At 38.3% G+C, this 72,089-nt stretch overlaps 2 protein-coding genes across 3 annotated transcripts; one reads left to right on the top strand and one right to left on the bottom strand.

Moving 5' to 3' along the window:
* The first annotated feature begins 29,297 nt into the window (after positions 1-29,297).
* lbx2 (ladybird homeobox 2) lies at positions 29,298-31,909 on the top strand. Its single transcript, XM_085435428.1, has 2 exons — positions 29,298-29,975; positions 30,758-31,909. Exons 1-2 carry the CDS (start codon positions 29,651-29,653, stop codon positions 31,216-31,218), a joined length of 786 nt encoding a protein of 261 aa, XP_085291554.1. The 5' UTR covers positions 29,298-29,650; the 3' UTR covers positions 31,219-31,909.
* A 4,633-nt stretch (positions 31,910-36,542) lies between these two features.
* On the bottom strand, positions 36,543-48,785 carry pcgf1 (polycomb group ring finger 1). Of its 2 annotated transcripts, none has more exons than XM_085469613.1 (9): positions 48,648-48,785; positions 44,791-44,896; positions 44,494-44,646; positions 44,187-44,258; positions 41,219-41,321; positions 40,971-41,016; positions 38,235-38,318; positions 37,009-37,089; positions 36,543-36,727 (listed from the first exon to the last, which is right to left on the bottom strand). In XM_085469613.1, exons 1-9 carry the CDS (start codon positions 48,732-48,734, stop codon positions 36,677-36,679), a joined length of 783 nt encoding a protein of 260 aa, XP_085325739.1. In that variant the 5' UTR covers positions 48,735-48,785; the 3' UTR covers positions 36,543-36,676. The 2 variants fall into 2 exon arrangements, with proteins under 2 accessions (XP_085325739.1, XP_085325728.1); XM_085469602.1 differs by having other exon boundaries at positions 38,235-38,321; positions 48,648-48,784.
* Positions 48,786-72,089: the final 23,304 nt, after the last annotated feature.

Consider the following 72,089-nt stretch of genomic DNA (forward strand, 5'->3'; position numbering starts at 1 on the left):
CTCTCATTTTGGCGGTGACACAATCGCCTACACAGCATCCGGCTATTTTTTTGAAGCACTGTCCCACAGACTTAGTTAACTTGTGCATCTTGGGTTTCAAATGTGAACAAATTAAGAAACAAGTTTTGGAAATGTTGGAATGCAAATAACGGGATTTCAAAATGCATCCTGTATCTGTAATTGTGATTTGTTTTGTACTATCTCATTAATTTTCTACAAAAGGGTCAAAAAATTGTTCCACACCTAGCAGTACCTCTAATGTTATACCAACACTGATAAGCATCCGGATACTTTTGACATTTAGACAGCAGATGTGGAGAAAGAGCTGGAGATCTCTTCGATTTCTGAGTTAGGCATTAGCAGTTATATTTTCATGCAGCCTCTAGAGGTGGGTATAAATAATAGAGCGCTACATGTGAAGGTTAGAGCCCTGGTATGGTTCGTGGCAAGTACAAAGCCCACACCTGGCCCAGAAGTGAAATCAAATCTAGCTTGAACTCTGTCTCTCCTCTCATTTTGCTTCGGCAGTTTTCCGTGAGCAGGGTTCTGGGTCAGGAGTTGTGAGGAGTGATTTGAGCTCAGGTCAAACACACGGACAGTTTCACACAATAATGTGTTTCAAAGCTGTTACATCAGTGGGGTAAAAGGAAAAATAAAATATTAAAAAGGTTTTTATTTTTCAAAAACGTCCCCGTTCTGAACAGTTACTTTCAGTCCTGTTAATGAAGCATTTTGTCAGTCCATCTTGTGAATTATTTACAGTTACAAAGGTTTGACTTTCACTGATAATGGCCTGTAATCACTGGCCATTAAAGCCCTTAAATGGATCAGCACCCACTGAATCCTCTGCGGGTCAGTGATTTTTCTTTCTTTTTTAAACAGGGATCAATAAACCAATTCCTCTTGGTTATGTTTTCCTTGTCTACAGCAATTAGTTCAGTCCTGATTAAATCACAGCACATTATCTCCCTCCCAAGATTTACCTTGCCTAAATTGAGTTCCTTTCACCCTCCTGGCCACAGGAGAGTGGGTAACGCCTGCTGGGAAAGAGAAATAATCATTCATTAACCTCTGACCTGAAAGGAGTGTCAACTAAGTCACCCGCCTGTGTTTTTTTCCCCCCATAACCTCTGAGCACCCAGCCAAGGCAAACTGACAATTTACACGCAGCAGCCTAAACTTTATTAACTTGTGCTGTGATTTGACGCAGTCACTTGATCAGCTGAGGCGCAAAGATCATCTCAGTGCTGAATTACGTGTTCAAGGGAAGAAATGTTTGTGCCTGTTTTCTTATTTTGGCATTGTGGGTAATGTGGAAAGAGACGAAAGGCAAACAGCGGGTGACTGGAAGGACCGAGTATGAAAACATAACTTGAGCTTAATTTATGGAGTGTGACAATCTCAAACAGAGATGGATGGACATGGAGATAATCTCATCTCGTCTTTCTTTCTTTTTGAGCTTCACCTAGCCGCTGACCCTTTTGTGATGGTTTCGGCCTCACTAGGGTTTGATGTCTTCATATGGTCACAGTAGGTGATAAATTACAGAAGGCCCCCTATTTTCTGTTCACCACATGGATATCTTCATGCTTAGGTATGCATCTGATTTTTGAATATGTTTCCTGCTTCAGAAGTTGGCTACCACAAATCATTATATATCACTTTTATCACAGTAATTGCAAAATAAAGGTTGAACAGTACCAACTTTTCACCAGTAGACCAACACAAAGAAAAGAAGACCACCAAAAAACTGGAATGTTGAAATATATAGTGATCCTTTACAGCTCAGTCTTCCAGATAAAACATGTATTTTAATAATCATGCAGCAATCTTCATGCAAGAGAAAGAAAGGCAAAAATGTAATCTAGAAAAGGTATTTCCTCTGACTTTAAAAGCAATCCCTTGAATATTGATTGTGTTGTCAATGCGAGCCTTGCGATATGAATTATAATGCTATTTCTATCCCTGCACAGTAGCCGTAAACACAACCAAGCTGCCCCAAGATCTTTCCCTCTGACATTATTAGGAGCTACAACTGTGTGAGACTCAACATGGTGTAAAAACAAACCAAATGTCAGCACTGTTGCCCAAGCGCCTCTGCTATAGCCAACAGCAAATGTAATGAAAGCTTGGAAGGGTCTGTTAGTACGCCGCTGACCTTTTATACAGTTATTGTTCTCTTGACATTTCTCAAAGATGGAGGAGGTGAAAAACAGAATGAGGTGCTAAAGCAGAAATCAGGATTTTAAACTTCCAGCTTTCCCCGTTAGAGAATGACTTTCATCGATCCAAACTCTTGGACTTCGCAGAGGGTCGATGCTTTGTGATTGCCAACACTAACTAACTTGCCGCTGCTCTCTCTGTAGACATGATACAGTTTTTATTAGCTTTTGTGTCACTAGTGTTAGTGGAAAGTGAAAAGAGGAGAAAAAGGTCTTGCCCACTGGGCTGTTTTCCTTTTGGAACAAAATAGCAAACTTTTAACCGGCGGTGGTTTTCTTGAGTCCACACTGCCGGACTTTGACATCACTGCAGAGCAGGTTTAATAGAAAAACATGCTAACAAAACCATCTGAACATACCACATCAGTTCATTTCTTAACTTCTTATTGATGCTCATATTATGTAGCACATAGCTGGTGTTGGTTAGGATAATATATATATTTTCATAAATTGTATAAAAAAGTAGTTGCCTGTATTCTACAGTATGTTGACTAAAAAGCTAAAGTCTAAAGGTAAACTTTGGTTGGCTTGCAAGCTTATCTTTAAAGATCGCAGATGAATTGAGTAAAATGTATGTCACCTGTAATTTTACTGCTTTGATTGCTTCCACCAAAAGACCATCTAGCTGCTTCCAGTAGCTAAAACCATCCAGCTAGCTATTACCATCTAGCTAATAAAAAAATGCATAATTTGCCTTTCAACACTTTTGCAGGCTCATTTTTGCAGGAACACTTCTGCAGCTGCCTGAAAATACGCCATATTATTGTACATATTTCTACATTATACTGCCGTTATGATCAGCTCAAACGTATTCATCAAACTGTGAAGATACACATATTTATTTATTTCTCTTATGGTAATACACAAAATCCTTGTGTTTGTTTCTTTCCAAAAATTCCCCCTAGACCATCAGGAGCTACGCAACAAAGCTTGGCAGACTGGTACATTTGAGGCCCCTGAAGGCTTTTATCTATACTGGATATTATGATGTCATCATGTTTTCTAGCAACCACCTAGCAACAGGCTAAAATGACCTGTTGCAACACCTAATAAAAGCATCTTATCATTTCTGTTTCACAACAATAGCATCTCATTTATATCCACAAAAGTTGAATTATGCACAAGACATTATAGTACCATCACATTCCTTGGCATCTGGCTAACAGGCTAAAATTATGTGGTTGTAGCCTTAATGCACTTACAAAACTTATGAAAGAATCAAATCATTTTAATTTCACAACAATAAAACCACATTTATATCCACAAAACCTAGTTTAATTGTGCATAGCAAGCAACTAGAAGTGGACAAAATGATCCAATTTTAGAATATGTTAGCATTTTTACACTGTGACATTTTAGAACATTTTTAATACTAAGTACATCAGTTTGTCAAGAGCACGACCGAGGCCAAACAATACTGTAGCATGGGCATGCACTTTTTTTGTAAAATGTGATTCTTAATAGCAATTAAAACACTAATTTGTGACTCCATACAAATATGTTTCTAACAGAAAGCATAATAATAGCTCAATAAATAAATGAAAAATGGGTCAGTTGGATATAAAATCAAATTTAACTGCTCAGTCTTGGAAAGTGGTGGAAACAGGTTTAGTAATAGTTCAATCTGTGCTCATTTTAAAATAACTTTTTTTAAAATATTCATGTTATTTTTGTCAGCATTTATAATAATAATGGATTGGATTTATATAGCGCTTTTCAAGGCACCCAAAGCACTTTACAATACCACTATTCATTCACTCTCATATTCATACACTGGTGGAGGGAAGCTACAGTTGTAGCCACAGCTGCCCTGGGGCAGACTGACAGAAGCGAGGCTGCCATATCGCACCATCGGCCCCTCTGGCCAACACCAGTAGGCAAGTAGGGTAAAGTGTCTTGCCCAGGGACACAACAACCAGGACAGAGAGCCCAGGGATCGAATCGGCGACCTTCCGGTTACAGATGCGATTCCCAACCCCCTGAGCCACGGTCGCCCATTTATGTGTGAAATGTCTTACAGAACTCCTTGTGCCTGTCTAGTAGCACTGGACAGTCTGCTCATGAGAGAAAGTGATCTAGCAACAACAAGGGGGAAACAGCTGCTTAATAATTCAAGATGCTGAGATTAGAAAAGCGAGTTTCCTGGGCGCGTTATTAAAAGGCAGAGTAATTACCTCAGAGCTCCATGTCACCGCTTCAGTAAGTGGTGCCTAATTTGGTTACCTACACCTCAACTGTAATTGCTGAAGATGAGCAATGGCCACTACAAAAAGAGAGTTACAAATGCATGCAGTCCATAAGTGCAATGGACTCAATAAGAAGAAACCTAGGATCTGGTGCTTTCGCTGGAAATGTCATGCATACATAATCTAAGGGGCTGTGGCTCTATTCTAGAAAAAAGGCAGCTCCCTTATTTTTTTGAGTGTCAACCTCAGCAGCTACCTAAAATTGTGAAAAAAGCTATTTTAACTGCTAATAGCTAAATGGCTATTGCTAATGTGTGTGGAGGACAGGTTAACATTTATGATAACTGCTTAATACGAAACTGTAATTAAAACGGGATCTTTAATGTAATCTGAATTTCCCCTAAAGTGTTGTTCAGTGTTATAAACCAGCGGTCCCCAAACCCCGGGCCTTGGACTGGTACCGGTCCGTGAGTCGTTTGGTACCGGGCCGCGAGAGTTGAGGCTCAGGTGTGAAATGTATGGTTTTCGGGGGTTTTATCGGTTTTCTGCATTATTTTGTTATCGTTTTAATTGTTAAATCGGTTTTCCTGGGTCTTTTCATGTGTGTTATGAATAAATCTTCTTTTTTTCGGTACCGGTACTAGTTTTATTTTGTTGTATTTATCCGCGACACCTTAAAGGCTGGTCTGTGAAAATATTGTCGGGCATAAACCGGTCCGTGGCGCAAAAAAGGCTGTTATAAACAATAACTCCTTAAGCTGTTAGTAAAGGAAGGAGCTATGTGAAATTGTTTGTCAGCTGGAGGAGACAAAAATGGCTCGATATTTTCCTGCAAATGAGTATCGTAATTCAGCATAAATTTTAGCTGAACACATACCTTATATATCCTTTGACAGTTGAAATTTTTTAATGATTTCTATTCTGAACACTAGACTAAATTGTTACCTTTGATCTCAAGATGCCTGACCATTTTTGGGCTACGTCCACACTAGCCCGGATAGATTTGAAAATGGTGTTTTCGTCTGAAAACGCTCCGCCTCCACACTATCGTTTTCAGTCGTTTTCACAGAATTGTGCGTCCACATTGAAACGGCCGAAAACGCTTACGTTCCAGTGCTGCACATGCGTGAAACCCAAGAAGATTCAACCTGCCTCATTTCTGTCTGCAACTTATTTACTTTGCGGCTCTTTAAAACGTTGCGGCAAAATGTTGAGGAAAGGCGCCGAGTTTTTTAAATGGACTAACAATGAGGTGAAGTTGTTGTTGCGAGTAACACAAAAGTACAAAGTTGCAAAAGTGAGTAAGAGTTAAAGAATTTGAAGAAAAGCTATCTGGAGCATCTACAGACTAATCTTTAATAGGGCTGTCAAAACAAACAATTAAAATAACTGCTGTATAATGTTTAATTGGTCACATGACTGCATCATATGACTAACATGCATCATGGTTTTAGAAAGTCTGCATTTATGCTGTCCACACTGCGACGCGAAAGCACCGTTTTCAAATGTATGCATTTTCCAGAGCGCAAAAACGCAGTCTCAGTGTGGACGGGAGGCCAAAACGGAGAGAAAATGATGCGTTTTCAAATGAAAACGCATTAGTGTGGACGTAGCTTTGGTGCAGCCAGTTGAATTTTTGTTGATGTGATGTTGGCAGTTGCTTGACTCAGTGATTCCTGGATATCTAGAAAAGCGTTTGGAGTCAACTAAAATTAATTTTGTAGATTCAATTGTTTATTAGAATAAAAAACAATAACAAAATGATATATGAGTTTGATGAACATTTTTCTGCTCTGACCACCATGACAGTTAAGTGATATTATGAAGCCATGAGCTGAGTATTTTTGCCATCCTCATAGTTTGCAACCAGAGGTGATGAGCAAGGTAACAATGTGAATCAGAAACCAAGGGACTTTACATGCTCACTGCATATATACTTGTAAAGTATACAGTATAGAATACCCTGCTTTATCCTCCTTTTTGACTAATGGGGACCATAATTTACAAAATAAACCCCATGTTGCTCAAAGGAAAGGAAAAGGAGGGCCACTTTTTCCACAGACTTCCACGCAACCTGATTTTTTTTTTAAACCACAGGAGTCTCTAACTGCTGGCTATTAGAAAGAATCAGTGCATTTCTGTACTTGTGCAATTTTTCAGACGCAGAAAGTCAATTTGTATCTCTAGTTCGTGTTACCAGCCTTTATTACTAAATTGTTTGACATTTTTTAAAGAGATGACCAGGCAATGCTCTCTTGAGTGGAACCTTTAGGCTCAAGTGTCTTCAGAAAAGTACTCTCGTTAGCGTGTGCAAAAGACACAACTCACTCATCACGCAGTGTAAAGAGACAAGAGAGGAGACAAAAGCTTCCTATTGGGTGTGTGTGTGCATTACTGTGCTAGTCTGAGTCTGTTCTTAAAACATGACCATATTAAAGGTTGTCTCTTGCACTGATGTCTTTCTTGAGGAGCTATCATCTCATTGTATTGACATATGCACTTTATTTGCTCTTCCCCTTAATATGATGTATCCATTAACCTAAAATCCCACACTGTAAACAAAATATATTGGATTCTAATACAGAACAGTTCTGTTTTGGAGTATACTGAATGATGAATAACATTTGAGGTAACTGTTAACCTGTACTTAGTAATCATTATTACACAATACTTAAAACTCAAACTCTGTCTTTATGTTGATTTAAAATACACACTTGCAAAAATTAGTCACTGGTAGTTTTGTGGTGGGTCCTGCTTTGCTAGTTGTCTTCAAGATAATATTTCACAGACTGATAAGATGAAACAATATCAGCTTCATTATCACAACACAATGAGCAACAATGTAACAGCTGGATGTGATTTCCAGTGAACAATTGCCCAAATGTTGTACTTAGGATGAGCTAATCTCAAGTACGATGGATCTCTCAGGTAAGCTATTCTCCTTTAGCTTGACCTTGTCAAATCAACACTGTATGCCTTATGTATGCACCCATATTAGGACTGGACTCTTTCCTTCCTCAGGCACTCCATCACAAAAGAGAGGGAGTTGCTACCAGATGGTTAAACAAACACATCGCCCAACTGCCCATAACTCAAATCCACTTAGCACCCTCTTGTCAACATGTCTCTCACTCGTTCACCACCTCTCCCTTCGTCAGCATATACAGGAAGGATTGGAGGAATGGGGTAAAAAAAAAAAAAGAAGAAGAAATAATGAGAATCAGCAAAAAAATTCCTAGGGGGTGTGTTTAATTTTAATCAACAAGACTATCCATCCTCAGTAGCTCTCATCTCTCCCCCACTGTCCTTCCCTCACTCCCTTAGGTGTATTGAAATGAAGGGTAACAGCAAGCACCTGGAGTGACAACACGTGTAAGGGTCACAGAGACAAAGTCCAAACGTAATGTTTGACTCGGGCTTTTTTTGAGCACTCACAGGGAGGAGTCCAGGACTCAGGCCAGGGGTTAAGAGTTTGTAGGTCATTGGGTCATGCAATTTTCCCTTTTCCCTTGGCCTCATCCATGCGCTTAAAACCTCAGCGGTGTACTTGAGAGGGTAATTTATTGTTCCGAGCGCTGTCGAGCTTGGAAGAGAAGTTGAACTTCCCGCTTCTGAGGACATGTTGACTTTTATCTCTTTTTTACCAGCCCAGAGTTTTTTAAACATACTGAGCATGAATTATAGTTAGGTGACTAAAGATTCATTCTGGCTGTCTCCATTTAATTTAACCTGATGCTGCCCTTTTAGGTTATCGCACAAGGATTTGTCTTTCCTTGATTATTTGTCTTGACGTAAGGAGACTTCACTACGTTTTAAATAAATCTTTTTGTTAAAGAGCCTTTCTGCCAAAATGCATTGTTGTTCTTTCATTCAACAGTGTCTCAAGATTTGTTGAACTTCAGTTTGCTTTTTTTTTCATTGTAACATGAGGAAGCACGGTTCTGTTTTTCTTAAAGTATTATCTCATAAATGCCATTCCAACAAGTGGTGTGACTAAGTGCAAGAATGAGGTATCCTGTGTGGTATCTTCACCATGTTTATAGTAAAGCCTTGCAGTGTCTTAGCACAGGTGAAAAGGTGAAACGATAAGCATTATCTTGGACATATAATTGTCATGGATAAGGCATGGATAATTGACATGCATGCCACAATGTCCAAATGTAGGCGTACTGATGACAGCCAAGCTGCATTTAGCCCCTGGAATGTGCGGAGGCCATTCTAAGACATTTGAACATCAAACGGTGCTCAGCTCTGTCAATCTAATAGCTCTGAATATGGGATTTATTGGCTCTCGCGGCCCAGCAGAGAGATGAGGGCTGAAAGCAAAACCAGATTTTCTCTCCTGTATCAGTTTCTCCTGTGTCAGTCATGCTCAGAGAGCTCAGGAAAAGAGGTGAGCTATATTATTGCGTCTGATTAACTACATTTTAATGAGTTCTTCTGCATGCTATTGTAGACTGCTAGCAAAATAAAGACATGTTAAATAATGTCCATAATGAGAGTTGGGTTGGCTGAAATGTCAAAGATTACTATAGGTTGCACTGTTAAAAATGTAATAGGTAATATAACTATAAAAATTACTTTAATAATTTAACACATTGCATTCTATTATTTCTCTAAAAACATCTTATACGTCTGGAATTCATTTTAATGTTGACAGAAGTGACAGTTAGTGCAGGTGCGCTTTCAGGGCGATGCATCACAGCTGGTGTGGTTTGTATGTACATGGCAAGATGATTTCCTATTTACCTAAACAGCTGAGAATATTTTGTTTGCTTTCATACGTACACTTGCTCTTTGATTAATAGTCGCTTCACCAGAAAATCACCAGAAATCAGTCACATTTGCATTAACTTCATAGAGACTCATGGCACAATCATAAGCTGTGGGACAAGTGAAATTTCAGATTTACCATTAATGATAGTAAATGATAGCACGCCAAATATGGGGAAGATAGGGCAACAACTAAGCCAGACGTTGAGGATCTGATTTGGGCTCCTCATCCTCAAACCCTGAAAAATATCATCTTCTTACAGGAAAGGATGGAACCAAAGGAGTTCTATTTATCTCTGTTAACTCTCCAAAAAACTCCCTGTCCCTGCTTAGATAGCCTTGCCAATTCACAATGATGTCATCCCCCTGGCGTGCGGTGATTGATGCATCCTGGCTGCCAGCTCCGTACTAGTTGGAGGCAGGGGAGCGGTGATAGGCGGCTGAGGTGGAAAAGGGGTGAATTTTCCAGAGATAGAGACATCCAAATGTGAACAAAGCACAGCATGGGGTCAGTTCAGAGATCGGGCCAAGATGTCGCATACCTACTGTATTGTGAATGTGCTGTTTTTAATGCTGCGGCTCTCTACAGTCAGTTTTGATGTTTCAAAAACGTTCACAAGCAGAGATCGGTGGTAACGGTCTTTCTCTCTAGTGTGATAGAGACGCCACGGGGGGAACGGTCCGGCTCTGATTAGGTACGAGTACTCCATCTTCCCTCTGAGTTCTGTTACATATCAAGGGAAAGGAAGGAAGGAGGGAGATGGAAGGGGTTACTGTGAGTCGAAGAGTAAGTGTTTCATAGATACTCACAGAGACGTGCTGAGATGAACACAACGGGGAGCCCCCGTCCTCCTGTCAGCATGCCAAGTTAGCTCTGGTGCTTTAATGGCTCTATCATACACACTGCTCTGTTATTTGTGCCCAAAAGGAGACTGAAATTGTTTATTTATATGAACATATATACCCCACAAAAAGTAAAAATCCAAAAATAGAAAATCAAACATTTATTTACATATATATATATATATATATATATATATATATATATATATATATATATATATATATATATATATATATATCTGTGTGTGTGTGTGTGTGTGTGTGTGTGTGTGTGTGTGTGTGTGTGTGTGTGTGTGTGTGTACAGAAAAAGCAGCACAACTCCTCATCAATGTGACTTTTTAATGGCTTGTTTCCCAGAGGTGGACATTATTACCTCTGGATCAATATCATTTAAAAATAAACATCTATGTTGACACAAAGTCAATGTTCCTTCACTGAATCTGTAAATGAGTAAACACAACGTCGCACTTTTCAACTCAGTACTGACAGATTCACAATTAATTAGAGCGTGTTTTCTGTTTTCTCTACATTAAAGGAAAACAAAGAATTTAAAGTGGTGCATATTTAAAACTCAAAAGTGCTCCTGACGTTCTCTTAGCTGGTTATCATTTCTGTTAGTTTGCTGTAGTAACGCGAGTTGTTGTGCCTTATGATAGAGAGCTCGTTCCAAACAGCTATTGCTAACATTGTCTCTGCATCGCATCTCTCACATACATAGCACATATGAGCTACAGTCACAGTGTTTTGTACTCTTATTTTGATGTATTTTGCAATAAATATTAATATTTTATTTGATAAGTTTACTATATCTTTATGCTTGTCAAACATATGTTATTTACCTTTAGCATTATCATTAGGTAATCATTTGCTTGCGGGGAAGTGTTATGTTAATTTGTCTGCTTTTCTTTTTTTGATTAAAAATAAGATTACATGTTTTGCTTGTAAGCCATTGCATTTTGTTGCTTATATACAGATGCAGAATGTGTGTTTCTCTGTGCCTCTGAAGGTATTTAATGCATTTTAAATGTCTGTTTTTGTGTGTGCGTGTCTTGATTTACTCACGGACATGTTTGTGTGCGTTCCTATTTGTTGGCATGCAGAGTGCCTCAAACGTGTCAGAGGAAAGGTGTCCGCTGCTACACAATCAGTATCGGCCCCTGCTCCTTTTCACTGTGGTCCGGCAAGTGAGACTGAACACGAGGCGCAGGGAATTGAGGTGCATTGATCTGTCCTCTGCAGCGTCTCCCTGGACTGGTGAAATCATTAACCTCTCTGGCACAGACACAGGAAGCAACAACAGAGTATCTTTGAGAGGTTAATTAAAAATAAAAGCACAAGGGGGAAGGGCAGAGGGTGTATTCACCAGGGAAAAGTAACTGACTTCCAAATAAGCTTACTCCAATATGGATGTCTGTGTTCAGCATGCAATAAACTATAAGGAGTAGCTACTTTTTCTTTTTTCTCTATCAAGCACACCAACCAGGTGAGCCCAGGTGGACAACATTAAACTTTTACCTTTTAGTCGTGAACAACAGATAAAGGTGATCTAGAGCAAATAAGCCTCATGGAAATATCATGGAATGAAATATTACAAGACATAGTACAAGGAAAGGTTCATTTCACTCATTTAGTGTGTTATCACAACAATTGTTTTTTCCTTTACTCCTGGAATTTCCATACCCGAACCATGAAATACCTGGTTCACCATGTTTGATCGCAAAACGATTGCGCAGGCCACCTGGTGTCTCCAAACACTGACCAACCTCAGCCATCCTGTGTGAAGTTGAACTTTTTTAAGCACATTGTTATGGTATAATGGACATATTGGAAGAAATACAGTATGAATATTACACATGTAGATCAACAATAACTGACAATAGGACATTTGATAATACACAGCCATAATTATTCAGGTTTTTTAGAAAAAACTTCTTTTTTTACAGCTTTTATAGTTTCAGCCAACATTTTAATCACCTATCAAAACTATTTCTTATCATGGTATTAAGATCTGTGAACATGAAGACTTACTGTTTGAGCAGTCAGGTCACGAGACAGATGGAAAGCAAGACAGGAGCTAAGCAAAATTAAATTATGCAAATCACTTAGTTTGGAGATAAAGCAGAAAGTGAGCATACTGAAAGTCAGTCTGAGGTCTGTGCAATATTAATAGATATCAGAAATTATTTTGTTCCCTTAGAAAAGGTTGTTAAAACATATACTGTATATAATTGATGCACATGGGGAGCATGAGGTGGGTATGAAAAGAAACACTCATAGTAAAAACTCATTTGATAGCTAATACATGAGGCCCTATGGAGTTGGTCATTTTCATATACCTTAATTTTATATAGTCAGACCCTAGTTACTGTAATAACGTTACATTTTTCAGTAACATAAGAAAATATTGTACTACATTCAGTATTTATGTTACAGTTACAATTGTGTTATTACCTGGTTTACAGTGGCACTTCAGCTATCTGCATGCCAGGTGAATAGAAAGAAAAAAATATGAAAAAAGATCCCTTTTTTTCCTGCACACTTGCGCTACAACCAGTAAATTTCAGTTCGTGTTCAGGAGGAGGCAAAGGGTGGATCGGTCTACAGCTTAGATATAGACATGACATTTATTTTTATTGCTCAAAAGGACAAGAACGCAATGGCAAACTGCAAACTTCCCCAGGACAGAAACAACTGCTTCATACTGCTAACACAATTTCAGCTCTTTGCAGGCATCTAGACTGATAGCATGCTAACGTACAGCTAGCCAAGAGTCCAGAATGGCGTTAAAGTCAAGTGCATGCTGATTCCAACTAGGGCTGGGTATCATCACTGATTTCTAGAATCGATTCCGATTCACAAGGTCCCGAATCGATTTGATTTGAATCCGGTCAACCCAGCAGCCAGAGATCATTGTGGGAGTCACTTTGAAGTCACTTTGGGCTGGTTTTTATCTTGGCTTTGTGTTGTTGGCTTGCATGTTTGGAAAGAGATTTCTGTTAATGTGTGTATATTGTCACCCGGTAATTATGACACATGCATTTCTGGCCTTTCTACTGAGTAACAAGAAAGTAATGTAATGATTAGCGTAACAAATTACTTTTCATACTTTTCATTAATAAAAGTAACAAATGATGTGCAATATATCACTACTCTGGTGATGAACGTGAAATCTTGTTGACTTTGAAGCGATTGTTTCAAACATCTCCAACCACTGTCAAGATATGGATAAAATAGTGATAAAAAAAAACAGTCAGCCTGCTATCATCCTGCTGCCAATTATAACTAGCAATTACTCACAAATTCATTAAAAAAAAATGTAAAACCAGAAATAATAAGCTTCTTGCTCATTTTCAACTTCCATATTCTTCCAATTTCCTAAAATATTTTCTAACTTATGGTTTTATTCACTTTCTTAATGAAATACTGGCTGTAAACCTTTGAAATTAATGATATTGTGGTTGAGCTCAGATGAGAATAAAACAGAGCAGTCCATACCTCTACTGTAGTATAGGTTGCACAAAAACTAATGCCATATTGTCTGTACTTTTATTTTACTCAAGAGTAAGTGTCCCCAGTATATGACCAAAATGTGATGAGCTTTTGTAAGCAGTTCAAAACCTAAACCATATAAGAAATAGATGAAAACAAGGTTATTTTGATATCTACACATACCAGAATATAAGCAATAACAATCTATGGTCAGACATTATCCCATGAAATGCCACTCAGCAAAGATGCCTTCAGTATCTGTCAGTTCCCAGTGGGTGTGACAGCTTCAAGACAAATAATGGCTGATGTTCAAATGTCAGTAAGATGTCAAATCAGTCGATCTGATGCGGTTTGGGAGTCACCATCGATAAGGCTGGTGTTAAGAAATTCTGGACAATTTCAGCTTCAGAGGACAGTGACACAAAGTGAACTGAACACTCTGGCAGGCCGTGTCGACTGCAATGGCCCAAGTTCTGCCTGAATTCATACATTCTTTATGAATTTGTTATTGAAAAGTCTCATTATGTTCATCACAGATATATTGGGACCAATGTTTCTTTACCCAATATTGCGTACAGTACAAGAGAGATTATTTAAGAAGGCGCTTCATTAGATTACATCCACACACAGCAATGAGTTGTTTTATTAGCTTTCTGCTGTTGTTTACAGCATAAATAGGTTAGGTGCGCAATTGTGTGAAAATGTGATGTGGATCATCTTGATAGGGCTGTTGAGTGGTGTTATTGCAGTCTGCAGTCTATGGGAACACTCGGGAAATGATGCTCCTTCTGTCAGGACAGCAAAACCCCTCTGCCTTTGGATCATGGGTAATTACGGAAACTCTGCTGACTCAGGAGACACACAAACCTATATGAGCCCTACACACGAGAAAACAGCTCGCGTATCGGCACAGGCACACAGACGAGCTCGTGTTAAATTTCAAAGACTTACTATAGATTGATTGCGTTGCTCCTGCACAGACTGGAGATGGGAGTTTCAGCTCAACCAAGATTTCTTAGAGCAGGGCAGAATTCATCTTGGTGGATAGAAAAAAACTTTGTGGATACTTGATCATAACCACACGGTGTCACATTTTACTAGAGCAGGTACCCCTTTAGTGTCACTTAATCATTATAGTCCTGCAAGTGAATCCTTTGCAGCAACTGAAATGTTTGTATCGTCTCTGGAAGAGGGGCTTCTAGATCTTCTTTAAAAAAGGAGTTTTGATGGCTTAACCTAACCAAACATCCATTCAAAATAGCAAAAATAATAGTCTTTAAGTACCTGAACACATGTACTAGGGTGAAAGCACCGTAATTTATGCCACTGCCTCCCACTCTTCCATCCTAATGTATACTTTTGTGCACTTTTATATTCGTCCTCTGTTGCAAGTTTAGTATTCTGAAGCACTAACTTACACACTGAAACTTGAAATGTGATAAGAATAACCACTAGCCACATGTAGGTATGTGATTTGAGTGTTTGAATCTGTTGAAACGATCTTTAATTTCAGATATATAACAGTTGAAAACACCTCACTCATAAGTTTTGTCTGGCTGCTTAAACAACAGCTTTGGATTTTATAGTTAATGCTGCTGAACTTTTATGTACGTGATACTTGCTCTTGGTTGGTAAAACTGTGCCAGTGATCATAAAAAAAAAATGCCCAACTATTTTCTCTGCAAAAACAGACTACAGCATTTGAGCTGAGGCTCATTTGTAGCTTGAGCAGCAGGAATTACTGTAAGACTTTTCAGTGTTACACACTGTATAAGAAAAAAGTCTCCTTTTGTTTCCCATAGTGAGTTTGACTCGCTGAAGATATTCGTATTATATATTAAAAAGGGGGAAAGATAAATAGTGTCAACCTATTTTGTTATCCAGCCAGCCAGTGCTGCTTTTTTCCATTAAATGTATAATATATATATATTATTTACATGTGAAATCATCTTTGAGGAGCCAAAGTATCCTCATAAAAGTATAATTGTTCTTCAGTATTTCTTATTGCCTTTTGCTTTGGGTTCATGTGAGTAGTAACCCCTTTCTTTGAATCTGCCTATTAGCTTTTACAGTAACTCAGATAACATTTAGTTTAAGTCCTTGCCTGCTCAATATGCTAGAAATACTAACTATTGGGCAAATTTAAGATAACAGACTGTTCATCTTCGCTGACAGCCACCCATGGATCTCATAATGTTTCAGAGAGGAAAAAAGAAAAATGCTTTCTCTGAGATAAAATAATTCCCAGGTTTATTAGCCTCTGGAAATTGGCTTCAGTGGGAGGTGGGAAAACAAATCATTTCAATATATACCCGGGTGTCCTAATGTTCATTTCAATGCTGTCACTTAGAAGGGAGGAGGGACAGATAGCAGGCATTGTGCTGCTGACAGGATTGGCTTTGTGTGTGATGAATGGGGCTGTCACAGACAGTGACAGGTTTGTGTTCAATACATGTGGATGTACAATACGCTCTGCATCCCATGACAAGCTGGGAGGCTTTTTGTCCCGATAATCTCCATATCGCTTCATTTCTGGCTGCTTATGGCGGATGTGGTCACTGAGGGGTGTGTCATGGCTGCTGCACACAGACTGTCGATTCTCTGGAAGCAAAAATGGGACACCAAGTTGACTGATGTGTTAAAGTGTTTTGGTGGGTTTTTTGTCGTTGTTCTTTCCTTTTATTTTTTTAAGGCAAAGAGATTATATGGAAAATGCAGATTAAAATTTGGGCGTCTACGAACCTTTCTAAGGTCCTATTCATGATTGACACTAACATTTTTAAGGCGAACTAATCATAAATGTGCAGCCTGTAAGTACAGGTCTAAATACACCCAAGGAAATTACAAGATAAGGCTTTTTTGGAGGTTGAAAATGAGCAATGAAATATCTCCCTTAAACACAGAGATCCAATCACATGTATTTAAAAGCATCATTTGCAAAACGAAATTTGAGGATACATATTTTCATCTCTTAAATATATTTGCCTTGACTCTATAACACGTAGAAAACTGATTTATGAATTTTATATAAGTAAATGTTTACAGGCAGTATTTTACATTTGCAAATTTGAACAGAAAAATACTGCCTAAACTACTGTTTAAAATTTAAAAAGTTTAAAACTGAAGTAAGGTTTGATGACTTCATCATGATTGCAATTTGTATTGTGATATAGCGCATTTAAGAGGCAAAAAGTTATCGGTAATACGCAGCCCACATGTGGCTTATAAACATCTCTTAGAGGTGACACATTCTAAGGCAGAACACACCGGCCATAAATCACAGGTCAAACAAAAGTTTAGAAGCCAAATCCCATCACAGGTTTTCATTTGAGACACATGCATCTACATCTGGACACCTTTGTGTAAGCATAGTAATTACTGAGATTTCTTAGCACTTTACTCATTAACATATAAAAAGCAAAATACCAATAGAATAAACCTTTATTTTTAATTATCTACTCATTGTTTAAGGGCAGTGTCATTCCAAAGGCAGGTAGTGGCGGTCTGACCCCTTTTTAACAAGAGGATAAGGGCTGATAACAACTTCAGAGCTTACTCTTCTTTCCACCTGGCTTCTCTACTGGATTCAGATTCATAATAAAGTTGCGTTTCTTTTGCTGATCTTGGAGCTGCTCATCCTCCTCTTCCTCACAAGAAATATTTAATCTGTTGTACTAAAAATATTTGAAAAAAGGAAGAAATTGTATTTGGAAATGTTTACCATAGATATCAGGTGTATGTGAGAGATGTTTAATTAGTTTTTAGTTGGTTAACTGTACAGTAATTGGGAATTGCTAATCAGAAAAAAACGGCCCAAAACCAAATCATTTTATGTAGTGAGTCAAAAAGAGCCTGCAACAACCACAAAGCTAATGGAATCAGTTATCCTGTAGCCGGGCATAAGACTCAAGGTGACGACAGTGACAACATGGAAAATGTGGTAAGATTTTAATAACAGACATAAAATAAAGCAGAGAAATTTATTAAAATGGCTCTACTGCAGGAAATAAAATCATAGAGGAAATGAGTGGGTGTGAGTGGGAGGGTGAATGCATGCATTTCTGTCTACCTACAATTTGTATTCGTTCAGACAGACAGTGTTGGGGGAATGAGGAGGTGAGTGAACTTTTGGCTGAAGGTCATGCTGAAAACACTTAAGACTTCAAGCCTGAAACTCTATGTGAAAATGTATTGTTTTTTATTGTAAATTGTTATTTAAAAGTCAAACTAAACTTTCACTTCAGCTGTTCATGTTGGGCGTGAGATTGTGGTCCACACGCTCATTGCCTAAAATATACCAGACAATGGTTTAGCTTTTCAGAGTTAAACCCCTCTTGGTTGTGCTTTTGAAAAGAGAACTGGAGCACAGATGTGAGACAGTTCTTTTTCCTTTCCATGTATTAGTTTCTCATAGTTTGCAAGTGACTGTGAGCCCTTTTCTTAATATTTATGAACATCTCTGACAGAGTAAATTATGGGCACAGATTGGGCCAAGACCTCGCTTAGAGTTTTCACTCCCTTAATATTTATCCTTCCCAACATTTTTTTTCCTATTGCTATTTTTCCTGTTTTCCTGTCCATTACAATACCTCAGCTTCAGGAATAACGTAAGCCAAAGAGTTCTATGAAACAAAAATTATGGAAAAGCACTAAAGTGTTTAAAATCAGTGTTTTTAGACTTCAACAGCAATGGACAATTAATTTTCCCAAGTGGCCACATGAGAATCTGGGACCGTTGTGGAGAACCACACCAATAAGCTTATAAAGAGATAAACTCTGCTTATGTATGATTTGTTGTGAAGCTTATTTTTGTTTAATATTCATAAAAAGATCTAAAAGGGATCAACTTTTCTCTCAAATAATTATAATATCCAACAGTTTTTTTTTTATTTGTTTTTTTTTACATATTTATTTACTTTTGTTACTGTGCTGCATTTTTCCATTAACCATAGTAATTAGTCATTATCAGTACAGGAGCTCCAGTGAGCTGTAGAGCTGAGGCTTTCCCCAGAGTGGCTGATGTCAGCATAGCTCTAACTAAAGACAGGTTTTATCACTTAGTCGTTGGGTTTGCTTTTCAACTTCTTATACATTATCATGATTTAAATATCTCGGGGAATAAAAGGAATGTCTTCCAAGAGAAGCAGCTTCAATTTAAATCTTCTATGAAAAATAGGAAGCAATAATAATGATTTAACAGCTGGCTGGAAACATCCAGGCATGTTCCAGTGGTGCTCCTCAGTGCATTTTAATAGCTTATAATTCACTTATCTGAACACATTCATGATTCTATGAAGCGCATCACAATTGAGCCAGACAACAATGTGCTTGCTAATAATTCTCAGAGTTTGTTTTATCTTGTGGTGTGAGAGGTAGTTTTTGCATCAAGACAATTCATATTTCACATTAGGTCTTAATCACAGGAACTGAGGCTATACATTCTTCTATTAAAGGACTAAAGTTTCTGGCAGTCAGATTACCCTTTGGCAGTATCTTAATCCTCGTGGTTCTCCAGGTAGGTAAAGCAAACATGAAATGTAAGAAAAAAGAACATCCTTTACACATGTTGCCTTCTCGTGTAAGTCTAATCTGAGATCAGAAAATGAATTACAACCTGGTTTTGTGTGCTTTTTAAATCACTGCAACTGCACTTCAAATGCATCATATTGTATAGGATATGATTTTACAAGTAGGGAAATGTATGATATAAGAAGTGAATCAGCAAACAAAGGTTGCACTGACTTTTTGTTCTACATTTATATATTTATATATTTTTCTCAGACCATCAATGACAACACAACATGCCAAAGCTTTATTTAAGTACATAGTACAACAAAGTGTGCAAAAGAAAACCAGTGAGGAAAAAGTACTGGACTTTGCCTTATTCATGCAATGAGGTAATGTTGAAAGGTAAAACCATGCTGCTATTAACACAATTGGGTGTTTTTGATGTAGATACGAATATAATTTGATGTAGAGACGAATTTAATTTACTTCAAATACACTCCACCTGTATTTTATTTGAGAATGCCCACCAACACTATTTTAATACCAGAAATGTTTAATTTCTGAACACTTCCCATCATATCCCTGACATCTGAATATTGATACTGTATGTGTAAATAAGCTGTTTCACCTTTAACCTTAATTTTAAACATAGGATAACACAAACTCAGTCTAATGAGACGATTGATGATGTGGCTGGGACCGCATTCATACATACACTGGAAATGATCTCACATTCTGATTAGAAGCCAAATTAGATTATATATATATATATATATATATATAGATAGATAGATAGATAGATAGATAGATAGATAGATAGATAGATAGATAGATATCCAAATAGCTGGACAATCAGGTACTCTGGAAGTTTGAAAGCCTTCATCTGTAAACTGATACAACAGTGACTTCAAGAATCACTGGTAAATCCCAGATACTGTGGTTTTGTAGGCCAATACTGATTGATGGTTTTGGATTATAGCTCCCTTTATCCAGTGTTTTTTGCCACCAGTATATTTACTATCTTTGGATCCATTTCACATTCAAAGTGTTTATTCTCATTAAAGTAGAAAATCAATGGAAGTAACAACTACTCACATGTACAGTATTTGACATGACACAGGAGGATCCAGAAAAACACGTTTTTGTTTTTGCAGGTATGTTCAAGAAAAGACCTTCAACATTGAAATATGTGAAAACAATTGTACAAATAATACTTATAGAATATCAGATCAGAGTTCTGACTGATAACTTTTTTTTCAGCAAGCATATTCAACTTTCTTCTAACCCCTGCATTTTTTTTTAGGTTCAGATACAACAGTCTGGCGTCAGATTATTAATGTGGTTTTAAGTGAAAGCACTCACTGTGTTTTTCATGCAATCCAATTAAGTATCATAAGTCTTAAATGTGCACGTTGTACCCGATGTGCACATTTTTTACTTTACTTCCCAAAACCTAATGCACAGAAACTTGAGACACAGCGCATGTCTCTACAAAGTTTCCCTCTCAGCACTGGATATGTACTTATCCTAAATATTGTTTGACCTTCCCAGTGCCCAGCTATTACTCTCTTGTGAGTCCTCGTCACCCCTCCCAGCCCCTTCCATCCCCTCCTCTTTTTTCCACAGTTGGATTTTTTGTTGCATTAATCCCACAGATCAGGTGGGTTTTGTCAACGTGTTAAACTTTAATACTTTGGGTCATTTATCTTTACGGCCAAACTCGAGGTCTGTCAGCGACCAGACGAGCTATTTCCTCATTTGGTTTGGGAGCAAAGTGGCGCTGGAGAGAGCAAAGGAGGGGGAGAAGGGGTGGCAGTGGTGATGGAGTGAAGTGTATGGGGGGGGTTGGTGTAGCTCACCACTTAATGAAATCCTCATGTGAGGAGGGAGAGGAAGACTTGTGGTGGGGTAAAGGGGTGATCTTGGAGGTCGAGGCGCCACACCATCTTGAGAAAATGACGCCCCTCCAGAGAGGTGGCGTCACTTATTCATTTATTTTTTTCTTGTTTTGAGGAGCAACTCTGGCTTGTAAAGAGCACTGGACGATGTGCCCCTCATTACAGACTGGGCGCTGCATCAGGGACCCGCCAGGCGCCCAAGTGGACATGGATAGAATTGCAAGTGATTAATTTGCCGAAGGTTCCCCTGGAACTTGGTGTACTCACACAAGTATTTGTCTTCATTTGCCAAGATATGTACAGTGACATGAGAAGATAGGCCTTCAGAGTCCTGGATGCCATGTTTTGTTTTGGGGGTTTTTTCTTTCATAATGGAATACAAAAGTTCAAGGCCAAAAAAAAAAAAGGAAAAAGGAAAGGAAAAAAAACACAGGCACACACTGTATGATCATTTGTTGCTTGTTCATTGCTTAACTGTCAGTCGTGTTCATGAGCTACAGAAAAACAAACCATTTTCTTGGTCCATTTAACAGCTAAAACGATGGAACTAATGGACTAATAATGAGTGTCATTATGCTAAAACACACATTTTGTTTTGTGGCCTGTGCAGATGCAAATGAAATGTCAGTGCCATATTTCACTTCTGTAATTGAACAGGTAATTACAAAACCTACAGATACAAAATACTGAGAAAAACATGAACATGTATGCATGTCTGTTATTCTTGTTGCTACTGAATGTCAGTTACAGGAAGAGGCTTAGGACAATACTTGGATTTCTGCTTTGATTACCTTGGAAATGTGGTCTGACCTTCATCTGAGTGACAATTATAGACAACCCTCTTCTGAAACTATGTCCAATTAAGAAGATGAGATTAGAAGTGTGGATTGTATACTGCCCATCCATACAAAGACATAAAAAGTCTGCTCTTCTGAAGACAGCATGGATAATGTGACCCATGCCATGTCCTGACCTCCAACCAATTGCGGCACATTTCTGCTTCTCCCTCAGCCTCGTTCTGCTGGAGGTTTTTTCCTGCTAAAGTGGAGTTGTTCCTTGCACTGTCACCAAGTGCTTGCTCAAAGGGTCTCTTTGATAGTTGGGTTTTCACTGTATTGTTTTAGGGAAATTACCTTACAGTGTAAAGTGCCTTGAGGTGACTGTTGTTGTGATTTGGCATTACATAAATAAAATTCAGAATGCTTTGATCAAAACAACATTCACACAACCTTTATAGAGGCATTGTAGACATGCAGAAATCTGGAAAAGACTACAGATGCACTTCTGAAGATCTCGATGTGCTAACCACAAAAGGACACATTGTCTAGAAATTTACGAAAATTCGAGATTGCTACTCTCCCTAAGAGAGGCCAATCTTCAAAGAATATACCAAACACAATTCTAAATAGGGTTTAAAAAAACCCCAAAGTGTAACAAGAAGACATCTACAGATAGCTCTGCAATTTATTAAACTATCCATATTGTATGTCCACTAAGGAAAACCCTGAATAAAAATGGTGGTATTGGAAAGAAACCTGTTCAAACACACAAACACAGACAGCGAGAGAGAAAGTATGTAAAAATACATGACATTATGTTTGCAGGAAAATAAAAATAAATAAATAAAAAAACACTGCACACCTATCCCAAAGTCACATTTCAGCTGTGAAGTATAATAAATGTGAGCACTTGCTCTGATACATTGAGGTCTTGACACTTTGCGGCAGTGAACGATGAATTAAAAACATCATGGCAGCCCTGGCTGGCTGATGCATCATGAGAATAACCAAGTAAATCAAGAACAGAGTTGCTGAAAACACACACACAAAAACGTGCTTTAGAAATGTCCCAGTCAGTCCTGACCTTAGCCCGATGCTGCGGGATGACCTCAAGAGGGCTGTTTAATCAAGACATCCCACAAATATTGATAATACTGAAAAATGTCTGCTGAACAAATGATCCTGCAACGTTCCCTCGGTGTTAGGAAAGTATTTTGAACAGCTAAAGGAAATGCCTTATGTAGGTTGTTACTGCTAAAGTTACAGCATTTAAGAGTTCACTTATTTTTTTGTAGCCTGCACTGTGAATGGTTACTCTGTGTATTCTGCAATGGCATGGAAAGTACAAGAGTTTATGTGTTATTGGTTTTAAATCAGGGTCCGATAGCACTTTGTCAGTAATCAATACTGGAATTCTGGCAGTTCTGGATTCACAGTTCTTTTCTGTTTGTGTGTGTTTTAATCTTGTTTTAATGAGCTACTCTTAATTTTGAAAACAAATTAAAAAAAATTTTAAAAAAATTATTTTAAATTCTCACATTAACTGAAAGATGCTGTTAGTCTTACTTTTGCAAAATGTATGCATAATTTAAAATAAACAAAGAATATTACACTGTTACTCTCAAATAAAATGTTGTAGGTTGCAATGAAGCAATTGTCAAATTAGAGTCATCTTACCCAGCTTCCCAGGAGAGAGCTACCTTACTTTTCAGGAGGTCATAAATCATCATGAGGAAAATTTATAGCAAACATGAAGAGGTTTTAATGACAGCAAGTTCAATGACTGATGCAATTCTGAGCTGATTTTGTTAAGAACGTATGTGATTTTCCCTTTTTTTGCATGGTGCCAAGCTGCAGTTTAAACTGTCCTGTATACCAAAGGTTATGAAGGTCTTAACTCTGCTATCCTCTTGGCTTGTTTAGCATTCATGCTGTGGTCGCTCCTGATCACAGAGCAACTGAGTGGCAGAATCCCATCACCGTCTATAAATAGATCTGGCCACGTGAACTATGTGAGTGTCTGTATGTGTGTTGACAAAATACTGAATTACTCTACAACATATCCAGTAACTTTTATCTGATAATTTCCTGGAAAACATTTTCAGATTACATTAAAAATAGATTGCTGGTTATAATATGCTTAAATGCAAGATTTCCTGAACAAAACTGTAAAAGTAATATTTGTATATTTGTATAAGTGTGATTTAAAAATTCTGCAATAAACATGAACAATTAATGAGAATAAGCAGCTTTCATATATAAATGTAAACCCACATTTGACACTATTAAAACTGCAATAATCATAATTATAATAATAATAGTAATATAGTTTGTATCACTGGCAGTTCTAAGTGCTCATCCGTGGGCGACATATCAAAACATCAACAATGTAAATCTCATGTTTCATATCAGATTGCATGCTCTGTACTTCCAGTCAGCAGGCTAATTACACAGTAATGAAGCTAGTCAAACAGGACAAACATTCACCCGTAATGCTGTAATCCTGCCTGAACTTTCTTGTCATCCTTCTTTATGATCTTAAATGGGCCCCAGTGGGCCATTAGAGGGCAACTAGGACGACCACAGTCAACTCCCATGAGACAGTTGGGGGTGGAGAGGGGGGCGGCGGGCTCAGGCAATGAAGTAGCTTTGTGTTTAAATGTGTTGGAGAGCTTGGAAATGCTTATGTTTATTTGAAAATCTCAGCAGCCTTGCAGGGAATGTCAGTGATGCTACCATATAATGCATAACAGTCACAGGAGGTGACTTGTTGATGGTAGATCAACACAACATGCTCACTTCAATCACTCAATCCATCTATGATGGAAGCAGGTATTTTATGTTCATGATGTGAGGACTGTGATCTCTTCATCAATCATTGCAATAACAGCAGTATCTTGTTCATGCTGTCTGTGACTCAGTTATTACCCATTAATGTTACCAGTTAGAGATTACTGGAATGTATTATGTTTAATTTAAAAGGATGTTCTAATTTTATTCTACCTGAGCTTGATGTCTGGGCCACCTGACAATTCAGAAGTTGTTCCCACTATAATTAATCGCATTTATTGCATACTTCAACTACTTTTGAAGAAAAAGGGGCAAACATTTTCTACTTGGATAGGTATGTTCTGGTCAAAATAAGAATTATAATAACATTATAGTTATTAAAGCAGCTGTGGCTACAATGTAGCTTGCCATCACCAGTGTGTGAATGTGTGTGTGAATGGGTGAATGACTGAATGTAGTGTAAAGCGCTTTGGGGTCCTTAAGGACTAGAAAAGCGCTATACAAATGCAGGCCATTTACCATTTACCATTAAATATTAATATTAAATTATGTTTGTGACATTTCAAAAGCAAATCATGAAAAAAAGAAAATTGAATAAATGATGATGAAAACAGTAATTATTTTCATCATCTTTGCCAGGTGGCATAAGTAGGAGAAGTTTAAGGCAATAATATCAAAAGTTTGAAGCAAAATTACTGTTGAAAATGTTTAAAGCTAGCAAAGAAGTCATGAAACCAATACAATGATTTAAAATCTACCAGCAGTAGGTGCTTCATTGTGTACAAACTGTTACCTGCAGACTGATTCTAATCATAAGAGTCAAAACTGCTCTGTCACCAGTTATTGTTCCAGTGTCTCTCTTCAGAAATACAACCAACAGCTTTCAAAATAATATATTAAGATAAAACCCTTAGGATAAAAGCTTTAATGTATGGTGTTGGATTGAGACTGCTGACCAATGAGAACTGACAACGTCACAGCGCAAAAGGACGCGTCACTTCCAAACAGAGCGAAGCTGCTGTGAAGGTGAACACCTGTGCGTCTCCGCTGCCGATTGAGTTGTCAGACCGTAACGGTGCGTTCAAGGACAGCTTAGAAAGAAGACACTCCTGCACTGACACCATAACAACACCGTCACCCACGAGTTGGCCTGATACTTGATGTTTTGGGCGAGAGCGAGGCAGGTGCACGACACCATCGCCACTACGCAAATAAAAATAAGTAAAAACTAATAATTAAAAAAACAAAAAATAAATTCTAACCCTTTATGGTCAAATTTATGGTCCCCAAATAATAATTCATTATTATCCATCTGCATTCGTGTTTTTATTATTTTGCATTCTGCCCACGCATCGTTTAAAACAGCCAACGAAGATATTTTCCTTTCTGACCAGAAGCTATTAGTATGGCTGTGGGTGGCAGAAAACTGAATCTATAAAAGGTGCCACACATGATCCACTTAATTTGGTATCACACCGACGTAACGTGGAGCCTCATCAACACGCGCCTTCATCAGGCTTTTCAGTCAGCCGCACAGTGTGTTTTACAGTGGAAACAGTCCAGTTAAGAATGGAAACAAACACACCCACAGCGCCCCGAGCAGCCTTCTCCTGTATCATGTTATACTGAGAGGCGTTTACAGCTGTTTTGTACAGGACGACATGCTGCGCTGTAAGAACTGCCTCTTTACGACAACATTAAAGCCTCCACGGCCTTTGCAAATAGAAATTATTAGTATTTTAATTTCTTCAAGGGACAGATTTACCTCAGTTATCGACAGTGACCTTGAAAACATCAGAATGGGTTTAAAGTGTCTGTTTGGTTCTGTGTTTATAGTGTTTATAGTGACATTAAACTAAGTTGTTATTTTTATCAACAATAAAAATATATTTTATAAACATTTCTGTGGATTAGTGGGGTGGGCATAAATCGTTTTAAAATTATTAGTTTGATAGTTAACAAAATTAACTTAACGATAATAATTTTTTATTTTAAAAATATTTTAATTAGAATGCAATAAAGAAACAAACGTGTCTATGGAACCTGTGCATGTTAAACGTGAATATCTACTTCAAAATTAGTTTTTCCTGTAAATGTTTATTATTTAATTCTAGAATGAGCAAAATGTGCTTTACTCCATAATTAACAGCGTTGTCGAAATCGAAAGAAGTGCATTCATATTTATCCTTTGCTTCGAGACTTTTTTTTTTTATTCCTTTTGTGAAACACCTGAGTTGCAGCGGTGAAGATGCACGGCCTCTTGCAAGGGGAGAAAAGACTGTCGGTAACGCGTTACAGCACTGTAACAAATTACATTGTCGCTATTATTTTTTGCAGTTGTTGCATTTGTCATCGCCTTCTTTGAGTCTCCAGTGGAGCCTGAATTGCATCCCCTGATATTCGCCCTGGACCGCAGTGAATTAATTTGGTGATTAATGACAGAAAGGTTGGCCTTTATCGGGAGGGAGTTCTCACACTGCTTTGAATTTATCGAGTTAATGGGTGACACAAACACGCTTGGCCCTTCTGATAGTAGATCTGTGATTCCTAAAGATAAGAAGAAAAAACGAAATGTGACGCAGTACTACCATTCAATACACAGCTCCTCACAAAAAGAAGCTTCTTAAATGATTTTTTTAAAGCATTTAACGCGCAATATTTTGGAGAGCGATAACCTAGGAGGCAAAAATCGAAGCGAATCATCCAATTAAATCCCTCAAGAGCTGATGATTGATGGTGTCAGCTGTTCTGCTTCTAATTAACGTTTAAATTAAGCCAGAGGAGGGGAATATGTTTCGGACCAACTTCACTTGAGAACTGAAAGCCAACTGAACCAATAGTAGAAAGGTCTCAGGGTTATTTAGGCTTAAACCCAATTTAAGGTTAATCATGTACAGAAGTCCGGATCTGAGCGGAGCTCAGAGGAGGTCCATCTTTGTGAAGAGCATATAACTACACCTCAAGTAGAGGATTTTTTGCCCCTTTTATAACTATGTTTGATAGATGATATGACTAATAAATATGATACAATGCCCAGATGTTTTTAAATGATTTTGAATATTAAAAATGTAAAGAGAGTTTTGCTAAGACAAAATATATATTTAAAAGTACTCGCCCATGTCTATAAAATCAAACCTTTTTTCTTTTTCTTTTTTGCACAGCAAAATAAAACAAGATTAGCTTCTAACTTCCTTAAATTTCAACCTAATTTTGAATTCAAGTCTGAAGTGTCAGGTTAAATCGCCTTCTTTGTGATATTAATATATTTTCAGGTACCAGCACTTTCTCCAAAACCGTGCACATTTCTGTCCAAATTCCCTAACTGAATTTATCCCCACCAACTCCTGCTCGTTATGGAGAAATATGTATTCAAAGCAGTCACAAAGGGTGGACCTCCAAGGCAGATAATAGAATTTCCTGCTGTTTTATAGCTCTGTCCCTAAACCAATGTCACCATATGCTCCTGTTGGCACAAGATTCTCCGCAGTGGCTTCCTGGGCGGCAGGCTTTACCCAGTGGGGTCACAAAAAATATGACTGTATTGTAAAAATGTTTCTCCAGCGTTTGTAATATTCAGCCCCCGGCCGCTTTCAGCAGGTGGTACTCGAATTCTAATACAACTGCTAAAATATGGTCTGCATTGTTTATTTATCATGAGAAGCTTTTGTTGCGTTTTGCATAAAGAAATGCCCATTAAAGTTGCGCTTGATTCAAGGTGGCGTATGTAAGATACATAATTCTGTATCTTAATATCTGAAAAATGCTAATTTAATTCAGCCGACAAGTCTCATGTAATTCATCTAAACGAATATATCATCCAAATCGTGACAAAGACCACCGAACCTTAAATAAAACAAGGTGTGTCCCTCTGATCAGACGTACCTGCTGCTCTCCCATGCGTCCCACGCGTCCCACGCGTCCTCCTTTCTCTCTCTTTTCTCTCTTTACATCCTAAGCCTCCTTCAGTGAAATTCACATTCTCCGTCCTCAGACTCTGAGCCACAGCACGGCGTCACCTTTATTATTCGCTTGTTTCACGGTACAGCATTAAATTACACTGGAACTCGGGGTTTTACCTGCAGGGAAATACCGGAGCACGTGTGGCATTACCAAAGAGAAACAAAAGAACTTAATCGACAAAACCGAATAAACAACTGAGTCCAGAGATGAAGCTGACTTTCTCTGTTCTTTCATCCTCGAATCTGTCCACAAAATGAAAAGATTTTGTAGCAGACGTGTTTTCCCCAGAGACTTCAGCACATTGCTATTTTTAAATTTATTTTTAAAATATAATGACAATATTTACTCTCAGATTCCTTATTTCCTGTCGTTAAAAATAATGAATAAAATAAAAATCCAAAAAATATTCTATCGTGGTTCTGTTGCATTTTAATATATCCCATAACCGAGTCCCTCAATGTGCTCATTGTGTCTATTTTTAACTCAAATTTCAGTCCAACAAGGCGTCTGTATAACACATTACGCAAAACGTTATATGCGTAATTACGCACAAAAGTGACAGAACGACTAAATTCACATGACGGCAAGAGATTGTTGCTGGTTCTTTCTTCCTCCAGACTTTTCAATAATGCAGAAATGTTGGTGGCTCTATTCTAATGGCTATTAACTCTCCCTTTTTTAGGAGAATACTCCAGCAGAGGGAAACAGATGCATAAACATTTCAGGGCATCTTTCTCCTCGGCAGCAACAGACTCCTCCTATTCCCCACGTCCAATTAGTTATTATGGTCCGGCCCTTTAAGACGCAGCAGCGGGTCAGCAAGTAGTGTAGTGTTTCTCTAATTGAACTTCGCCCAATCAACAATAACTCGTTAGCAGTCGCTTTCTTTTTCTCTCTGCCTGTGAAAGCTTTCTTGCCTTGCAGGGTTTCACCCCCTCCAGCCGGTTACTTCCAAAAGATCTACATGGAACTTGGCAGAGGAACTGGGACTCTGAAGGGAATATAGTCCGGCTGCCTTTACAACTACGCCCGAAGCATGGTTATTTTGGAGGAAGGCTCTTACACGAGCTAAGTTGCAGCATTCGTTTCAAAATATTGTGGAGGTCTACGAGAGCACCAGAGTTAAACTTGTGGACGCTTAAATCTGCCATTTGAATGAAATAATCAACTTTCCTGAAAGCAGCACTTCTTCGGGACTGCGATGACCTCCAGTAAAGACATGAAAGCAGGTTCTGTGTTGCAGTCCGGCGGCGAGGAGAGGAGGCGGGCTCCCTTGGACCAGCTGCCGCCGCCGGCCAACTCCAACAAACCGTTAACGCCTTTCAGTATTGAGGATATCCTTAACAAACCCTCCGTGAAGAAGTCGGTCGCAAGTATCTGTCCGCCCAGAGTGCTTGAGAAAGTGACGGGCTCCAACTCAGCGAGGAACGGGATCACCACTCCGTCCTCGCCGCTGTGCGCGCTGGAGGAGCTGGCCAGCAAAACGTTTAAGGGTCTGGAAGTCAGCGTTATCCAGGCAGCGGAAGGTAAAAACTTTCTTGACCCAATTTTGAGTTTTCGGGAAGGCAGGATAAGCATTCAAACTAGTTTTTAAGGGGAACAAGTACAGTAAATGCGGGATTCAGAACTAAGGTCACTGCTAGCTGGGTTTGTTTTGACTTTTTAATACAGACATGCTAGGACAGCTGCATGGGAATGCGTGTAGAATTCAAGATAAGGAAAAGGACACGGAACATTTACGCATGCAAATATGCGTGCATATCATACATAAACTGATGTAAGTGGGTAATCTTTTGAATATGCTCGTGTCTGTTGTCAAAACATCAAATAGCCACTATGGCCTGCTGCATGCAGCGCTGCGTTGGATTAAATAAACAGATTTTTTTTTTCTTTTTACAACTGACGCTATTTTACATCCTGATTCCTGATGTAGGCCTGCAGCAGAAATATGTAAGCATAGCTATTCTTAGTCAACTCCCTTATTTTTTGCTTGGCTAATGATATGGTGGGAATTGAAAGGTTAATTTCCAGTGCAAATTTACTTCTTTCTTTTTTTTTTTACACAGTATTTAAACCACCCCAAAATGATCGCAGCAGTGGTTACCTTGACTCTGCAGGGTAAAATTTAAATGTCGTCATTAGAAATTAAGTGTGATAAATAGTTTGCTACAAGGAAAATGTCAAAAGCAAGCCCGCAGAGCGTGGTCAGGCCTGTTCTGCACTGCCCTCTGTTGCTGTTGGAGTTTGAGGGTAAGTGACTCTTGCGGCTATTTCATCCCTCTTGTTTTTCTTCTCCCACTCATCCAAGGTCGTGAGCATGTAAATGCTTTTGGACAGAGGCAGACGTCTAAGAAGAGGAGAAAGTCGCGGACAGCCTTCACGAACCACCAGATTTATGAATTGGAGAAGAGGTTTTTGTACCAGAAGTACCTTTCTCCGGCCGACCGTGACCAAATCGCGCAGCAGTTGGGACTCTCCAACGCGCAGGTCATCACCTGGTTTCAGAATCGCAGAGCTAAACTCAAGAGGGATCTGGAGGAGATGAAAGCAGATGTCGAGTCGCTCAAGAAAATCACCCCACAGACCCTGCAGAAGCTTGTCACCATGGACAACATTGAGGACCCCCAGAGTGGGGGCCCCGGGGCCAGATCGCCCAGTTGCTCCCCGACTTCTCAAGGACAACGGGCCTTCCCACAGTCCCCCTCTTCGTCAAGAGGAACCACGGATGAATTCTCGGAGGATGACGAGGAAATCGAGGTGGACGATTGACAGTCAGGGGGGTCTGTGATTCATAAGCAGCAACAACAACAAAATATCAAAAGGGGACATTTTTCTTGCCAAACTTTTGCACGGATGATAGACAAGAGGAGAATACACACATATATAAACATTTCGGGAAAGTTTTTCCTCCCCCATTTTTCTTTTCGTCTTCATGTTAATTTATTATTGGAACTTGTAAAGCCTTCCGGGTCTGTCATTTAAGTTTCACCACAAAAAAATCTGAGGAATCCCTGCTATTCTTTCAGACAGACCAAATTGTTATGGTACAGGAAGACTGATAATTGTATAGACTAAACATTTAAGTATACATTTTATTATTTCGTGATTCAAGGGGGTGGAAAAGTTGTGCAATTATTTTTGCCATTTATTCGCCTTTTTTAATAAAATTAATCGGACGTGACAAATATTTAAATCACACCCCCTATGATTTTTTAAGCAAATAAACCCCAACTTGTAGGTTCATCCTACCTTAAGAGTAGACTTATTTTTTTGTCCTGAGAGAAAGGTGTGTCTGCAAGCTTGGAGGCCTATTCGCAGCGCAAAGAAGGCGTCCATCGCTATCGACTGCAAACTTTTACACGCTCTGAATTCTGTATATAGATCAAACATCCTATGCGATAATTTTATTGTAACATTCTATTTAATCAGCATCTATGTAAATAAAGGTTATATGGTATTTCAAGAAGCTTTCGGCGCTGTTGGATGTGTGATTGTGCACATGAGCCCAAATTTTAAAAATAAACCAGAGAGTTAACTGAAATAAACGGGGTTTGATTTTACATTTTAGAGGGAGGAAAATGGGCCATAATCCCTGTTTTCTATAAAAAAAAATCTTCTATCATAAAGACGCACTAAATAGAATTCAAACGACCTCTGGATTTGCTTTGAGAGTTTAAGAAGACACATAAAACATTCACCCTAAAATTTGCTTCGCTTGGTAAAAACGGGACTTTCTGAATAATTGACCTCTGCTTTCAAGCCTGAAGTGCCATGACTTCAATTAGCAGCCGTCCACCGCCTTTATTCCCATTCTCTCCACCGGCTTTGAATACATCTTGTCGCAAGAAGGTCCCGGTCTGGCTGCGGTGTTAAGAAAAGCTTGCCTCCACCCCTGCGCCATATGTTTTCTTCCTCCTTCTATGAATCGTCTTTAACACAACTAGTGGACATGATTGATTAGGTTAACCCGCCTTTGCCTTGCATAAAACAGCTTCCACCGAGCCGTGGGCAATAATGGCACGCATCTGCCACTCTTGACTCGGGTTTGTTTGGAAAAAAGGAGAAGAAGGCACCAATGAATGGCAAATGGGTTAGTGTGAGGATCCTAATGAATAAACCTCAATGGGAGGCAGTGGAAATGCGACGTGCTGCTGCTGCTGCCAGCCGACCATTTGCAACAGTTTTGTAGCCACACCAAAAGTTTGGTGAATGTGTGTTAGTGAGGGAGGGGAGGTGGCTGCTGTTGTAGTTTATATAATGACAGAACGTAATTTATCTTAAACTGAGTTTCCCTTAAGCTTATGTTCAACATAAAAACCGTCCTGCAGGATTTTTAAAATTGCTTTTCCGCGCTTCCCTTTAAAATATTTTCGAGTTATTTTTTTTTCAATTTAGAAACCTAATCAGATAAGCGTATTCAAATGTATGATTTTTAACCGAAATTAATTTAAAATGCTCTTAATATTTCAGAAGAAAAATCGGATAATTCGCATTCAGTTTGTCGACCATGAAATAAGGAAAATAAAAATGAATTTAACAACATTTCAAATTAAATTAGAAAGAATAAAACATTTTACAAAATAAACGCAAAAGGTATCACATCGTTTATTTATTTATTTTATTGCTAAGAAGAACAGACTGAAAAATGTTTTCTTATTTGAGACAATTGTCTTTTATTTTTAATTGTCCGTTATTAGAAAAACTCACTTCAATCAAAAAAAAAAAGAAGGTGAAACTGAGGGAAAACTAAAGGGCTTGTTAGGACCGAGTTTTTTCTTCTCTTCTTTTGGGCGGGCAGATAAACACAGCAGACTGGCAAACACAATAGAAGTAATCGGCTGGAATCGTGGAGGTTGAAAAGTCAAGTAGGCCTTTTATTATAAAGACACTCTGGCAGCAGGAACAACGCAGGGGATGGAGCCTTAAATAAAAGTCAGTGTAAAATGGATAAAGCTCCCAATAGGATTAACCTCCTGATAAAGCTACAACATTCTCTTTATAAATAACACTTCAATTCATTGTGATTTTTACTGAGCTTATAACAACCGCTTTAATTATTAATCAGATAAATCTCTACAATCCTTTATTTTTTTGTTACAAAGTATCAATTTCATTAATTAAAACTTGGTTTAGAAATAATAATTAACATGTTTAATTGAATTGCTGTATGAATAGCTGTTTTTCTTTGTATGGTAACGTGTACCATCTATTTGACTCTTTTCTTCAAATTGACTTTAAAACACAGATAGTCCTGTGCATCAAGAGACAGCAGGCACTTGGCTTTCAAAGTCACTGGGTCACGTTTAGATGCACATTTATAATTTAGTATAAAGAGGACCAAAAAACCCAGAGACAACCTGTAATGTGGTTAAAAGCTCCAACAGAGAACTGGAAACATATATTTTGGCGTGAAGGTCACAGCTTTAGAAGATTATCGTTTTGTTTGCAACATAAGAGTACCCTGAAGAGACATCCTCAAGGGTGGAAAATCACGTGTGTTTGTTGGGGAGGGGGGGATTTTTTTTTTTTTTTTATAGTAACGTTTAGATGTTATCAAGCTTAATGTAAAAAACATGGAAAATACTTTTTTCCCTCAAGCTCCACCATGAGAAATTCCAGTGATTCTTTACTCAACAGCTGCCTTACTACAGCTTACTGACCTCCACACTTGGAAAATTGTTTTCCCCTTGATGAAGACGAGGATTTCTTCAATATGAACTCTAAAGTTATTTCTAACCTTTGCCCTTTAAGACACATGAACACTGATGTCTGTCCACATCTAGCACAGAACAAAAATATCCTAGATGTTATCTATGCAATATTACACAACTGTTAAACATTTACTGTTATTTTTTTTCTTAATATAAATGTCCAAAAAAGATCTTTAGGAAACCCATCGAGCAGCCCAGCAAACTGTTGCTTAAATGGTTTGGCAGCAACACCACAGCGTACTTAGAAAGAGTAGAGACAGAAGGCTTGTATGTATTATCAGATCATGTCAGGTTATCAGAGACTTTGCTTTCACTCAGGACAAGATCGCATACATCAAAGCTAGTCCGATAACTGAAAAGCACCAAGTGTGCCATCTAGTGCCCATCTGGGAGGATTCGCTTTGCAAGAAGGGCAAAACAGCCACAGAATGTGACAGAGATAAAACTCAGTGCAAAGATAAAACTCCCTCAGTTTTCCCCAAAAGCCATGTGGAAAAATATCCATGTGTTATAGAAAGAAGGGGGGGGGGGGAGGAAAGGAGGTGGTTTTACATTCTGTTATTCCAAAGAGAAAATTCACTGGACTCACTGAACAATATGAAGGTCACCATAAGAAGCGCTGCAGTGACTCTGAAAACAGCAGTTCGGTTGAAACGGGGGAGCTTTCTAAAGCACTTATCTCCAGTTTGGGATGTGAACCACAGATTTGTAACAGAGTGTGGGAGCATGGTGCTTCATAGATAGGGGCATTTATCAGGTATGCAGGACCTAATGAAAACTTTTGCTGGTTTCAGGGATTGTTTGAGACCATATAATCTCAGGATGCGTCGCCACAAATTTCGTGATTTTTAAAAATCTGTATATTGCAGGAATCCTAACTTATGAGTTGAAATGTTTAACTGCTAAGAAAAAACAACAACAACAACAAAAAGTTGTAACTAAGTGACTTTGAGGACAAACACTTTAAGGTTCAGACTTTTTATATTACTGAATTACTTCGCAATTTTCCTGACCTGCTTTGTAAATAAAAGCAAACAATTCATGTGGATGACTGGAAAACACACACACACACACACACACACACACACACACACACACACACACACACACACAGTTGCATAAGCAGTGAGCTTAAATGTGCATGTAGGGATAATCCTGAGTAATCTACACACTGACATGTTTACAGAGAACTACCATGCAGGGGAGGGATAGTAGTTGTTTCCAAGGCGCTGAATATCGCTCAGATTACAGTAAGGTCAATTATAAAAATGGAAAAGACATGGCATGGCTGTAAATCTAGCCTGAGCAGGCCTGTGAGAGAGGAAACCAAGTGGTCTGTGTCAACACAGAAGCAGCTACATGGCTGAGATAGGAGACGCATATTCACACTTCCTAATATTAGGAGTCACAGGTTTCTGACTGGACAAAAAAAACTACTGCTGTGGGGCGTGGGCGACTATTAAAACCACGATCTTTGAAACAATCATACACCCAACTTTTCTGTGAGAGGCCCCAGAAAAACTGAAAATGCAAAAACCAGTGTGAAATGTGCTGCGCTCTGCAAACAAACTTAGAAGATGTTTTATTTCAGAGATAAACTACCTGCAGAAGCATGAACAGTTTTCTCATGGAAGATGGGGAAATAGTCCAGATGTGTAAAGCATGGCAGACGTATTCGGGGCTGTATCTGCAGCCAAAACGGATTTTACTTTAATCATGAAAGTGGGGAAAAAAGCTAAGGAATCTGATTTTGTTTTTCACATTTGATCTTTATATCTTCTGCACATCATTTATTTTGCTAGTAGTCATTTAAAGTTTAAAACTTAAACTAAAAAAAAAAAGAAATCATGAAAAACATCCAATAACTTCATGGCAAAACAAGTAATGATTATATATTTTTAATGTAAACATAGGAAAATAATTTGTGTTCAATTTTGAAATTAAACGAAACACTGCACTCACAGTGCCAACACATGGCTGCAGTTAAGCTATTTGTTGACAAGTTTTAATAATAAGGCACACAACCCCCCTCCCCCTCCAAAAAAACCCAACCCCCCCATAAATAATATGGTTTCACAACTGCAGCCGTAACCTCACTAATGATTATGGATTTGTACGCAGGGAAAAGAAAATCCACTGCTGAGTGGATTTTCTTCATTGCCAACTGGATCATAACTCACACGTACTGAATAACTTATTGCAGCTTTTATCAAGATATTAAATCAAACTGCAATGAGCACCAATCTCTTTGTATTCTGTCCACAACCCTCCATTCAGCCTGTCAGGTGATGTGTACAATAAATAATGAATTAGACACCGAGAACCTTTTGCGTATGCAGGCCTTATGCTGATGGAAACATCTACCCAGTCATTAACACAAGCTCATTTTTTCCATTTAAAATTTTATTTTCAAAAATACAAAACAAGGAAAATAAGTATATGTACACAAACACTATTAAAATAGAATATGTATTGTACAAAATATGTACAGCTTTTGTCCAACTGAAAAACAAGTCCTATCTGTTCCTTTTGTCCTTGATGGTGTAGTGAAGAACTAATGGCTGGGCCTAAAGGGAAAAGATATTGCAGTATTTAAAGTGAGATATACATAACCATACACATCTTGCACAGATAACGCAAAACCTATCCCACTACTTCCAGACCGTGTTTTATTCAATTGAAACAGATTGTTTTAACAGTTATTTTTCAAGCTATGACTGGAATTTTTTATTATACATCTTAAAACTTTCTCCTTATTTACCAACTGAATTCTAGTACAAAGGAATTGTTCAGGTGTAAAGAAATGTGTGGCATTTATCTGTGCTAGCTGACAGTGGGTGCACTGTACCTTGCCAAACCAGTGTGAGAGCCATAACCGCTTCATGGTCATGTGATCTGGCAGAAACTCGTTATTGAACAGCATCTGGACCTGTAGGGAGGCCATACAAACAGATGTGAAGAAAAACTTGATATAGACTTCTATTACTTCTTTCTTCACTGAAAACATGACTGGGCAGCTTGCGTTAATGACACTGCTACTGTCATGGACTAAACTACTTTATTCTGAATTTTTTAAATGGAATTTGTCCCTGAGAGACCTTAATGAAAACAAAAACAACCCAAAAACATAATAGCACATTTGTTTGACCAGTGTGTCCAGGCTTTATTAAGTCTATATGTGATGGAAAGAATACAAATCTATTTTGATCCTTTTGTAGCACACATGAGGAAAATACAGCCTGAGAGCTGGAACTGACAGAGCAAGTCAGCTAAGGTCCTAACAGTAAAACACTATACTAATGTTATTATTACTGCATATAATACAGCCCTCTTTGGAAGATTAACCAACATTTTAATTAGCTTTTTTTTTCTGTCTGAGAATCTAAAACCTATCTCAGTGAAACACAAGAAAACAAAATGGGCAAGAAAGAACAGACAAAGATAAACACAGAAATGGCTTATGTTATGAATGCGCCACAATGACACCCGCAAACAAAACATTCAAGTAAGGACGAGCAGAAACATTAATAGGTAGAGTTGTGATTTATAATGTAAAGATAAAATGATCTTAATGGAAATTAAATTAAGTCCGACTTAACCATTTTGACACAAATAAAGGTAAACAGTAAGTTCTTTACTTCTTAAACAAGGATGCAGCTTTATTGTGTCTGTTGGGTTTACCAAGATGTGACACAGTTTAACACATTTAAACTGAAACATGTGGTATGTCGTTAATTATTAGTAGCGCAAATGCAAACAGGAAAAAAGCCCTTTAAGGTATGTAGTCCTGGGGTGAAATTCTAGCTATTATTAGAGAAATTCACTGGATTTTTTGGTCTGAAATCGACAAACATGTCTAATAAAGATTAAAAATTAATTGTAATTAAGGGCCAGGATAAGTTGACCCTGTAAAAAATAAGCATGAGGGATCAAGAGTGGGGTTGGTTAGACAGATCAATTATTTTACACAGTAATTAAAACAAATAACTTTTTATATCAGGGAAGAACAAAAATGCTGGGAAATAATATTGTAATGTTACAGTTTGATGAGATAAAAGAGTATGGCTGACTTACCTGGTGTTTTTCTACGTTTAATCGATGACAAAGCACTTTCCGTAGGTGCCTCACTTCTGCTCGAACAGAACAGCGAACAAACTTCTGCTGCAGAGATAAAGTCAAACAGTGCACTGTAAAACTTCAGACAAGCAATATAATGAGTCATTAACATGTTCAAACTGAAAATAATTCAAATAAATTATGGCCAGCTGCACATTTATTTTACTGCATAGCCTCCTATAACCCCAGGGGAGATGTTCAGGGACTGTTCTTGTTTATTCTGAAGGTAAATATGTCAAATTTATACCTTTTTCTTAAAAAAAAAAACTGTAAAACTGATAAACTGGGCTCAGTTAAACTTCTGGACTTTAACACTCACACTTTGTATTGATGGAGGAACTGTTGCAGGGTTGAGTCAAAGTTTTATACCAATAGTTATAAAAAGTATTTATAGATTTGTCTGTAAAGCTAGAAAAGCACGCCTCTGTCTTAACAGTGGTCTTAAATTTTGTCCTTAAAATAATAAAATGTTTATAATATCAACATTTGTACAGTCTCACCCACTCTAACCGTGTTTTGTTACAAAAGCACATTTCAAGTATTAAGGAAATATAAACTAAGATAAATTAGATGGGAGTGAAACACCAGGGTGTGGCTTATTCGTGTTACAATTAGATTTACAGTGAAGAAAAATTCTGCTTCCTGCTCGACATTTTCCAGTCCCGACTGACTTATTCGACACTCTTAAGCCACGGTGCTAAACTTACTTATCCCCACGAAAGCAGGGTGAGTTTTACTGTTCTTTTTGTAGAACTCAGAAATTTGCTTTAATTATTTCACGTCTCAGTAAAAAAAAAAAAAACAACGCAGACTACGACTGCAAATGCAGAGTAGTGAGAAAGTGGTCAGGGTGAAGTACAACTGAATATAGTCACTAATTTTTTCAATACTAAAAGTTGTGATGAAACACCTAAACAACAAAGCCCAAATCTGCCTTATTATGAAATTGAACCCATGCAAAATCAAAATTAACTCTCCCAATCAAACTCCTCTTAAGTGGAAGAGTTTAGGAAATGGGCATGGCTTTGGAATCACATGAACGTCTGTGAAACAATGGTGCCCTCTGCTGGAGAAACAAGTCATTGCACTTTTGATGATTTACAGCAGCGGTCCCCAACCCCGGGGCCACGAGAGTTGAGGCTTGGCTGTGAAATTTATGGGTTTTGTCGGTTTTTGTCATCATTTTTTATCGTTAACTCGGTTTACCCGGGTCTTTTCCTGTGTGTTATGAATAAATCTTTTTTTTTTGTACCAGTACTGGTTTTATTTTGTTATATTTATCTGCGACACCTGAAAGGCCGGCCCGTCACATAAACCGATCCGTGGCACAAAAAAGGTTGGGGACCGATGATGTACAGCATGTTTGGATTAAATGGATCCCCTAATAATCCTTATACCCAACCTGAACTGGACAATAAGTTCCATTTTACTTTGTACTTATCTGTCCTTCAATAAATTTGTCAATCAAAATTAACCCATTAAACCAAAATATGGAAATGTTTAGTAGGCAACATTTCCACCAATATATTTTTCTTTTTTCCATGTTTCATATTGTCAAAATACTGTGCAATAGACATTTGGCTGCTACATTTCGTTAATGAGTATATTTCATTGCTTACTTATATATTCTGTATTTATATATGTATAATAATAATAATACATTTTATTTAAGAAAGTGCCTTTCAAAACACTCAAGGACATTGTACACAACCAAAAACAACAACAAACATAACAATTATGTATGTATAAATTTAAATATATATGTATATATTTAAAATTTGTTGTTGTAATGTACAGAAGCAAAAGTAGAAAAAAAAACTGTCTGTCCAAATATATATGGACCTGTCTATATACAGTACGCTGAGTACAAGTTTTGGCTTTCCAGCAAAAGGAAATCCCCTGAAACGAAATAAGAACATTTCACCATTTCTGTAAGTGTGGGTTTCAATTTACTGCATAAAATAATAGTTTTTTGCTTGTAAAGTTGAGCATTCCAGGTTTGAGAAACACTGTCCGAAATATATATAGAGCAAAGATCCATTGAAGCCATTCTAGTAGCAGCCTTCATTTTCCATGAATCCAAACGGTTTGGCCCAAAGAATAGATGACATAACAACGAGTAAGCGGTTGTGCACTTAGAGAGCAAAAACTTGACAAGTATACATTAATAGATCTGGTCCCCAAAGCAATTTAAAACAATGTATTAGTTCCAACTATTTAATGATACACTTCTTTGTGATGTTTGATCTAACACAGCTTGTTTGACATAAGGACCTCAACACTAACCACTGCTAACATTACCCAACAGCTTAAGCCTCCGCTTTCAATACGTGGGCCAAAGATACTACGAAAATCCAGTTATTGAGAAAGAAGCAGTTTGGTTGGGAAATAAAGAATGATTATATGCCTCACTGGTGTATTTCTCCCACTTATCCCTGTCTCTCTGTGAGTGTGATGTTTCATCAGCAGCCAGACAAACCAGACCTTCTATGTCCGCACTTGTCACTGTGCCATGTATTTGCTGTACAGTTAAGTGTGGAAATAACTTGTAAAAGCTTCAAAAAAATGTGCCCCGGAGACATGTTTGAAAGAGGCCACTTTAAAAGCAATAATAAACACTTAACAATCTCACAAAGTAAAAAGACTTGCTGATGTACGTTTATGGTACTCTATCAGGGCTTATTAGTGACTTACCTGAAGAGTAAGCTTTGTTTTATCTTTTTTTTCAGCTAGTGATGAACTGAAACACAAGAAATAAAGAGCTTTGAAACATGCATGCTTTGTTAAAACAGGTTTATCTTGAACCTCATAGCTTACAACATGCAGACTAATATAATCACCTTCATATTTACATTCTATCAGCCTTATCTCAAATAAATATTTTATTAAAGTACACACAGATCACTTTAAGATAATCCATTACAGGCAAAAGTACAGCCTACCTTAACCTTTCTAAACACAGTGAAACCTGCTCGTCGTATCTGTAGAAGTGAGCTTTTGAGTGGTCAAAGCTTGTGTAAGGTACTGTAGCATCTGGTACACCATCTAGACAGAAAAAAGACAATCACAGCAAAAATTGGAGTGTTGAAATGTGCTGCAGTAAATGTCTCAGAGTTGATTTTAAGCCTCAAAGTGTGATTTAAACACTTTCTGACTTAAATTGTACTCAATGTTGGAGTTATTTGACAAAATGTATCCCATCATTGTTGATTTAACTCTTAAAAGAGAAAATTCCAAATTCTGAAACTCTGCACAGAGGTTGGTTAAAAATGTTAACTCTGTCATCAGTTAACTTAATAGCTTTAACTCTGTATAGAGTTCATTTTGAACTCAAGTTAAGCCCAGCCCTCCCAGACACCCCCAGTGCGGACATTTTTCTTCATCAGTTGGAGCCTCATGGAAGAACAGTACTGATTTTGCACCTGCATGCAGTTCTACAGGGTAAGTAGAACTTACAAAGATAGTTAGAAACTGGTGCTATAAAATGTATTTTGTGCATTTAAAAGATTTAAACAAAGAAAATATGCTAGCTATTGGCGCTGGCAATAAAGAGTTAACGCAAACTGTTAACAGCCTCTAACTATCTATCTATGTTACAGATCACATTCAAGCTGTTAGTGATGAAAAAAACCAAAGTAAACTGTTCAGGCTGGCATTAATGCCCCTCTATTGTTCGATGTTTTGTGGAATTTGACATGCAGTTTGACATCAAAAGAACTGCAAAAAAAATAAAGGCAACGTGCTGTTAACAGTATTCACCGATCATGGTGAGATACACTAAAAAGTATAATCAAGCACTTTATATTCAATTGAACAAATTATTTGACATTTTCCTTTTCTTTAGTGTTTCCTGACCTGTCTTCTGCTTCTGAGTTGCCTGACTCCAACTCAAGCTTCAGCTCACGTGCCTCAACTATAATCGTAGATGAGGTCCCATGCAAGAGATGCAGAGTTAACAATACTGCTGCAGTATTTGCTAAACAGGTTGCTACAAAGCTTGACACTTGTGCTTTGTTTTTTCCTCTCAAGTTCCTAGAAAGATTCCTTATTGCCAGGTTTTTCCTCAATGTTCATTTTTCTCTTTTTGTTTGTTTTTTCATTTTTAATAGTTAATTGAAACTGTCTTAGGAAGTAAGTTTGGTGGTGACCAAGTAAATACAGGAATACCAAGCAACAAACACCACGAAGGATGCCACAAGATGACAAATGGTTAACATACTTGTGGCTCACATGATTGATAGTCATGGGTATGTATTCAGTGTATGTTGTGTTCTTTATAGTTGTGCCAAATAAATGCATACTAACTGACTGAATTTAAAAAACTTTAAAATTTCTTGTGTATCTCTAAAAATTGATCTACTTTTTACAACTTTCAACTTTAACTTTCCCTGTTTTCATTGTAAAACAGATCAGTACATTTGATGAAATTGTATTAATTTTGTGTCTTTTCATCTTCAGCCTTTAAACAAGAAATGTCATCGCTGTTGTTGTTGTTACATCTCCTTCCACCACCACCAGGAGGACAAAGGTCCAAAAATCAGCGCAAGTGATGCAAGTCAGAGACTTGTAGTCTTTCATAAGGTAATTATATCATGAAATTTCAATAATATGTCTTTGAGCAATCTCTTCTATATTTATTTATTTATTTCTGTATTTGGACATCATTTCTGTGAATAATTTTCAGTTTCCTTATGTCAACCCCAGTCATGCTGCAGTCTGGAAGAGCATCTCTGCAATTGATGCTCTTCCAGAGGAGGTATGGTTGCCAACCATACCTCCTCGCTGTCAGGCATCAGAAGAGCAAGACTGACACCTTCTACATCACAATGGATAAGCATCTCACATTCCATGCCAGGCAGCCACTCACTTGGAGCATTTGATGAACTTTTCAAAGCACACTTTGTGTTTAATTTGTCCCAAGATAATATAAAGCTGGACTTGTTATTTCCAGTGCAGTTGAAGAAGACCTGCCTGTCTTTTGCCAAACAAGTGATTTACTTTTGGTTGAGATGTCATCTTTTTATGGGAAACATGTTGTTTACAGAGTGTTTTGATAACCATCTATATGCATTCAGAGTTGTACATACTGAGGAGAGATGCATAGTGAAAATGTCAAAAATAAAGTTTTATAAACCTTTCGATATGCAAAGGTCATACAATGTTTCAGATTAGACAGTCTACATTGTACCCTCTTAACAATTTTTAGATGACAAAATAAATGTCCTTTTTGGGAAAATTTATTGTGTGCAATATAATTCTTTCTCAGAATTTAATTTTAACACTTTCCAGTGTAGAAAGCCTGATACTATAGGGAGTGAAGCCAACACTAACCAGAAGGTTAAAAACTGTATCTCAGCAGAGTCACTTATTCAGTCTCTAAAGTGTTACTTTAACTCTGTTTTGAGAGTTAAAACATGAACTCTGGCACAGTGTTAAATATTTTAACTATTTCAAAAATGTTGATTTAACTCTAAAGAGTGTGGAGCTATATAAACCCTGAAAAAGTGTTGAAAATGACTCTGTGGGAGTTCATTTAACACTGGTCTTTTTGCTGTGTGCAGTTTGACTCAGGGCAGACAATCACCACCTCTGTCACTAACTGACTATGGTGCTCAGGACTTGCAAAAAAGCATAAATGCTTGAAATTTGATGATAACCTTGAAAAAGAATTTGCAGCTGTGGCCAGTGTGGCATAATTCTGTCCAGTATATCAGCCAAAAGGTAAGATTTGTGTTATTAAGATAAACATCAGTCTCATAGTCACTCATTAACTAATTCAAAACCACTGCATTATTTGATAACAGCTTGGTCAATATGGCATGATTTGCATTCAACCAATTAATGCACTGGATTCCAGATAGTGTCTTTTTGTATAATGCTGACAGATGCAAGAATAAAATGAAGACTTACCATCTCCAGCAGGTTGAATGACTCTCTCTAATCCACGTGACTGATAAAATTCCTTTATTCTTTTGTCTTCACCTAAGCAAACACAACAAAGGATTTTACTAAGAAAATCATTCAAATGTGAAAGGCAGCAACTCATAAGAACAGCCTACATCACTTAAAAACTTCATTCTGTTAAAGGATGCTTTCATTTGGTTATTACTCCAGCATTCACTTGCTTGGCAGGTGCAAAACAAGCACACGTGCCTTGAAAAACTAACCGACTCCAACTATAACTAGCAAATAGTAGAGAGCAGTTTTGTTTACATACTTTCTTGTAATCCAGGCACCAGTTTGTAGACAATGTCTTGCATCACTCGATCCAATTTGAGGTTGAGTAACGGCTGCGTTTCATGAATTTTGATGTTGCACATTGGACAATATTTGCTTGTTTGCAAATACTTTACGATACAACTTTTACAGACTGTAGAGGAAAAAAAGAAACAGAGATATTTTCTTCACATTATGCTGATAACAGACAGTTTAATAGTGCCTGTGAAATGGCATTAAGGCTGTTGGCAGCAAATGATATTAGAATAAATGATCATTTGGCTCTGTTAACACTCACAGGTGTGTAAACACTCTGTTATTGTTGTGGCATCTATGAAGTAGCCTGCACAAAGGTAGCAGACAATGTGTTCGTTCAGGTCCTTGATCTTCAACTTCACTTCCTCCTGTGGAGACAAAAACAAAGTGTTTTGACAAGCTGGCTACTTTGTTAGGTGGAACTGCTTGTTTACACAAATATCTAGCAGGTCATATGGCAGCAACACGAAATTTAGGCATGCAGACATGGTCAACAGAGCCTGCTAAATTTAAACCCCAGTATCAGAATGGAGGGGAAAAATGACTTGAAGTGATTTTCAATATGGCATGGTTCTTGTTGCCAAAAGGACTGGACTGAGTATTTTGCTACTCTATTGGGATTTTCACACACAAACATCTCTAGGGTTTATAGACAATGTTTCCAAAAAGAGAAAATGCCTCAGACTGCTTTGACAACGAATCACTCATGAAACCAAGGTATGCAGAAGAGCATCTCTGAACATGTCAAACCTTGAAGCAGATGGGCTACACCAACAGATGGCCACACTGGTGCCACTATTTTCAGCTAAGAGCAGGATATAAAACTGGACATTGTGTAACTAACACAAAAGCATAGATCCATCCTGCCTTGTATCAATGGTTTAGGCTGGATGTGGTCCAGTAGGAAAAGGCCCTATGTCACAAAGTACAAATCTTTGCTTATTATGTATTAGAGCTGGGCGATATGAGATTTTTTCATATCACGATATGTTTTTTTTCATTTCAGGCGATAACGATATCTATCACGATATAAGCCAAATAACTATATTTGTAAGATTTAAATGTGCCGTTGCTCACAAGTAAAATGTGAAATAATCAGCAGCTTGTTTTGATTTAAATATTTATTTCTCATAATAAGTTCAACAGGGTACATGTACTTAAGGAACATGAGACTTTTTCAGATAAATAAAGGCAAATATTGCAAACTACACAAAAGGCAGCCGCTAAAGCGTCTAAGTTTCAAAATAGAACAAACGAAATAGACTACTAAATTGTCAAATCCACTTAGAAACAAAATATTAATTCTAAAAATAAATCTTAGTTTGTTTTACAGAAGAACAGACAAAACTGACTAACTTTTGTCAATATCAAATAAACTGAGAACTAAAAGGAAATTCTCAATCTCTCCTTGTTGTATAGCTGAGCTTTTCAAACAGTTTTAACAGTTACTTTAGTCTGACAAAAGCCGAATGACGAATTAGCGCTTCCAGTCAGAGACTGAGGCTACGTCCACACGTACACGGGTATTTTTGAAAACGGAGATTTTCCGTTTTCGTTTTAAAAAATAATCCCGTCCACACATAAAGGGAGAAATGAAGGAAAACGCTGCTATGAACATGCCAAAGCAGCAGGTGGCGCTAGATTCCTAACCGTGCCGATATGCTGGCCAATCAGAAGTCTAGAAGCCTCGGTGGGAAAAAGTAAACAAAGCTGGGGCATAGAAGCAGAACCGAGTCGTATGTGCGGAGGGACAGTAACTGTGTGTATATGTAAGCATTTAAACACTGCAGAGAGTAGAATTAACAGTAACAGTATTGTAGAAATTCATTTCACCGAAACAATAACGTGGCGCACAGTGTGACGCATGCACCAGTTTATTGTATTTCCAGACTTGTTTTCGGCACAATTTACAGTGCACGCTACTCTGTTTTTTGTCAGACTTGAAATAGCCGAAATACCTTCACACTACGGAACTTCTATGGCTCTTCCGTTCGACAATCTCTCCGGCGTTGGAACCATCATCTGTTTTCTCTTCGGTCACGCTCGGTTGATTTTTCTAGTCGGCACACTCATTTCCTCCATTACGCGCTGGCTCCATTACCCGCTGGCTGCTTCCCAAACAAACACACGTGCGGCTTGGCACTTGTGCTGTACGTAACAAGTCACGCGACGTGACGCTGCGGCTGTGATTGGTTCGGCTCTGCGCTACTTAATTTGGATTGGCTGACCTTTTTTTTTTTAAGAGTACAAGAGCGGCGAGGTCTATCGCGATAGCTTAATTTCTCTATCGAGTAAAAGTTATATCGCGATACATATCGTTATCGTTCTATCGCCCAGCTCTATTATGTATGTATGAATTGTGTCATTTATGGGAAATATTTAAAGTCAAAATAAAAGTACATAAAACTGTAAAGATTCTTACAAAAACACTGCTTTTATGCATTTATGTCACAACATTGATGTCTAATTTCTTTGAATGTAATGGTTATTGTGATACCCGTAGTAGAATTATACTTACAAAACAGTAAGGGTATAATTCCAGTGAAAACACTGCTGTGAAATATAGCCAAAGTCAAAGGGCATATGGCCAGTGTTTAACAAAACAAATAAACCACTGATTCATTTGAGTTGTTGGTCTGATGAAGGCTGTTCCATAGTTTAGGCACTACATGTACAAAAATCAAAATTATGATTGCCTCTGGATTTAAACTAAGAACATGGAAAAATAGGGAACAGCTTATAAGCCTTGATGAGATGAGAGAAGGACTGCTGGCAAAAGCAAGCAAAAGGCCATAAAAAGAAACTCTGCATTTAAATAACAAGAGCTATGGATGAAGGCACTATCAAACTAGAAAGCTTACTTAAAAATCTGAATGAGCTGGGATTTTCACAAGATAAAGGTAACAGACTATTAAGGACAACTTTGTAGTGCAGTGTATTCCCCTCTTTCTAAAGGAACAACAGAGACCAAATTAAAATGTCCCCTACAGCACAATTCCTGTGGAGTCATAGTATGCGGTCACTGCAAAGGTCGAGCATTCTGACTTGTACTGTTTTTATATCCATGCGCACAATGGGCCTTTGAATGGTGATTCTGCAATTAAGCCCAGTTGATCTACATACAGTTTTTGTGGGTTTTGCTATATTTTTAGCAGACATTTTTTTTAAAGTTTCAGAAAATTTAATATTTAAAAAACTTAGAAAGGTGCAGTACTGAAGATTTTCTTTGGAATGGAAAAGGCTCTTTAGTGGGTGCCATTTTTTTTAAATGTATGAAAACTCGGAGTTTAAAGCTGAATTTAACAAGAACTTTTTTATAACTCATCCCTGTAGACAAGTGTCTGTGTTTTGCTCAAGTAGTCAAACATGAAAACGGGTTTGTCCAGCTCAGAGAGGTGCTGCGCTAAGCTGACCCTGACCTTTGACCTCTGTGGGAAAGACCCACGAACCGAACAAAAACAAAAGAAAGTTTTCCTACTAGTGGCGCCGGTGAATATTGATACAAAACATGGGTTAAACTGAAACAAAGGGGGACATTTTAATAGAAAAGTGGAATGATGTTTGTCACGTTTTTGCACAGATTTGGTGGAAACTACGGGCAGCATCGCGATGAAACATTGAAAATCGAGTAAAAGCAACGAAGCGTTCTCTTACTAACAACTGCGTACGATCAAATCAACCACAAACCAACAGCAGTTCGAAACGAGAGCCGTTACTTCATTACACAACGAGAAAGAACCCACGGAGTGCAACGATCGTTACCGCCCCACTTCACTCACACAAGGCTTGAATTAAATGTAAATAAACAAAAAAACCCAACTTGAACTGAGAATAAGTGCTAAATGTGTGCTCTGGAAAAAGCAAAATAACAGTTAGTTGAAAAGGTTTCAGCACGCTGCTCTACAAAACAACACGATCGCACTCATGCCCTCTACGCATGCTCAAGCACGTCTCTCCTCGCAGCGCTTCAGCAGCATCGCTCTCCTCTCTCTCCATCAGCGCCGCGGAGGCGACAACGATCTGCCGCTAATACGTGGGATTAAGTCCCCCTTGCTACACTTCGACGCTCGGTACCTTCCCCCCTCTGTGAGGACGAGCTCAAGTAACACCAATACTCACCTCGTTTCGCAGTGGGTCCAGTTTGTAAACGGACTGTAGCTGATTTCGTAGCCGCATCGCTATGGCCATCGGACCTTGCTCCGCCATCTTTGGGACTTATGCTAAGTTCCGGGTAAACCGGAAGTGGCTGTGGTGGTGTTAAGTTGAGGCGGGGAGCTGCGAAATGAAATAGGAGAAAAACGAATTTTAAATAAGGACAATAAAAGAATAATGACTTAAAGAACGAGTGGGAGCAAACGCCGATTTTTTCCCCAATGGAAACATAAAAAACCCCCACAATTGTTATGAAAAAAATATTATTTAAATAAGGGCGTGAGAGTGTGGGAAAAGGCTTAAAAACTAAAGATAATACTAAATAGATAATAAAATGGTGAAATACGTGGCTGAAACTAAATTAGTCATCTGTTAGCTAAACTGTCAGAAAGACGTGTACGCTCACTGGCAACTTTATTAAGTACACTTTTTAGTACCAAATTGGACTCCCTTTAACCTTCGGAACGGCCTTAACTCTTTTTGTCTGAGTCAATATGATACTGGAAACATTAGAAATTAGAGATCTTAGAGACTGTTGTACATACTGACATAATAACATCTGAGAGTTGCCGCAGATTTGTGAGCTGCACATTCTTAGTGTTACTCTCCCATTCCACCTAATTTTATTAGTGCTTTTGGATTAAGATTTAGTAATAGTGGAGTCCATATGGGTACAGTTACATCAACAGTATTCAGGAAGGCTGGGACATTTATATTGTGTTTAATTGGTATTAAGGAGGTTAAGGTTTGCCTAGAAAATATCCCTCACAGCATTACACCACTACTACCAGCCTGAACCATTGATACAATGGCAGATCAATGCTTTCATGTTGTTTATGCCAAATTCTGACTCTACCATCTCAATTGAGACTTAATTTCTCAGTTGAGTTCAATTCACCTCATCAGGCCAGGCAACATTATTCCATTCCATTATTCTGTTGTCCAGTTTTGGTGAGTCCATGCATATCGTAGCCTCAGTTTCCTGTTCTTAGCTAACAGGGGTGACACCTGGTGTGGTGTTCTGCTGCTGTAGCCTAACTGCTTTAAGTTTTGATGTGCTGTGCATTCAGAGATACATACCTTTGTTGTAGCAAATGGTTATTTGAGTCACTGTTTCCTTCCCATCAACTCAGCATTCTCCTTTGGCCTCTGACATTTTCACCCAGAGAATTCCCACTCACTGGATATTTTCTCTTTTTTAGACCATCCATCCATTCGCTTCCACTTATCCTTTTCAGGGTTGCGGGGGGCGCTGGAGCCTATCCCAGCTGTCATAGGGCGAGAGGCGGGGTACACCCTGGACAGGTCGCCAGTTTTTTTTTTGGCCATTCTCTATAAACCCTAGAGATGGTTGTGTAAGAAAATCTCAGTTGACTGGCAGCTTCTGAAATACTCACATTAGACTGTCAAATTTAAATAATCTTTCTTCCCCTTTCTTACGTTCTGTTTGAACTAATGTAGGTGAGCTTGACCATCTCTACATCTCTAAATGCATTGAAATTCATTGACATTCAAATATCTAACCAGTTGGCTGATTAGATTTGTGTACCTAATGAAGTGACCAGTGAGTATTTGTGTTATTATGAAGTTAAAGGTTACAGAAAATGGTTGTAATTATGATTAATTAAAATGAGTTGAAATAGTCAAGCAATGGACACATGGTAATGGAAAAAGAGGCTAGTAACATTTTTAGCTAAACATAAGCGATACATGTCTAGAACATCCAGGATCTGTCTCCAAATGGTAGTAGGAGTGTAATGTTTAGTAAACTTTGTCACTGAGATAACAGAAATGGACGTTCATGTTAAAATCCTCACAGATCATTTTAAGTCCAACCCACCTGTAGCGAGGATCTTTTTCCACTAACTGTAGAGGTGCTTGAAGGCTCTTGCTTCCCAGACAGAGTGGCTCAAAACTCGGCAGACCTCCCTTAATTGAGGGAAACTGCCATAAGCAAGCATTAAATAAAGCATATAAAGAGTAGTTAAAGTAAAACTCTCCTGTATGTATTGTGTTTGACTTAATGGTCAAACACAGTACACCAAAAACCGTCTTTAAAATGCCACTAGTCTCTCTGGTGATTTAAAATGTGTGTATGGCTAAGTCAGATTTTTACTTAAAGATTCTGATCAGTTGTCACTAGAATCCTAAATTCTTTAACATTAAAAGTGTATTAACAGCTTAAAAATTTCCACCAACTAAGATCTGTTACAAAGGGAGCTGCTGTTAACCAAAGCGGTTCTAGATATTCTTGGGTTTGGCCAGTAAGGATACTTATAGAAAGATAGAAATGGAAGAGTAATTACCCTCAACTCAGCTTATTTTGCACTGTTGCCTCACAGCAAAAAGATTCTCTGGGTTTGGATCCACCAATTAGCTGAAGCCTTTCTGTGTGGAGTTTGCATGTACTCTCCTGTATGTCTGTATGGGTTGTCTCAGGGTACTCAGGCTTCTTCCCACAGTCCAAAGACATGTGGGGATTAGGTTAACGGATGATTCTAAATTGTCAATAAGTGTGAATGACAGTGTGAATGTTTGTCTGTCTTTCTGTGTTAGCCCTGTGACAGACTGTCCAGGGATAGTCTTCGAGCTCAGTCTAGGAAGCATTCATTCATAAGTTAGTCTCCACTTTTGGCAATAGAGGGTGCTGCAGTCACACAATTGATTTAGTTGTCTGCAGGCTTTCAGGTCTTCTGATTTGCTGCTGATTAAATAGATCTCTGTCTATTTAACATCACATATGTAAATGTCATTTATACATTCAGAGTTATTGAAGCTTCTGAAAAGATGTCTTTGTATCTGGCAAATTGACTTAGGGGGTCCTGACTCTTGAGTTGGTCTATATAAAGTATTGACACAAACAGCCTTGGTAACTTAGTCAAGTTAGTACATTAAATTACTGAGTTTTCTGAGTTAGTGTTTTATTGATTGGACACGGGAATGTACTTGATAACAGACTCATGAAGACTGCAGTTTTTTATGCAGCCATGTATCGTATGTAGTTAGTAGTTGGGACATTTCAAGCCTGCCTTTGGATTGACATGGGGGAAAGTTTGGTATGGTGGTACAATACCTTAAGGCGTCCCTGGAGAAAAGTTGAAGTGTGGGGAAAACACCACAGTCTCATGTGTTAAACCACAATCAACAGCTACATGCAGAACACGGTAGGTCTTGTAACCTGAATCCTCTGACTGCAGTACTCAGGCATCGTGGAGGGTGGGCTGATACCACCACTGCAGACAAAAATTTGTACTTAATGCTCACTGAGGAAATTAGTTTGGAAACCTTTATGCCATGAACTTACACAACAGCTAAAGTGAGTGTAATTGGCTTTACTTGTCTGATATTTCTAGTGGTAACCCTTTTATTTGGGAGAGCTTGTGAGTGAAGTGCTTGAACTCCTAGACAGTTAGAGGGCTGAATGGGTATTTCTCTTCCCTTGCTGAACAACATCCATCAAGGGTCTCTTGAGAAAAGAAGTGAACCATCAGCTCAGTGCCCCAGCAGCAGAGAACTGTGGTTGCCCTGGGCAGCTCCCAGACCTAAATGTGTGTGAATATGAAGCAGAGTGTTGAAATGAATGAGTATAGGCTCAGCAAACATTTTCAAAGATTATCGTGTGGCTTATGTATTTGTTATTTAAATCAATAGATTATATTGTGTTATGGTGTATTTTTGGTATTTCTCTTGGGTTTCACAGTGGAGAGACATTGCATGCTTTTATATATGTAATGAAGCTGAGGTTTTGTTAGTCAGACATTGGCTAAAACCAGATTATTTTTCCAAAAATCACTTACAATTATTTACTTATGGTTAAAAGCAAAGTAATAGCTTTGTGGAAAAAATAATTTTCAAACAAAAATGAACTCTGGGCTGTGGCAAAGATGCCTTTAAATTAGTGTGTACCCTTTAAAAATAACAGTCGTCTTCTTGGCATTATACGTGGAGGTCTGCCTGATCCCTCCCAGAGGGCTTCCAACCTGTGGACCACCCAAAGCTGCGGTCCTAGACAAAGACCTGCCCCTCATTCATCCTTTTGTAATTTCTCAGTGCAATGGAATGAGTGGCAAGTTTGTGTTATTCCTTACAAACTCAGTGACTCCATGGCAGTTGAAATGGCTATGTGCAAGTCATTTATTGTGACTATCGGGACTGTGTTTTTTGTAGCTGTTTAAAAATACTCGGATTTGATGTAACCCATTTTAAATTTTGGTATTTTAAAAGATGGTACAAAAATTTAATGGCTAATGATCACAATCCCATAATATTGGCCTTTAATATAAAATTCTACAAGGCTGTTTCCTTTTCCAGTCATTGTTTTCTTAGTCAAACTTGTAATACCTTGCAGGGATTTTATTCAACAGATAATAAGACAAGCACTTGTCAGCAAGGTCCAAATCAGATCAGTCACTATAAATTGGAAATTACAAAAGGCACAAGTAATATATTTTCATTCTTGTACAGAACAGCTGTGATCAGTGTCGCTTCACTGAGCATTCATAGTCGAGCCTTGTGTCCCATGCTGGCTGCCATTTCCTCTTGCCATGTAACGTCTTATCTGCTAGGTCTGCAAGGTCACTGCTTATCTGATTGACAAAGCTCTGACTCCACACAATATCCAAATAACCTGAGGGCCTGGAGGCACAGTAAGATCACAGCATGGCCAAATCTACTAGTCGGAAGAGTGAAAGCAAGTCAGAGAAGAGGCAAAAAAGCCAACAAGGAGGAAGAGGATCAAGATAAATCAAAGGCTTTAATTTAATGTCATTACTTCATGTCAGAATCATGGAAAATGAATCCCCCTTTTTCACGGTGTGTCCATAATCTGACAGTTATTTCAATAGTCCTTCACTTGTGTTGGAAATGATTAGTTTATCTGAGGGATCAAACACCTGCCAAGAATACAAAGGCGCTGCTATTATGAAGAATTTGAGGATTATTTGCAATTAAATAAATCAGACAGATAACAGGAAACCTCTTTGTCTGTCCTTGAGTCTGATGTTAACTGTCACTCCTCCTAATTCAATCATCCTTGAGGATACTCCTTTAAACCACAGAGCTCTAAATCAAATGAAAACCCACAGAGAAGCTTGAGATTCTGTTTACCTCTGTTCAGGACACCCTGTGCTAAAACTACTCTGCAGTAGGAATCTGTGTTCTACCAGGCCAAAAAGGAGGCCCCCATCTTTCCTCTACCCCTCGTTTTCTCTGTCTCCCCCCCCCCTCTCTCTCCCTCAGAGCAATCAGAGCATGCAGGGGTGGACTTCAGCTTTTGTCTCCTTTGCTCTAGCAATTGGCCACCAAGTGGCAAGCTAATGATGAGAGCCCTTTTGGAATTACTCCAGAGAATACTGCTTGTGCTGCTTGATGGGCGAGGGCATAATGAATGATGTAGGGCAAGCCCTTAGGCCTCCCCCTGGCACAAAACCTACAATATCACAATTTTAATCATTTTAAACACTGAAAAAAAAGAAAAAAGAAATACATGCACAGAAAATGTTATGATGTCACAGAAATGTGCAGCAGGCACTGTGGCCTAAAGTATGTTTGTGCATTTGATTGTAAAATTATTTGATTTCATCTAAGTTGTGGATACTTTTCATAAATTTTATTTATAGTTGTCTCCCTCTACAGTCAGTTTATCTAACTCTAAGATCTGTCTAAGATAAAAACCGAAACAGGCCTTAACCAAGCATGTAAAACAGCATAAAAGGGAATTAGATAGAAAAAAATGAAGGTAAAAGATATAATAAACATGCAATTCATAAAGCAAGGAAAATGATCTTTAGATTATATCTATCTATCTATCTATCTATATATATATATATATTAGGGGTGCAACAATACTCGTGTCGATATTGAACCGTTCGATACAGTGCTTTCGGTTCGGTACACATATGTATCGAACAATACAAAATTTTAATTTATTTGATCAACTTTCCTTCTGTCGATGCTGTCTGTGTTGAGCGCTCAGTGGATCTGCGCTCGACAGTGCAGCCTAGGCGGAGTAGTCGAACGCAGATTCACTGAGCGCAGGGCAAGCTAGCGACACAGAAGTTAAACTCTCCTTGCAACATGGCAAATTGAACCTCCCCCACCCTCATTCAGATCTGGCGTTTGGAACTATTTTGGTTTTCATGTGAAGTATGACCCTGAAGGTAACAAAAGTAAAACAGCATGTCGGATGTGCCACGCAATGCTCAATTACATTGGTGGGAACTAGTGCGTTAGCGCAGTTAGCTCGTTAATGTGTTGGCCGTCCAGCCCCACGCACGGGGCGATCCGCGGTAGCTCGTTAACGAAGATTTGCCGTGTTGTGGCATTAACGTCATTTCAACGAGATTAACGCTGACAGCACTAGTGGGAACACAACGAATATGACTGCACATTTACACCGACATCATCGTAGTGCAAAGACAAGTGGAAGCAGACAAAAACAACAAGCACGCATGCTACAAACTTTACCCGAGTCATTTAGACAGCCGTTAGCACATGATTCTCCTTATGGGGATCTGATATGTTTAATATGCTGCTGAGAATATAGCCCAGAAGAAGCGTATAGTATAGCTTTTATTTTGGAAAGAGCCATTTCTCTGTAATAAACTCTCTTTTCCAAAGATGAGTGATTTCTCGATCAGATAAATTTATTTTTTATTACTTTGTTGTTTCAGCAACATTAAATTTAAAAACTGTACTTTTGAGTTAAAATATATATTTATAATTTTAATAAATGACAAATTAAAAAGGCATGAACATTTTTTTGTATCGAAAAAATATCGAACCGTGACACCAAAGTATCGAACCGAAGCGAACCGTGAATTTTGTGTATCGTTGCACCCCTAATATATATATATATATATATATATATATATATATATATATATATATATATATCATGGAAGGACAGGCCCCTGCACGGTATGTACCACCGGCAGATAGAGGTGGTGGCTGATATCCGGAAATCCTACCAGTGGCTGGACAAAGCTGGACTGAAAGACAGCACGGAAGCACTAATCATGGCAGCACAGGAACAAGCACAAGATCCATTGAGGCTGGGGTCTATCACACCAGGCCAGACCCCAGGTGCAGGCTGTGTAAAGATGCTCCAGAGACAATCCAGCACATAACAGCAGGGTGCAAGATGCTAGCAGGCAAGGCATACATGGAACGCCATAACCAAGTGGCTGGCATAGTGTACAGGAACATCTGTGCCGAATATGGCCTGGAAGTTCCTAGGTCAAAATGGGAGACTCCCCCAAGGGTGGTGGAGAATGACTGAACTAAGATCCTGTGGGACTTCCAGATACAGACGGACAAAATGGTGGTGGCTAACCAACCGGACATAGTGGTGGTAGACAAACTGAAGAAGACGGCCGTAGTGATCGATGTAGCGGTTCCGAATGACAGCAACATCAGGAAGAAGGAACACAAGAAGCTTGAGAAATACCAAGGGCTCAGAGAAGAGCTCGAGAGGATGTGGAGGGTGAAGGTGACGGTGGTCCCCGTGGTAATCGGAGCACTAGGTGCAGTGACTCCCAAGCTAGGCGAGTGGCTCCAGCAGATCCCGGGAACAACAGCGGAGATCTCTGTCCAGAAGAGCGCAGTCCTGGGAACAGCTAAGATACTGCGCAGGAACCTCAAGCTCCCAGGCCTCTGGTAGAGGACCTGAGCTTGAAGGATTAACCGCCCGCAGGGGCGAGTGGGGAATTTTATTTTTTTTTTATATATTGTGTATGTGTTACAGAAGATATAAGAACAATAATTTGACAAAAGCAGTCTGGAATGATCCAAAGTAAACAAGAAGCACTTAACTGACATGTAAAGAAACAAATGTAGAGAGAGTAAAGGCAGTAAAAACAAAACAAAACTCAGAATGTAAGCAGAGAGGACGACATACCAAAAAAATACACTGAGTTAAGAGGTGCTGACAAGCTAAGTTTCGAGAATACACCACATCTTCACGGTGTGTGACAAAGCAGTGCAAAACATGTTCACATCCCATATTGTTTTAAATGTCCTGCAGATTTTACCCGAGCCAAGTGAAGTTACTCTATCTCTGTATGGTTATCTATCAGAAGCTGGTGGATGCATGTGTTATATCTAACTGTCATGCCGGTAATTGCGGAATTATTGCAAACTTTCAAGATACATTCTTTGACATCAGCTGTTGTTGATGATGTCTGTAACAGCCCATGCACACAAACGCTTTTATCATTCCTCTTTTTGTGCTGTTGTAGTTACTTTGCTGTGATAAGATAGAAGAGAAAAAAATAGAGCTTCTACATTTTACCAAGTGTGTAATGGTGCTTTGAAAACTGTAGTCCACAGTATAAATAAGCTAGAGGCAAACTAATGAATGACATTATTGGAAGATACTGAGATAAGATTAGTTTGCCAATAAGAACAAGTTATCCTGCCAGTGTCGGAAGAAAAGAAAGCCCCGTATTAAATCTTATTAATGTGGCACAATAGAGCTTTGTCTGTCATCTATCGAATTTTCATTACTCGTGTGTGTGTGTGTTTGTGTGTGCAGCTTTTCAAATTATGCGTGTGTGCTTTAGCCTGTGCTCATCAAGAGCACACAAAAACTCACGCAGCCATGGTTACACGGCTTTCACTTATCTTAGTTATTTTAGGATTATATAATGAGTCTGACTTTTCTCCACATGTGGTAGAGCACATTACCCTTTTACTTGTAAAATCTTACAAATATATTGTAAAATTCACTGAAAACATAAATAGATAAGGTTTTCTGTGTCACTGGAATTTAATTGAATACTATGAAACCCTAAGGACTCACACTGTCAAGCATAGAAATCCGCAGTTAGGGTCAGGGTTAGAAGGCAGTTTGTGGAGTGAAAAGAAAGTGTTAAGATAACGTGAAAATACGTGATGTGTTATTTAAATGCTATTACATGATACCAGTCTGGTCCAAATTCTAAGATTGGGTAATTCTTTCCACCTCCTTAAAAGTAAAAAGGATAAAATACTGTTCTGTCTTTATCTCTCACTCTCTGATACCCACACACACACACACACACACACACACACACACACACACACACACACACACACACACACACAGACTCATGTTAAGATAAGGTGATTTGTTACTTGTGTTCATAATCCACACACTCATAACAAGGAGCAAATCTTGTTATTTATGGATATGGGTATGTTGCATAACACCAAATTTCAGATGCTTTTGTGAAAATATAAATTCCAATCAACCATCTACTTCTCAACATTGTTATATCTCACGTGATGTTACGGAAATGTTTGACGGCATGCTGAGTCATTCGTGTACGATTGCCAGCTTCCTCTGCCCACTCTGTTCTCCTTTTGAAATTTAAGCCCCACAAATGGCTAAGGCACACTTCCTCCTGTTGTTTTCTACTGTATCTCCTCTGTCCAGGTACATGCTTACTTATCATAGGCATCTTATCTTCACGGACATTTAAGAGAATAAGGGTAAAGGAATAACATGCGCTGCAGAAAGGAAGCGTCATCTAAATCCCAATGAAGGATGCAGGCTAGCCAAGTGCCACCCTTAGAGTCAGTCTACAGCAGACTAGAGCGATATCTTAGGTGTTACTGTTTTGTTAAGTTTTAGATGTTTGCCAGTCATATAGTATTTTGCTTGTATCATTTGCGCTTCTTGAATAAGTATGCACATGTAATTACACAAGCACAGACGTTCATCCATCCATTAAAAAAAATAAATAAAGAATGGCTTATCTGACACAGGGTTGATGGGGTGACACAGGGTGAGAGGGGGGCACACCCTGCAGCCTGAACAGTTTGTTGCAGGGCTACACAAAGAGACAGACAACCATTCACACTCACATTCACACATATGGGCAATTTATAATCACCAGCTAACATGACATGCGTGCATTTGGACAATGCAAACCACTACACTACTGTGCTCAGCACCGAGGTCATAAAACAAAATCCTGCAAAAGGTTATACTGACTACAAAAGGCCACAAAAAATACTAAAGGCTGATATGAAAAAAGTGTGCTAAATAAAAAAAAGATGACCCAGACAAGCAATGGTAATTGGAAGCAAGGACAAAAGCTGGTCAAGTTCTTTAAATGCTGAGAAAAGCTGCTTCAATACTTCCTGTCTTTCTTCCTTTATCATATGATCTTCTGGGCCTATGACAATATAAAAGGAAACAATCCCATAATTCTTTGTGGCAGAAGCAGACCTTTACAAATTGTGTTTATCTTGCACAAATGTAGTTATTTTCATACAACAATATCACTTGTGATTATTGTCAATAAATATGACTTGAGAGGAGGGTGAGTAGAGCACTTTCAAAGTGACAGTCTTTTGTTTGACATTGTTGACTGATAGCCTATATTCCCTTTTTAATATTTCGACTCTAAATTTGGTAATTAAGTGATCCAGATCACCAAATTGTGCATGGAATACCAGTTTTGGTCAACACAAAGCAAAGTTTGAGAAACTGAAAAATTGATAGCTAGCTCCTTTGAGTGTCTTTCACTTTGAACAAGATGAAACAGCATCTTCCACTCATTCAAAGGGGCCATGACCTTTATCATGCACAACTTTAAGCTGTCATACAACTTAAATCAGCGATTCCCTTTTTTTTTTACCTTTTTTGTGCCACGGACCGGTTTATGTCCGACAATATTTTCACGGACAGGCATTTAAGGTGTCGCGAATAAATACAACAAAACAAAACCAGTACCGGTACCAAGAAAAGAAGATTTATTCATAACACACGGGAAAAGACCCAGGGAAACCAAGTTAACGATAAAAACGATAAAAAATAACGTTAAAAAATGATAAAAACCCTGAGAACCATCAATTTCACACCTGAGCCTCAACTCTTGTGGCCCGGTACCAAACGACTCACGGTCCGTGGCCTGGGGGTTGGGGACTGCTGACTTAAATAGATGAATTTAAACAGTTGTCATCAGAGAATAAATTAGCTATCTAGCCCAAAATCATTGTAACAGCATTTATATTTATGCTGAAATGTCGGACATTTTACCATGGGAGCGTATGGACATTGACTCACTACTGTGTTGGTTTCACTTTTCAGACCCACAACCTTAGCAGTGCTAATACAATGATGAAACAATGCAAAGGCAATACAAAAAAAGTTCTTGGTTTCACGACCAAGAATAACAGCCTTTGAAATCTGTAAGTCTTACCTTTACTTTATGCCATCTATGCAAATTTTCAGCAAGCATCATTTTCAACCAACTGTAGTTCAATTTCCTAAATTTCCTAAACCACGGTGGTCTTCTAACACCAGCTTGTAACATTCAGATAGATGAACATCAAAGCATTACTCTGCTCCAAGATGCCTTTGAGAATATTTGTGTGTGCGTGCATGTGAATTTGTGTGAGATAATGGCAATCCTTTGATCCCCAAGAGTGATTTGGTTGAAGCTTTCTGGTGCATTATTTCCCTTTTGGCCTCCTGTAAAGAACTTTGATGAGGACCCAGAAGAGAAGACCCTTATTGCCTGCACTTACTGTGTCAATAATGGAACTGTTTTGGAGACTTTACCCTCGTCTAATCTTCTTCTCTTCCAGTCATACATGCAGGCAGTCTTTCATCTATCTTTACCATCTCCTTCCGTAGCATGCAACTTCTGAGATCGTCAACCCGCTCCACCACCACTTCTCGCTGCAGGAGGAAGCACTCTATCTACAAGGGCCGTCTTAATGACGCTCACTGCTCACTCTCACTAACACATACAGGATGAGATTATGAGTGTTGTGTTTACAAAACACATTACATGTATATGATATCATTCAAAGGTACTCATAAGTGAAAAGAGAGCAGCCACTACATACTTAGATGGGATTTTTTTGGACATACAACAGATTTTAAAACAAAAAGTACTGGACATTTCCAATATAAAGCCATAATATTTTGACGTGTTTATAGAAATCTTAGTCACAGTTGGTCCGTAGCATTTAATTACTGTATATATGACTTTGAGATATATTTTATTGCATTTTTCCAGAAGTTTTAAGCCTACGCTGTATTTAATACACATGAAAGAAAATCAGCATTTTCTGGTTTATGTTCTGTCTTAATTTCTGGTTTAGTTCAGTCATTTTATATATTTGTAGTGTTGATCTTTTTTACACTTAACAATCAGATGAATAAATGTATCAAAAGATTTCCCTAAGGATCATATAAAAGGTGCTTTAGCCATTTTTAAATTTTAATCTCCAGAGAGCAATGAATGTCTGTACAAAATCTGGTGTTAATCCATCTGATAGATATTGAGGGACTAGTTGCAATAGAGAAAAAGTCACATTTCACCATTAGAATCTATCCTTTGGGAATCCATAGCAATCCCTCAAACAATGGACACGTTTCAGTCTCTCTATAAAGAAACTTAAAATCAAGGAAAATAAAATGTTTTGGTTAAATGTCTCCCTAGTTACTGGTTACCAATCTGTATAACCCCCCCACCTCAGAGAGCCCAGACCTCATAAAATTAAGAAATTGTTAAAGGCCATGCATCATTTTTTAGGTCATGTCAAAGACAGCGGCTGCTTGGAGTAATTACAGGGAATCAAAGAGTAAGTGGTGCAAGATCAAAGGAAGGCATTCTTCTGTAATCCTGGGGTGTTGCAAATCTTTTGTAATCTGGTTGCTGTGTTCCACCACTGTTTGACATCTATTTACTGTATTAAAAGGAACGGTGTCATCAATTATGGGCCTGCTAGTGCTGTTGTTTACTTTTGCCAAGCCCTGAGTGCCGGGGCCACTTTGTGAAATATAGATTTCCCCTCTCCCCTGTTTACTCTCTGCAGTCAAAGGTGTGCTGTCTCGCTTGTCCTCGGCTTTGGGTTGGGGGTTGTCTGTTGTTTCATGGTCTGTGATGTAGGGTCAGAGATTACTGGGGATAAAGTTTTGGCGGCTTGCAGGTTTTGCATGTTTGCTTAGCATTGACATGTGGAAACTTACATGTCCTTAGCAATGAATTGGCTGCAGTCATTTCATGTTTGTCTATGTGGCTGCATGAATATTCAGATTAAGTCTTCTTAAGATGTCTTCTTTCTAATTTTAAGCTTTATCGGTTGATTTTCACTGAGGATTAAAGGCCTTTAAACATCTCTTTAAATCTGTGCTATGTTCCCATGAAAAACTGGCAAAACATAAAAATTAACCTGCTGAAAAGGACTTTTATATTTTCTGTGGTTCACTATGAAACTAATTCAAAATCTCAGTGTCTGAATTACAGTTAATCTGTGCATAGGCCTAAGGGCAATCTGGGAAAGCAACACCTATCGTCTGATGACTTAGCCTCTGGGAATGTCATCCAATGTTTTAAAGCGGATATATGGGCCAAGAGTTCCTGTTTTCCATGTGTGGGGGTCATTCCTTGCCTACAGATTTTTATTTTTTTATATAGATCTTTCTACAGAAATTAGTTTGCACTAGCAAAATCAAGCAGCTATGTGGAAAATTTAATTTTCCATCAAACAAATAAGTCATAATAAGTAATAATTAGTAATAATAGCACACTCCAGATGAGTGGTCCCCAGCCATTGCTTCATCTCTGGTTTTATATCTTTGGCAACTGAAACTGCTTAACCAAAATTATAGATTGTCTTGAAATACATGCATGAATGTATGTATGTATGTATGTATGTATGTATGTATGTATGTATGTATGTATGTATGTATGTATTTTTTTCTTCTCCATTCATTATCTTACAATGGCTCTGAGGATTTTTCTTACATTTCATTCCTATCTCAGAAATATAACAACGATCTTAACTTGAATGCGATTGGCTCTGTTGACAGAAATGTAATCATATAATCACAACATGCTTGATTTAGCCCTTGTCTCTGTAATCTGTGTCTCTTTAAATGCCCCTTCAAACCATTTCTTCCTGCCACAAACACAGTTTTGTGTTTGTGGCAGGAAGACACAAAGATCAGGGATATCTGATTTTTAACTCAGCCTCTTCCCTGCACTCAGACCGGATACACCTATTGTCTGATCTGATCATATCCCTCTCCTGTGAGGCTTCATCACAGTTACTCAATGTGAAGGATATGGAGGTCTGAAAAGGACAACCAGTCTAGTGCACACATTTCCCAACTAATGGAGATTGTGAGTAAGAGGCTTTAAGGTGGGTGGATCAAAGATATGATATGATTAAAGGAGAACTAAAACATGTGGTTCCCTGAGAAATAAATGAACAATGGACTTTTTCAGAAGCTTCTGTTACTATTTTTTTCTTTGTAACATATAAAATAAAACAAGGAGGTGAGCATAATTTGTGCTTACTTTAATTAATACATTATTCATTTACATCTCCTCAGCCTTCTGCTTAATGTTTATAGCTTTAAACATATTACTAGACATCCAGTTCAGAATTCTCAGACTGAAAAGAAAAATCTAATTTAGATTTTGTGCCTCTTCCTTACACTTTAAATCATAGGTGTCAAACTCTGGCCCGCGGGCCAAATTTGGCCCGCAGCCTAATTACATTTGGCCCGCGAAGCCATAACAAATTACTATTAGAGCTGGCCTACTGGTATTATACAGCTAATATATATATTGTTTAGTATTAAGCTTTGCTAGTTCCATATTCAGTTTTCCAGCAAAACTTATTTGAGTCCATAAGAAAATATTCATTCTTATATCTGGAGGAAGATTTTTTTTTCAATAAATATTAATGTTAGCCCGCGACTTTGTTCCAGTTTTGAAGTTTGGCCCACTGTGTATTTGAGTTTGACACCCCTGCTTTAAATCATCTTGGCAAGCTCAAGCACATTCAGATTTTATGATATCATGGGTGTAAGTCAGTTACACAGTTCCCTTGTATCATGCTTTGATGAAGAGTCGCTCTGGTCTGATTAAAAGCTCGGTATAGCCATCTATCATATTCCAAATACCTGGAGTTGTATTCACAAAATAACCTAAGGCTAAAAGTAGCTCATAACTTGCTTAGGTAGAAGAAAATATAATGGGTGTGTAACTCTGAGTGTTACTACTAAGTGATTCATAAAGCATTAAATAGCTCATTAGTCTGACTGAGGTTAGCAGTAGTCCAGAGGACTCAGGTGTCACTAAGATCTGCTCACAATCAGATGTAGCTGCTGCTGATCATCTGCACCCCTGCACACATATTGTTTGGTTGGTAAAATGATGATGAAAAGTTGCACCTTTGCAGTAAGAATATAGTGACAGATCATGACAAATTAAAACACTGTTCTCACACAGGGGATGGTGGTTTTCTCAACCCTCTTTGACTTTACCTTGATGCAGTTACAGAAATTTCTCGACAGTAACAGTATTGTTTAGATTTATAAACCTCCATAATAGCAACTGATATGCGATCAAAACACATGCTTTACTTTTTTTAAAAAGGTTAACCAATATTGATTGATTAACTAATTACAGGAATCTGTATACACAATATTTCAGCTTTCAGGGGCTCAAATATCGGCAGTTACCACTCAAAGCTGGTAACAGGTCTGCTGATTCCATACATCCTGCATCAAGTTTGCGAAAAGGTTTTAAAAAGAAAACTGCCATACAGAGAGACTACCAGTGGTAAGATAAGACCCTTTGTGGATATGACCCGTGGTCTTTACAGACAGTAAGAATGATGTCTACATTAGCTCATCCTTAATCAACTAAACTAAAAATTGAGCTACATTCTCGTTTAATCAAAGATTTCTAATCAGTGCTTCTCCACTTTGATAAGACAGAGAAGCGAGACTGTTGAAAATCAACTCTCTTAAACTTGGTGCTGAATTACGTGTAGGTGGTCTAATCATCTAAGCTCCCCATCAGGACTCATCCTCACTAACTTTTTCCCCCTTGTGACTTCACTTGACTCAGTGACACACACACACACACACACACACACACACACACACACACACACACACACACACACACACACACACACACCTAGGTATACACAGCCCACATTTGTATTGCTGCTGACCAAAGAAGACAAATCAGAAAAGCCTCAGGGCTCGGCCTATGCGACCAAAGAGATGAGGTCATCCGACAGAACCTCATTTTCCCTCAAATTGCACCTCTGATCAGTGCGGTGTTTCCTGCAACAATTACACTCACCCTCATTAGCAAATAGTGTGGAGAAGAAAAAAAGGACCACTTGGTTTATGAAGAGCAGGATGTTTAGTCCAGAGAGGATTGCTGTGTTTTTCTACCCCCCCTTCATCTACCATCATGTCTTGAGGCTTCTTCTCAACATCACCTTTTGATTAGTGAATTCTGGTTTCTAAATCTTGCGCTTGAAGTCTGAACACGAGAGCGCTTACTTAATGTGAAGTCCATGATTTGACATTTCTTACAAGAAGTCAGTCTGAGTAAATGACAAATGCACAGACTTATTTCAAAAAGAATTTAAAAGAACAGTCCCTTTAGGAATGTATTTTTAGACATGAAAGCAAAACTTTTTAAAGTACCGTATTTAAGTTATTAGCTATTTTCAGTCTCACAAAGGCTGAATCACCTTTCCTTTTAGTTGTTTTCCTTCGATATGGGGCACTTGAGGAAAACATGCTGCAGACATTTTACATCCAATTAGGAGAGTCACATTTCTCTTTAATAGAGAAACACAGATACACACATAAACACACACAGACAGTCTCTTTTAAAAGACAGCATACACCTGGCATCTTGAAGGTCAGATACAGGACAACTGTAGTACCAAGTGTTTATTAGAAGTGGTTCTAGAAATGGCAAAGTTGGTCTATCTGGTTAGTTTAAACCATATTAAGTATAGATATTTGCAGTCCCCATTGGATGACTACTGATGGCTTTGGGGTCCCTTTCTCTATCAGTAGTCACAGTTTGTCCCCATTGAGCATTTATTTTAATTTATTGGTTGGAAACAGCATACAGTTTACAACATGTTTGTTGTAAACAAACTACAACAAACACAATGACATGACTTTTCATCAAGCTCCTTGATCAGACTGTTTGTTACATTTTTCCAATCTTTGCTTTATGAGCACTGACACGCAAAGTATCAAAGGTATCATCCCACTCATTTCTTGGGTATCTTGAATCTTGCTCACTCCTTGTTTGCAGAAATATATTGGATCTGGGCTGAGTGCAAGGTGATTTCTTAAGATGGACACTTTGGCAGTGTAGGACCTTGATTCATCCCCAGAACACGGGGGCCCTCCAAAAGCTGGAAACTGTTATAATTCATTCATGCTGCTCTAGGCCAAACGGCTCCCACTTGAGTCAGTATGATCTACGAGTGACCATGAGCCCCAGACACATGTAAATGCACACCACTAATTGGTCCAGCAACAGACAAGGCTTTTAAATCAGCAGTTATAGCACCTGTTAGTTCAAACAAGATGGGATAGAGATTGTTATATGATTTGTTTCAATATTTCTTGATTTCAGATATGTTATATGGTTTTATTCGCTTGGCTTGTAACTTTGTTTTGTTTTGTTTTTCCTCTCAGTTTGCTCTTTTTGGTGATGTTAGTACATTATTTTTCAAATAATGATAATGGTTACCAGGTTAATGTACTTTTTAAATCCAGTGTAAGCAAACATTTATGACTATTTAAAAGGAGAACGTGCAATAAAATAATGACTATGAAAGGATAAGTAGTTGTGCCTATTTTACTCCAGAGACATCTAGTGATGTTTGCATGCTAACTAGCTAGCACCAGCCCCTATACCCTCACAAGATACAATGTTGTACGTCAAGATGAGATAGTGAGTCACTGTAGTGTACAATCTACCCTAACTCCAATATGGGAGGAAGTAGAAATAGGGCCCAGAGGTTGCATTTTTCTCAATGCTGATGAAGGACAGGCAGTTAACTAAAAACAAAACAAACAAACAAAAAAAACCCCCAGTTATGGCTGAAGCTGTTTGAAAGCAGTCATTGAACGGCAGAATTAAGGGTAGAGTCAACTGGCTAGAGTTTCTTTTTGGCCTAGCAACCATTATTCTTCCTCTCATACTGCTTATGTCCCGTCCCCAAGGCCTCAAACTATGCCGAGGACTGAGGGCCTGGTACCCTCAGCAAGCCAGGATTTTCTAGCATATCTGGGATAATGACTGGATTCCATATGTTACTGCCAAACAACAACTGACCCTCCTAGATTAAAAATTCTATGTCTTTATATAATAGTAGTTACAATAATTGCATAGGAGATCAAAACAGTTCTCAGATCAGCACCACTTGTTAGGTTTCATTTTGAAACATCCAGATGAAATGGGTAAAGAACTTTTAATATAAAATAATGAAAAAAAAAAAGTTGCACATGCAATGCCAAATATATGCTCATCAGTTTAACTGGCAATTTTATATTGGTTGTAGTTAGAATAAATGGTTGTCTGTCTCAGTTATCCCTGTAATAGACTGGTGAGCTGTCTAGGGTATGCCCCACCTCTCGCCTATGTCGTCAACACAGTGAGAGTTTATCAACTGTCAGCCATTGATGAAGGTAGTGGATAGACTACTCACCTAAGACCACGAGTTAAACACACCCTTGACCCTCTGCAGTTTCCATACAGACCAAGTGGGAGTGGATGATGAAATCATCTACATGCTGCAGAGAGCTTACTCCCATCTAGATAGTAATGGCTGCATGGTGAGGATCACCTTCTTCCCTTCTTTGATTTCTCAAGTCCAACACGATTCAGCTGCTGCTACTGAGAGAGAAGCTAAAGGAAATGCTACTAAACACATCCATTGGATCACCAATATGATGTTGTAGTTCAGTACAGGAGTTCCACAGGGGACTACATTGTCTCAATTACTGTTCACTTTGTACACTGCAGAGTTTTAATTCAACTCCCGGTCATGCCACATCCAGAAATACTCTGACGTGGCATGCAGTGGTTGGATATATTAGTGATGGGCAGGAGGAGTACAGAGTACTAGTGGATGATTTTCTGAAGTGGTCAGAGCAGAAAAATCTACTTCTGAATGTAAATAAGACCAGAGAAATGGTGATCAACCCCAGAAGCAAGAGGAAAGCTCTTTGTCCTGTCTCTGCATTGATGCGGTGGAGGAACACAAGTACCCGGGCGTCCACACATCGACAACAGGCTGAATTGGAAGACAGAGGAAAAAAGGGGATGAGCAACATTTATTTTCTGACAGAAGGAAAGAAGCTGACATCATTCAGTGTGTGGCAGCAAAATGGAGAGATTTTCTATCACTCATTTGTGGTGAGCGCAGATTTTGACACTTTTGAAGCTGTGGTGGAGAGGAGACGTGCAACAAACTGTTATCCATCATGGATAATCCTATCTACTTTCTACACCATATTGCACCATACTGACTATTGAAGCTCTCTATCAGTAAAAGATTTGCATTAGATTCTTGCCAGCAAAGACTTTATGTAGGGATTTAGACCTTGCATTAAAGCACGAGGCTGTACTCTACAGGAGGCTGTACAGAAACATGTTGACAATAAATTGCGAGCAAGGAAGTCCAGCTGATGCAACAGATTTTACATTTAACGGCTTATCAGATTCAGAAATGCCATACAGTCATCTTTCTTCTTCATCTTCTTTAGCTGATACCTTTGGGGTTTGCCACAGTGGATCAACTTGGTGGACAACTTTTTTGTCTTCTTTCAGTTCTATCTTTACCATTGTCTGTCCAATATATTTAATATCCCTTCTCTCCACATTTCTCGGCCTTATCTCAAAACTGTTCAACCTGAGCTGTCCCTCTGATGTATTCATTTCTAATCTTGTCCATTCTGGTTCTCCCAATGGAAACCTTAGCATCTTCAACTCTGCCACCTCCAGCTTGGCCTCCTGTCTCATTGTCAATGCCACTGTTTCCAAATCATACATCATAGCAAAACTCACTACCATCTTGTAAACTTCCCCCTTTACTCTTCCTTTTATCCCTCTGTCATAAATCACCCCTGGTACTTGTGTCCATCCATTTCATCCTGCCTGAACATTCTTTACCTGCACTGTGCACCTTCCATTGCTTTGAATGACTGACCCCGCGTACTTAAACTTAACTACCTTCACTATGACTGCTCCTTGCATGTTCAGTGTTACCCTTGTCTCCCTCTCATTTATATAGCCATTGTAAAAATAAATGTAGGCATTGTCAGGTTTTATTTATCAGGATATAGTAAAGAAAAATCTATTGGTGCTTATTAAATTCTAAAAGTCTGTAAAGCAGTTCAAATGATGCACAATAGACCAGTTAATTTCATTATTTAGAAGAAGAAGTTTGTGAAAAGAAATTCAAATAAAAGTACACCTTATAATTCAGTACCTTGTAAAATCAAATTTAGCATCATTAACTTGAGGTTATCGCTTTCTGTATGACTTTGCCAATCTCTCATATTGTTGTAGTGAAGTTTTAGCCCATTAGTCTCTACAGTGATCTGTTATTTCATTAAGTTTTATTGATGCATAGCTCTGTTAAGGTCCTACCTCAGCATTTCAATCTGGTTGAGGTCTGGCCTTTGACTGCCATGCCTTGATTTCTTTTTTCACCCATTCTGTTGTAGATTTACTGGTGTGCTTGGGATCATTGCCCTGTAGCATGACACACTTGGGCCAAGCTTTAGTTGTTGGACTAACTACGTCAAGTTGGATCCAACTCAACTCGTTGGCTCTAAGATACCCAGATCCCATGGCTGAAAAACCAGTCCAAATCCCCACCTTTCCACCTTTCTGACATTTGACATGAGATTTTTGTGGTGATATGCTATGTTTGTTTTTTTGTTTTTATTTCTTGCCAAATGTGGTGCTGTGCGTTATGGCCAAATACCGCCCCTTTTGCTAGTCTTGTGGTTTCTTCAGATGAATGACCTGAAATGCATCCAAACTTTCAAAACCTCTGCTTTTATATACATGCACACACTTTCTCATAATCAGGCAATCAAGTGTATTTGATTAGCAGGACCTGGCTCCTTCTCACTTCCTGATTCCTGTGGAAGCAATAAGGGTGTACTTAGTTTTTCACAGAACTGCATTAGTACTAGTGTTTCGTCCTGGCAGCTGTCCACCTCTTCAGATCATTGTCTTTTTCCTGTCTTCATCTGGTTCCTTTTGTTCTTCAGCACAATGTATTTTGTGAACTCTATATCCTCAGCTCAGAATCGTTCATTCAATTTTGCAAGGCAGCATCTAGAGCTGATAAAACAGCTTTGACATTCAAAATATTTTTGCTTTCCTCATTGCTGCTCTATTGTTCATATCTTACAGCATCGCAGCATCGCAGTGTCAAGAATGTTCTCTTGACATAATTTGACCCACAATGTACAAGCCTGTCAAACATAATATGCTTTCAGTTATCTTCAGTGTCAAAACTGAAAATGTTAATTGTCACATCAAAATTGGGTGGGAATAGATCAAATACTGGACCTCCGCTAAGGAAAATATTAACATATTTTTGTAGTGATCTTGTGCAGGCTTCCACGCTCATCAATGAAAAAATAGAAACTCTCATCATTTGTTTAGATGACGTTGTCCTAGCAATGCTCTTTGATGTCCAAAGTTTGTATTCACTTGCAGAAACGGCTAATGTAACCCATACTGTACCTGCAGACAAACAGGGTTAAATGCTCCAGACTGAAGTGATCTGAAAGAACAAGACAGAAGATGTGGTTTTCATTGGTTTTGGAGCTGTTATAATAAGTTTAAATCTAGTGAATGTGTTTGAATAAGTAATAAAAAGAGACAAATGAAGTCACTTATTTTGTAGACCTTTTTAATGCCCATAGTATTTTAAGTAATTAGACAGACTGTAAGCACTGTTGCCTCACAGCAAAAAGGTCCTGGATTCAATTCCACTTCCCGAGTCTGGCCTTTCTGTGCGGTTTGCATGTTCTCTCCATGCTTGAAAGGGGAAAATGGCTTCCTCTGACAGTCCAAAGTCATGCATGGTGTTGGGTTATATGGTAATCCTAATTGGTGATATTGATCATAGATGTCATAGGCAGATAGTCAGTCCAAGTGATTTGGCAACATAGCATAGCAATTCTTGGTGTTTCAAGTTCACATATTCTGTTTTCTAAGTTATACAACTAAGAATACAAAGGATAATTACAATAGGCATTATCCATTCAAGAATACATTTACATTACTGTATTTAAAGACACAGAAATTATTCAGTGATAATGAGCACAGAGGGTTTTTTTTTTTTTTTAACTAGAATTAGTTTGAAGATGCACATTAAATTAATTTTGGTATAATTCTGAAAATAAACACCAATAAACCATGCAGCCATGCAATAAACACTTTGTAAAGTAACTTCTAGAGCAATGAGCATGGGTCTAGTGTGGGTATTTGAGAATATCATTGTCTTTTTTCCTCATCTTCAAAGAACCAGTATTATTCAGTATCAGTTAATGCTGCTAAAAATACAACCAAAGTCACCAGTGCCACATGGTAAGTGCTTTATTGTTGAAGTAGTGTTAGTGTTCAAGTAGTTGAGGTGAAGACTAGTATAAAGTTTGAGACACTTGTGTAAACATTCACATGTCGTTCAAAGCAGCCAAAACTGAAAATGCATAACCTTAAGAAAATTACCCATAGAGAGCAAAACAGGTTTTTGGCTTTACCAGCCTGGCTACTTATGGAAAGGAACTTTATGGCATCTCAACACTGACTTCATTTTTCAGAAAACATTGCACCTTGTTAGAGCAAAGGAGAAGGCGAGGAGGAGGAGAAGTCTTCTGTTACTCACTTTGTTTTTACAAGCACCTTTGCTTGGTGAAACAAACCTGGCTTAAAACATAAGCTGGCAAAGGCTTGACAACTCTGAATAAGTTTCCTGTTGGTGCGTTGTCAGAACAAACGGTTTCTGCCTCAAACAATTCAAATGTCCAAATGGCTTGTCATAGTCAAATGGATATGCCATGTTTCAGTCAGTCATGTGGTCCCAACAGGTAAACTTAGTCCTACTTTGCAAGCTGACACCACTTTTGTGTTCATTCAAATTGTTTTTATCCTTTTCTATGCAAATGACACATCGGTTGACTGGTACGCTGATCAGGTGCCTCCCACATGCTTGTGCTTGCTCCCTGACACATGTTGAAGCCTTGTTGTTTGCCAGTGGTGCTGTCAGGGGGGTGGGGGGATGTGATACACAAATACAAGAAGAAAAATGCAAATGAAATTGCAAATGCAGTTGTCTTTGCATATTTATGTTCAGATGCAAATTACAATTACAACCTCTGATGTGTCTTAGATGCATTTGCATTTAAGACACACCAGACAATTATTAAACAAAGTTTAATAATTTTGTTTATGTAGATGCTCATTTTGATAAACAAACATTGTTTTTGGCATTTCATGGATGTAATTTAGGCTCATTTGCATGTCCCATAAAGGTACAGGTGAAATGAGGGAAAAAAAATCTATGTGCATTACTTATCAACCACTTTTATCATCC

Source organism: Copadichromis virginalis, linkage group LG2 (genome assembly GCF_057382275.1).
Source record: "Copadichromis virginalis isolate Kocher_CV1m ecotype Utaka linkage group LG2, C_Virginalis_male_GT1.1, whole genome shotgun sequence".
Taxonomy (NCBI): Eukaryota; Metazoa; Chordata; class Actinopteri; order Cichliformes; family Cichlidae; genus Copadichromis; species Copadichromis virginalis.

What these genes read in the sequence shown, in the direction of transcription:
- pcgf1 (XM_085469602.1), bottom strand. Translation starts at nt 48,734, where the DNA reads ATGGCGGAGCAAGGTCCGATGGCCATAGCGATGCGGCTACGAAATCAG. An exon ending in CTGTGTTTAGAAAGGTTAAG is followed by an intron (nt 41,017 to 41,218) that starts GTAGGCTGTACT and finishes CTTGTGTTTCAG; the next exon opens with TTCATCACTAGCTGAAAAAA. An exon ending in AAACAAAGCTTACTCTTCAG is followed by an intron (nt 38,322 to 40,970) that starts GTAAGTCACTAA and finishes TTATCTCTGCAG; the next exon opens with CAGAAGTTTGTTCGCTGTTC.
- lbx2 (XM_085435428.1), top strand. Translation starts at nt 29,651, where the DNA reads ATGACCTCCAGTAAAGACATGAAAGCAGGTTCTGTGTTGCAGTCCGGC. An exon ending in CGTTATCCAGGCAGCGGAAG is followed by an intron (nt 29,976 to 30,757) that starts GTAAAAACTTTC and finishes CACTCATCCAAG; the next exon opens with GTCGTGAGCATGTAAATGCT.